Source organism: Gossypium hirsutum, chromosome D07, assembly GCF_007990345.1.
Source record: "Gossypium hirsutum isolate 1008001.06 chromosome D07, Gossypium_hirsutum_v2.1, whole genome shotgun sequence".
Classification (NCBI taxonomy): domain Eukaryota; kingdom Viridiplantae; phylum Streptophyta; class Magnoliopsida; order Malvales; family Malvaceae; genus Gossypium; species Gossypium hirsutum.
In genome coordinates, this window is record NC_053443.1 from 58,723,142 (window position 1) to 58,794,092 (window position 70,951).

The 70,951-nt window shown below is 34.1% G+C and overlaps 7 protein-coding genes, 1 long non-coding RNA gene and 1 other non-coding gene across 11 annotated transcripts in view; 5 read left to right on the forward strand and 4 right to left on the reverse strand.

The window, feature by feature from the left end:
- Nucleotides 1-2,945: 2,945 nt before the first annotated feature.
- Nucleotides 2,946-3,046, reverse strand: LOC121219726 (small nucleolar RNA Z161/Z228). Its single transcript, XR_005916617.1, has one exon. It is a non-coding gene; the product is annotated as a small nucleolar RNA Z161/Z228 (small nucleolar RNA).
- A 14,393-nt stretch (nt 3,047-17,439) lies between these two features.
- LOC107903098 (uncharacterized) lies at nt 17,440-17,952 on the forward strand. Its single transcript, XR_001685703.2, has 2 exons — nt 17,440-17,674; nt 17,772-17,952. It is a non-coding gene; the product is annotated as an uncharacterized lncRNA (long non-coding RNA).
- Nucleotides 17,953-20,635: 2,683 nt separating this feature from the next.
- Nucleotides 20,636-25,909, forward strand: LOC107904822 (uncharacterized). Of its 2 annotated transcripts, XR_005916466.1 has the most exons (6): nt 20,636-21,113; nt 21,905-21,979; nt 23,454-24,174; nt 24,614-24,707; nt 24,981-25,310; nt 25,389-25,909. XR_005916466.1 is itself a non-coding variant. In XM_016831318.2 (4 exons), the coding sequence occupies exons 3-4, from the start codon at nt 25,263-25,265 to the stop codon at nt 25,755-25,757; spliced, it is 417 nt and encodes a 138-aa protein (XP_016686807.2). In that variant the 5' UTR covers nt 20,830-21,113; nt 21,905-21,979; nt 24,981-25,262; the 3' UTR covers nt 25,758-25,909. The 2 variants fall into 2 exon arrangements, 1 of the variants encoding a protein (XP_016686807.2); XM_016831318.2 differs by lacking the exons at nt 23,454-24,174; nt 24,614-24,707 and having other exon boundaries at nt 20,830-21,113.
- A 5,161-nt stretch (nt 25,910-31,070) lies between these two features.
- LOC107904823 (ribonucleoside-diphosphate reductase small chain) lies at nt 31,071-32,179 on the forward strand. The gene has a single exon (XM_016831319.2). It carries the CDS (start codon nt 31,071-31,073, stop codon nt 32,058-32,060), a length of 990 nt encoding a protein of 329 aa, XP_016686808.2. The 3' UTR covers nt 32,061-32,179.
- Nucleotides 32,180-32,287: 108 nt separating this feature from the next.
- On the reverse strand, nt 32,288-33,718 carry LOC107904824 (protein transport protein Sec61 subunit gamma). The gene is made up of 3 exons (XM_016831320.2): nt 33,536-33,718; nt 33,327-33,442; nt 32,288-32,513 (listed from the first exon to the last, which is right to left on the reverse strand). The coding sequence occupies exons 1-2, from the start codon at nt 33,627-33,629 to the stop codon at nt 33,327-33,329; spliced, it is 210 nt and encodes a 69-aa protein (XP_016686809.1). The 5' UTR covers nt 33,630-33,718; the 3' UTR covers nt 32,288-32,513.
- An 8,227-nt stretch (nt 33,719-41,945) lies between these two features.
- LOC107904825 (zinc finger protein 511) lies at nt 41,946-43,969 on the reverse strand. Its single transcript, XM_016831321.2, has 4 exons — nt 43,752-43,969; nt 43,559-43,623; nt 43,065-43,263; nt 41,946-42,599 (listed from the first exon to the last, which is right to left on the reverse strand). Exons 1-4 carry the CDS (start codon nt 43,878-43,880, stop codon nt 42,249-42,251), a joined length of 744 nt encoding a protein of 247 aa, XP_016686810.1. The 5' UTR covers nt 43,881-43,969; the 3' UTR covers nt 41,946-42,248.
- A 3,283-nt stretch (nt 43,970-47,252) lies between these two features.
- On the forward strand, nt 47,253-48,645 carry LOC107904826 (peroxidase 55). Its single transcript, XM_016831322.2, has 3 exons — nt 47,253-47,587; nt 47,656-47,847; nt 47,914-48,645. The coding sequence occupies exons 1-3, from the start codon at nt 47,378-47,380 to the stop codon at nt 48,475-48,477; spliced, it is 966 nt and encodes a 321-aa protein (XP_016686811.1). The 5' UTR covers nt 47,253-47,377; the 3' UTR covers nt 48,478-48,645.
- Nucleotides 48,646-49,115: 470 nt separating this feature from the next.
- LOC107903099 (peroxidase 55) lies at nt 49,116-50,543 on the forward strand. Its single transcript, XM_016829150.2, has 3 exons — nt 49,116-49,383; nt 49,468-49,659; nt 49,753-50,543. Exons 1-3 carry the CDS (start codon nt 49,177-49,179, stop codon nt 50,326-50,328), a joined length of 975 nt encoding a protein of 324 aa, XP_016684639.1. The 5' UTR covers nt 49,116-49,176; the 3' UTR covers nt 50,329-50,543.
- An 18,074-nt stretch (nt 50,544-68,617) lies between these two features.
- LOC107904828 (protein NUCLEAR FUSION DEFECTIVE 4) overlaps nt 68,618-70,951 on the reverse strand; it is a 2,613-nt gene continuing 279 nt past the window's right edge. The window contains exons 1-3 of one of the 2 annotated variants that reach the window (XM_016831323.2): nt 70,676-70,951; nt 69,449-70,377; nt 68,618-69,372 (exon numbers count right to left, since the gene is read on the reverse strand). The exon at nt 70,676-70,951 is cut by the window's right edge and continues 279 nt beyond it. In XM_016831323.2, coding sequence (XP_016686812.1) covers nt 68,865-69,372; nt 69,449-70,377; nt 70,676-70,951 — 1,713 coding nt within the window. In that variant the 3' untranslated portion in view covers nt 68,618-68,864. Of the gene's footprint in view, nt 69,373-69,448; nt 70,385-70,675 lie in introns of both variants that reach the window. The other variant, XM_041098073.1, reaches the window with a different exon arrangement.

A 70,951-nucleotide genomic window follows, 5' to 3' on the forward strand; every position in this document is an offset into this window, starting at 1 on the left:
AAGTGGAGCAACGAACCAAAGTCCGTTTGAGATAGTGATGGGCCAACAGCCACTCACACCCAACGTTGTTGTAACCCGTTATACAGGACCAAATCCGGCAGCTTATTGATTTACGAAGGATTGGCAAGAAAAGAATGACTTGGCTAGGGCTTGTTTACACAAGGCAAGTAAGCGCAATAAGAAGTGGGCCGATCAAAATTGAAGAGATGTGCAATTTCAAGTGGGTGACTCAGTCCTTGCCAAACTACACTTGATTTTACGATATACGGGATTGCACAAAGGGCTCGTGTGAAAGTATGATAGGCCGTTTAAAGTTGTGAAAAGAGTGGGCAAGGTGGCCTACAAGCTTGAGTTGCCTCCAAAACTTAAAGTCCACCCAGTGTTCCATGTAAATATGCTTAAACCATTTCATGGGGACCAAAAAGATCCGAATTGGGGCAAGTCTGAACGAGCGCTAATGGGGGTAAAGGTCTCTTATGACCGTGACGTTGAAACCATTGAGGCAGATCGTGTGATTAGATGAAAGTACCATCGACTGCATCATGAATACTTAGTTCGATGGAAGAGACTTCCTTATAGCAAAGCAAGTTGGGAACCTGCTGAGGCATTGTGGTAGTTTCAAGGAAAGATTGACCAGTTCCATGAGAAGGACGCGACGAGGGCGTCGCTAGAACAAGTGGGGGAGAATTTCATGGGTTGCACATGGGATCTCGCAACCATGACGAACTTGTACGATCCATCACATTCAAGGGAGGTCATTTGGCCCAATTGGATTGGTCCATTGCCTGGAGAAATTAAAAGCCCATCTCCAGAGCTTGGCAAATAAGGAAAGTAATCTTCTAAAGATATGCTTGGAGAAATTAAAAATATAGAAGGTGATCTTTGGAGATACGTGATCCTGGATATTAAATGTAATTTTTAAAAGATACGAATATATAATCTTAGAGATTTGATATTTTGATAGCTTTTAATTGTAGCCATTGATGTATTTTGATTTAGACCGTTGATTTTGGAGAGCCTCAGCTATAAATAGAGGACTCTCTGCTCATTGAACAGTATTGAGCTGTTAATAGAATTTTGAGAGTATTCACTCAAACTTTTTTCTCAAGTGTTCTTACTTTTCTGTTGTTTTTGTTCACCTTTCAAGTTCGTTCTTACTTCGTTCTTCTACTGTTCTTCGTGGGTGCCTTAGAAGAATTCTTTTGAATCCATATTTGTTGTGAGTTAGGCTGACTTAGGCATTTTTTTGAGCAAAGAAACTGCCTAAGACCACACGGATTGTGTGGGAAAACTCTAAGTCCGTGACAAAAGCACATACTTATCAAAATATCAAAGTTATTTAAAATTTCAAAACTTGAAACATTTTTATAAAATCAAAATGTCAAGTTTTGAGTTGGTTTGGAAACTTTAGAATCAATTCAAAATAATTTAAAAGTTTCAAAAGTGATCAAAGGTGCTTGGGACTCAAAACAAACCTCAAAGAGTCTAAACGACTCAAAACAATGTAAAGGGCAAACTAGAGCAAGGGTACAAGTACCTTTGGAGAAGTACAATAATTCTAAGGAGAAGTATCAATACAACTCCTTGGCATTGTAGCTTTTTACTACAAGACCTTATATCTCTAAATCATTATAGCTTAAAAAAAATTCAAAAACACTCTAAATCATCTCCAAACACTACCTAAAGATTTCTTAAAATTTCAAATCATTATAACTTAAATTTTAAACTCATTTAAACTCAAAATTCAATTCATAAACACATTCAATGCAAGCAACGAAACAAAAGCTTACAAATGAATCCGAAAAGAGTTTGAAATAAACTTCACAAATTCAATTTTAATGTCTTTGGAATAGTTCAACTTACATATTAATAGTTGAAATTTAATTAACGGATTATGAAGTTCAACATACAAAAGAAATTTCAAATCTAATTACCAAATTATGAAATTCAACATCAATTACCAAATTATAAATTCAAACTTAATCCCAATCTAAATGCCAAATTATAGTATTTAACTTAAATGTTAATGATATGTTATTGCTATAATAACATTCACATTATAAAGGTCAAACTTATGATTCTTAGGATGAGTTTGGATAGACAGTGTATTCACTACAAAGTGTAAAAATAATAATAACAGCGAAATTAGATATTATAACAATATTATGACATGAAACAAAAAATAAACTAAACACACCATACTTAATTACCCATTCAAACTCACCCTTAGACTATTAAAAATCAAAACGTATGTTCACTTTAAAACCAAATTCACTAACACAATTTTACATAAAAATTTTGATTTATCTTGTTCTTCAAATTGAGAAAAAAAAAAAAAAAAAAAACTCAAGCAGTAAACTTATTGGGCCGAAGTGAATTCATCTATGTTGAATATCAAGAATTTACTTATGGTCGTGAAGCGTGTATGGTAGATATTTCACGTCAATTTACTAAAAAAATGAAAATTTAATAAAAGTCTGTATAATTTCCTCATAAATTTAAAATTATTTGGATTAGACATTGAGCGATAAATATAAATTATAAAGCGGAAAAACCAGTCAAGCTCGATAATTATCTCCAATTGCAATTTTAATGTATTTATTTGTAATAAGCAATTTCATCCAAATGTAGCAACTAGGCAACCATGATTACTTTACCCTTTCTTTCTCGTTTCAACAACATTCAAGAACGTTAAATCAAATTAGAATGAGAAAAGACAAAAACAGATTAGTTTGTTTTGGAAAAAAATAGAACAAATAAGGATTTGTAATTAGTGCTTAATAAGAGCACTGAGAATGAAAATGACTTTAAAATTTTGAATTTCAAAGATTAACATAATCTCAAATAGCATGTAAAAAATATCCTCATCGTGCCAATTAAATGAAAACAAAAAAGAGGAAAAATCCAGTCCCATAAAAACGAAGATGGAAGGAAAGGAAACCTTAAATCATCAGAAACATTGGATCGATGCATCAAGCAAACACTTTGAAGGTGTCTCTCAGACGACCGTCGTGAGAAATTTTAATCCAATCTCATCATCTGATTTCATGTTTAAAAAAAAAAAACTAAATCAATAACACCAAACAAGAATCACTTCAACAGAAGTGAAGAACTAACCTAAAAGTAATGTTAAGAAGAAGAAAAAGAATGAATGAATGAGAATATAGGAAATCAATAAATCGTAAGCAGGGGTGTGGTGGGTGACTGCCTCTTGTATCTAACAAATATATAGATCGCTGATTCTAGGGTTTTAACTGTTAAGTGGATTGAAGATTGGGGTTTGGGCTTAAGAAAAAAGAGAAAAAAAGGTAACGGATTTTCTATATAAAACAAGCCCATAAATGGAGAATGGATTCGTTACATTTATATTTTTAAATTATCTCTAAATCAGTATTTAAATTTTAAAATATATTGAAATTAATTTTTTTAAAACCAGTATTTTAAAATAATTTAATTATTTTTATTTTATATTTCAATTGCAAATATTAACGGATTTCAATCCCCTATTTTTAATTAATTAATTTATTTTTAAATATTCAAAATTTATAAATGTTTCTAGAATTTTAACCAAAAGAATTAATCTAGAAAATCTTTTAATAATAACATCAATTTTATTTTTAACGCAAAATTCTTTTATAAAAATATAAAGGATTAATGCTCACTTTAGCCCCTAAACTATACATATTTTTTTCATTTTGATGTATAAACTTTTTTTCTTATTTCATTTTAATACTTAAACTATCATCATTATTCAAATTGGCCCACAACTTTAAAAAGATAAAGACCGACACATGGCACTATTAAAATGTTGTCATGTTAGTCTTCTTTTATTTTAGATAAACTAAATCCATTATCACTCTAAAATATGGTTTGCCTTCTTTTAATCACTTTATTTTTTTTTAATTTAATCATTCTAATTAAAATAATTATAAGAATTAATAAATGTCAGTTAAAAATGTCGTGTTCAACTGAAAACCATAGCCTCCCCTTTGTGTCATTGCTGCCACCGCTGCCTAAGCTCTAGCACCGTCAAAGGAGCTTCTTTTCAAGTTCCCAGACAACTCTTCATTTGATTTCAACTACACCCAAAGCACGCTTTGGTCCCTCGCGCTTAAAGCCCTACAAATATGGACTTTGATCCCATCATCACACCTCGGAACCTCACCTTCGATAATGAGTTTGAGTTCGGGTTCGAATTGGAAATGGAGAAAAACACTAGCAGTGCCAATAAGCTCAGATCCAACAACATCAAGAAGAAGATAGCCATCGTTGCGTTCAACATTAGTCTCAATATTTTAAGAAACAAAAATAAGAAAACGAAGAACATGGCTTCTAAGTTTTCCCTAGTTGTCGCTTCCTAACTCTCACTACTTCATGAACCATCGCCACTACCATTGAAATCCCTGTACACATCATCATACCCGAACAACAACAACAATGAGCCAATAACCAAAAAGTCACAATAAAAAATAAAATAAAATATGCCCATGTTTTGAAGAGTCCCAAAAATTCAAAGAAAGGGACTTGTGACGGCAGTGAGTTGGAAAGTGGCACAGAAGGGAGGCCATGGTTTTTAGTTGAGAGATTGTTATTCTCTAATCAGTTAGTGATTAATAGAATTTTTAACGATAATGGTTAGTTTTTATAATAATTTTAATTAGAAAGATTAAATTAAAAAAATATGAAGTGATTATAAGTGTAATTTACCTTTTGTTGTTTAATATTATCTATATTATATTGTTTAATAATTTTTATAATCATATGTCTAAGACCTAAAGCTTAAGTGGACGACTTATTTACCTAACGCGTGGGTTATTATTATTATTTAAAGAATTTTAAACAGATAAAAATTTAAAATCTTAATTAAAATTTGAAAGGGTGAGAAAATTTTTGAAAATTTTACCTTTTTTTTAAGAAAATGAAAATATATAAAATTATCATAAAAATAATTAATATTATCATTAAAATAAATATTTTTAATTATCATTAAGAAAATTATTATTTATCTTAATATTTAAACTTGTTCATCAATGTGGTACAAATGAGATTTTTTCTCCAATTTAGTACTTGTAAAATTACGCGGTTAATCACTTAACTCCAAACCATGACAGAAGTCCGACGTGACATTATAATGTGTATTTTTTAAAAATTAAAAATGCCTGGTTTTTTAATATTTCCCATGTCATTTTTATAATAATGTAAATGTAAAACATTTCAAACCAAATAAAAGTAAAAAAAAAAAAATTGATCTCGTGAGGTGGGGTTTTGTAGTTTGCATTGAATAATTTTGAGTTAGCAAAATCTCGTTCGGTTTTAGTGTTTTAGATATTAATTGTTCTTTTAGTATAAACCCTAAACAGGTTTTTCATTGTGGGAAAAGAATCGAGCAAGGCTAACTGGAAATATTTAGGGCTTGGGTTAGGGAAATTGGTTGGGAAATCAATAGGATTTAGGAAATTCGGTGAAGGAAGCCAGTTGGGTTTAAGCTAATCATTTGGGTTTTTGGTTAAGGTAATCGAACTTGGAGGGGATTTGGTTCTAGTAGGCTGATTTTAAGGTTTCACACTTGATGGGAATTTGGGCAAAGTTCCTGAAAAGAGTGTATGAAAGATTCCCTTGAAGAAGGTGAGCAATGTTGACTACTCTAGCAAAACTTTGATAATATGTGATTTTATTCCATGTGTTTTTGTACTTTTATATATTGTATATTTGAAATATTTTATATTTGTTTGTCTCATATACTTTATATTATTACAATTGTACTGTTTACTGTGTATTATTAAAGATTTGTATTGTTGAGAATATGCATTTTTGAAGTATGCTATGAATATATGTGTACTTTGGCTAGTAATGGTGTAACATAAAATGTGGAATTGTTGGTATTGGTTGAATAAAAATGTTGGCTTGTTTGGTTATTGTTTAAATGATTAGAGTTGCTTAATCGTAGCACCTTGTTACTCGACCCGGCCATCGGGTCTGATTTACAAGATGCCACATTTGTTGTCAAAGCAATTACGATCAATTTACATTCAATTACAAACCATTAAACACTCAAACATAACTAAAACATGTATATAACACGATACATAATCATTTTTGGATCTTATACGAGCTTACGAAAGCTCTTTTGCTAACCCGAGGTCAAAAAAGGACCTAATTGTAAGGATTCTAAATTTTTGGTTTGACGTCATGATGCCGAAGGTTCCTTATCATGATGCAACTCATTATTTGGTGCTCATCATGACCTTGAAGCAACGGCGTCGCTACATGGACTTTGCCTTGTTTCTCATCGCAACGTTAAGGGTTTGTTGTCGTGACGTTACTCACTGTTTTCACAAGAATCAACTTGGTACAAGTTTATGAGGCCTAAAATCATATGTACACACATTCCATATAGCCATATTAACCACAGACCAAAACATTCAAGCCAAGTTATACATAATTGGTATTTCTCAACACAATCAAACCACTAATTCTTAACATCAACCATTCTTAAGACTTCAATTCAACCATTTTCATAACAACAAACCAAAAATACCATGATCAACATTAACACCTCTTTTACAACTTTAAACATTAGCCAAATCGCATGATCACTACATATACATATACTTTCTAACCATATATGACATTAAACCGAAATGCACCCTAGGTACATGCCAAAGGACCAAATGAAACTCCCAATACAAACTTGGTTGAGTAAAAAAAGGTAGTCTGGATGCTAACTTCATGTCCCGAGTGTAACAGCCCGATTTTGGGCCTAGTCGGAATAGTGGTTTCGGGACCACAAATCCGACGAGAGAAAATATGGTTATTATTATATTTTTATGGTCTACAATTTCACGGAAAATTTTTGGAAAAATTTCGTTCGAAAATTTCGACGTTTGGGCACTCAATTTAGTCAAAAGGACTAAATTGTAAATAGTGCAAAAGTTGCGTTCTACATCTTAGAGGTGTCTAATTGTTATGAAATTTTAAATTGGAGGTCTTTATGTGGTAATTAGACCATTAGTTAGTTGATGGACAAAAATAGACATAAGAAATGGGTGAAATAGATTTTTTTAAATGGGGGCATTTTAGTCATTTGGTTATTAAATAGAATTAAATGGGAAAAAGATGGCAAAATATGCTCATCTTCTTCATGGTGAACGAAATCAGCAAGGGGGAAGCCATATTTAGGGTTTTTAAGCTTTCAAGCTCCATAGTAAGTGATTCCAAGCCCCGTTTTTAATGTTCTTTACGTTTTTGGAATCCCGGTAACTTGGTTTAGCTTATTCTACCATTAATTCGTGTTAGGGTTCATATTTGGAAAAATACCCATAGGTGAAATGTGTTTATTTTGCTATTTTATGGTGGAATATGAAGCTAGAGATTATGTTAAACAACTTTTGCTAAGCAATTTTAAGCGAAAACGGGTAAATAGACATAATCGGTAAAAATAGTTAATGTTCAAAAGTATGTGTTAGAGTGGGAATTTGATGTTGCCATAGAAGGAAAAAAATGTTCAGCATGTCATAAAACCTAAGAATAAGTGATGAAGTTTAATTTCTGAGCTTTGGGACAAAAATGTAATTATGCAAAAGTTTGGAGGCAAAATTGTAATTTTTCAAAAAGTTGGGTGGTGGATTATTTTAATAAATGTGGACTTTAAACGAGTTAAATTTGCTATTATAGATCAAGAAAGACGTGAAGAGTATATCAAACGAGGAAAAGAAAAGATAGTGGAGTAAAGTGCAAAATTACGATATTTTGCACCGAGGTAAGTAAACACGTGACTTAATGTATTATTTTGATATTATTTGACATGTGTTGAGATTTATTTGAAATTAAAATAAGTGTTTGGCAAGATTCCAAAAATGTTGTTAAATCGGGAAAGGTGGTAAGGGTTGCAAAATACGGTTTCTGGTTGGACACTCGGAATAGGCCGGAGCATATTACATATAGAGGGGTTGCTAAGTGCTGATTCCCCTACTTATTGGTGGTTGCTAAGTGCTGAGTCCACCGTATTTTTAAATGTGAAAGGGGGTTGCTATGTGCTGATTCCCCGAGGGGTTGCTAAGTGCTGATTCCCCGGTTCATTGGTGGTGCTATGTGCGTGATCCACCATATCTTTGAAATGTGAAAAGGGGGTTGCTATGTGCTGATTCCCCCAAGGGGTTGCTAAGTGCTGATTCCCCAGTTCATTGGTGGTGCTAAGTGCGATATCCACCGTATCTTTGAAATGAAAAGGGGGTTGCTATGTGCTGATTCCCCCGAGGGGTTGCTAAGTGCTGATTCCCCGATTCAGTGGTGGTGCTAAGTGCGAGATCCACCAATAACGGTTAACATTCCGAGTGTTCAACGAAAAAGTGTGGAAGGTGAATATTGCCATATGGTGGAAAATTTTATGGGGTAAATATTGAGTTGGATACTAAATCGATCCATGTATGAGATGGGAGAAAATATCAAAAACGAAAAAGGAACGATTTAATTATAAACTGTGTTGAACAACAGCAGTTGGGTAACTTTGAAAAATCACCATAAATGATGGAAAATGAATGGGAAGCTGAATAATATATGAAATTGAAGCTGGATGTGTCTATTTTTATATGAAAGAAATAGAATAAGCAAAAGAGTTGGATTTTTGGAGATATCTGAATTTTACTGAAACAGGGCTGGATTGATTTTGAGATCCCCTCTTCTAACTTTGGAAAATTACCAAAAATTGTAAAAAAATAATTATGGCATGAAATTTATATCCCTGGATTCCTTATTGAGTATATTTTTAATAGAAACAAGTGAAACCATTTTTCAAATTTTTTACAGAGAGTTAAGGGAATTTTAGTGCGGAAGGGTCAGAACCATTGGGCAGTGAAACAGGGGAAGGTTTAATGAATAAACTGTACTAATTGGCTGGGTCAAAAATTCTTAAATTTTTATGGTGAAATGGTATATGAGTCTAGTTTCAGGGAAAATTTACGAAACTCAATTTGGATGCCTGCAGCTCCGGATAAAAATAAATTAGCGACTATGACGCAGAAAAATAGTTTGCTGGAAATTGCCTAAACAATGAAGTTATTCATGAATAAGTTTATATTTTGGTGTAGTTATGTGAGTAATTACTTATTTATCATGTGTTTACTTACTAAGCTATATGCTTACTCGATTTTATTTTTCCCTTGATTATAGTGACTTCCAACAACTCGGAAATTTGGAACGAAGTCAGACAATCATCCACACTATCCTTCACACTTGGGGTATTTTGCTACTATCGCTCCGGAAATTTTATGGCATGTATAGACGACCTATGAAATATGGAATCATCATGTAAACTTATGTTATGCCTCGTTTTAAATGTGGTGTTCATTAATAGTTAAATTGTGAGTATTATTATAAATGAGTTTGGTTGATATATATATTGGATTGTGTTTTAAATTTGCAGGAGGTTTAAGCAAAATTAAGCAGAAATGCTGTCGAAATTTTTTAAAAAACTTAGTAATACCTCATACTCTGTTTCGAGCCGGAATACGAGTAAGGGGTGTTACACCGAGGCTGCAAGAAATACCTGAACCTGCGCATGGAGAAAACAAATCGTACACTGAATAATAGGCTCAGTAGCACATTTATAATTCAAAGCATATAACATAATCATTAGCAAAACATTTCAGTTCAATACATGTATATCTATATGCACATAAAATCCTACTAACTTACATTTTTAGTTACCATACCTTTCATCAACAATCTATATACCTAAATATGCATATAACCAAATGTTAATCCATCCCAATTCAATTACAACATTAAGTATTCAAATATAAGTCTTTTCTATAAACCATTTATATTCTATGCCACATAATTCACTTTTTCATGTCGCATTATTTACTAATTTCTAAGTCTATTGACTCATTAATATCCATTTCGGCCCCTAGGGTTCGATTTCATTTAATTTGTATACTTGATTGTGTGATTTTAGCATTTCTTTCATATTTAAGTACAATTCATTCCAAAGGTATTCGATTTATACGCATTCGGATCATTCACCAAGTTACATTTTGCAACCCCTATTAATCTAACTTGGACTCAAACGATACTCGAATTGTCCAACCAATGCACCAAACTATCACTAAGGTGCATCACTAGATAGACCGAAATAGGGTAAACTAGCACGTATGTGCATACTTGTCACATCCCAAAAATTGGGTTAGTAGAAATTGGATTAATGAACCGAGAGTGGTCACGCCTGAATTTTTTTTAGATGACCTTGGCACATTTGTCAATAGATAAGTATCAAGTATAGTGAATAAGTAGTAGTAGAGTTGTCCTTGATGTTTTGAGTTTGAATCCCTTCCCTCTCATTAATTTTTTTTGGGTGCAAATTTGCTTCAAACCTTAGTATAGGTCATACCATGTTTTTAAAATAATTTTTGTAAAAGTGTGAACAAAGAATTAAATGGTGTAGTGGTTAGGAGCTTAACTAATTTCCTAGGGTTCCTAAGTTCAAGTCTTCACATTCCCCATATATTTATTTATTTATTTTGGCAACTTTTACATGGGAAAAACCCTCATTGTCATCTACCTTTGTTACCATGGAAGGGAAGATTTCTTTCCTTCTGTGTGAGTCAACCTTTGTTCATTAAACTTTCTTTTCACTCCCATGATCCCTTTTTCATGCCTTTGTTCCCCCAACTTACCATTTTGTCTCCCTTACCATAGAGTGTTGTTCAATGCACCTAGACAAGTTTCATTCTCATCATTTTTTTCATTTTGATTCTCCCATCCAATCTTTGGTCACCCCTCCTCCTTTCTCCTCCATTTTCTCTTCATTTTTCTTTCGCTTCACCTACTAAACAAAGCCTTTTTCTTTAATTCTTCCATATCTCCTCCACTCTTAGCCAATCGCTCCACCACCTCACCATCATATCTCCACTGTTAAACCTTCATCGTCACCATCGCCTTCGTGCCGTTGCCATCGACCACCACTATTTTTCACAGTTTTTTTTCTTTTCTCCTCCTCTCTTTCGTAATCAATGTTTTTATATTCAAACTTCATATCTCATTTTTTCTTGAAAGGTTTTGTTGTTAATCTTTTCTAATCTATCTTTTTTTTCCTTTTATTTGTTAATTGACAACCCTTCTCTTTAATCAAATCACCATAAGAAGCATTGAGCCTCCTTAACGTCGAGATTACATGAGTATTGGTAAATCCTTCAATTAGATTATTTCTTTCTTTATTATCATTTATGAAAAATTCTAACAAGGGTATTTCTTGTTTGCGCATGAAATGATTATTTGAAACCTTGAATCCATACTCCATCCTTTAGAGGTGTTCGTCATTGGGACCATTGATTAAGATTCAAGGGTTGATATCCTCTCTTAGAGTTGGGTAACGGAATCGTTATTATCGGGTCATACGAATTTAGGTGTAGGTGTAACGACCCTATAGTCAGGGGTGTTAGAAAGTGCATTCCCAGGACTCTGTTCTCGTAAATGTGATAATGTGCAAATATGATAATTGGATATTGGTTGTATTTGGAAAGTGAATTGGAACTTTATTAAATGTATCGGGTTGAGTCGGATATAGATGGCATGCCATAGGATAGGAATAGTTCAGAGATTTCTTCGACTTCGAGTCGATGAAGCACTAGGTGCCAATTTACTTCGATTTAACCAATGAGACACTGGGTGTCAATGTATATAGCGCTGGGCGCATATTACTTCGAATTTACCTGATAAGGCACTGGGTGCCAAACTGGTGTGTTGGTTGGATCCGTGTATCCGTCCGAGTCCAAGTCGTGTTAATAGGGGTAATTAAATAAACTGATTCTATGATTGACATTGGATGATATTGTATGTGAATTGAAAATGGGATAGAGATTTGAAACATGAAAATGAGATATGTTGTGACTAGATGAGATATATGAGTTATGTACTTATGAATTGAGTATTGAATGGCTAATGCCAATGTATAAACAATTGTGGTTTGACATGTGAATAGCTATTTATATAGCAATTGTGTGAATTGGGACATTGTTAATCAAATAAAAGATGTTAGCATGTGCAATTTGAGTATAGTACGAAATGATGTTGAAATGATGAGCTAATATGTATGAATTCAAAAGGTTGACATATGATAGTTGTGATCTTAGTCATTAATATGTGTTTATATTTCAATTGTGCATTTTGTATTCTCTTGTCTTTAAACGTTCGAATTATAGAAATATCACTGAGTTTTACTCAGCGTACGGTTTTGTTTTCCGTGCGCAGGTTAGGTACTTCTCTTTTGATCGCCGATTCAGTATCCAACAACGATCCCGAACTCAAATGTGGTAATGTTTCTCTTTTGTGTTGGCGTGTACCTAGGATGTCTAAATGATAGTTATTTTGTGGATGGATTGTAAATGAGGTTATAAATGTAATGTTGGTTTGGTATATATATAAACATGTGTTTGTGTTTGAAGCCATAGTATGATATGGTAAATTGAACCAAAGCTTGATATGTTCATGTTAATTTAAGTTAATGTTTTAGGTAGATATGAGCTAGGCCAAATTGATAGATTTTGGCATCTTTATCATTTTAATCTAAATGATGCATTGATGATATGTTTTGATGATATAAATGTGGTACCAATAAAGGTACATTGGTTAGGCACTTATGATGATTGTTTTGGCATGTTTTGAAATGTTTGAAATGAATGATTAGATTACGATTACTCAGTAATATTCTGAAACCCTACTTCTACGACAGATACGGGTTAGGGGTGTTACAGTGGGTCTATCCCGATACAAGTTTTTATATATATCGTGAATAATAACTAAATAAAATATTACTATTTGATTTGTGTTTTATGCGAATACGTTAAGTATTCTAAAATGGGAGACTAAATCCGTTAAAACAGATTATATAAGTAAGTGATTTCGAACCAACTATTTTTTATGAAAAGTATGTTGTGTGGTTATGACTATCACTGATTTGTAGGTCTATCCCGATACAAGTTTTATATATATCGTGAATAATGCCTAAATAAAATATTACTATTTGATTTGTGTTTTATGCGAATATGTTAAGTATTCTAAAACGGGAGACTAAATCCGTTAAAACGGATTATATAAGTGATTTTGCTATTTTTATGAAAAGTATGTTGTGTGGTTATGACTAGGGGTGAGCAAAATTCGATTCGATTCGAAAAAATCGAAAAAAAATTTGAATTTCGAATTATTCGAATCAAGTTAATCGAACCAACTCGAATTTTTTTCGAATTTCGAGTTCGAGTTGAGTTGAATTTTCAAATTCGAATAACTCGAATAATTCGAATAAATCGAATATAAACTATAGTTTTTATTTTTAAAATACACTACATTTAATATTTAAAACAAAAGTCACTTCCAAAATCCCTAACTAAGCCTGTGCCCTCCCTCCTCCTTTTTTTTCCCAATTCGAGAATCTTCACCTCCACCAATCCACCTCCACCGGTCCACCACGGCTAACGACTCCACCCAATTTCAGAATCAGAGGTTAGAGGCTTAGAGCGGTGCTTCTACGTCTTCTACCTTTGAATTTCAAAGGTATGTTAACTTTTATTCCTTTCCTTACACTGTATTTATATACGGTTAAAAGTATTCAATGGGTTTCTAGACTTTCTTCCTTGCAGTACCTTGATTTGAGCTCTGTGAATCTTTCTAAAGCAATTGATTGGGTAAGGTAACATTCAAACTTCCCTCTTTGTTAGAGTTGCACTTGTCAGCTTGTGGTTTAGAAGATGATCCATCTTTCAACAGTATTAATTCTTCAAAATCACTGGTTGTTCTTGATCTTTCTTTCAACCCCTTTTCTTTAGTACCTAAGTGGATATTTAGTCTTCATGGTCTTGTGTCCATTGATCTTAGTGTCAATTCTTTGGAAGGCCCAATTCTAGATTACTTTCGGAACATCTCATTTCTTGAAGTTCTTGATCTTAGTCTCAATTTTCTCAATTCATCCATACCCAACTCCTTGTATAGTTCAAATCGTCATCAGTTCCTTAGTCTTACGGATACCCAGTTACAAGGAACAATCTCAAGTGCCATTGGAAACTTGAGCTTTGTTACTCAGCTTGATCTTTCAGAAAATCAATTAAACGACCAAATTCCCTTGTCTATAGGGCAGTTGTCATCTTTGGAGGAGTTTGATGTTTCAAAAAATAAATTAAATGGTCAAATTCCATTTTCTATAGAGGAGTTATCATCTTTGAAGTTGTTTGATGTTTCAAAAAATCAGTTAAACGGCCAAATTCCCTTGTCTATAAGGCAGTTGTCATATTTGGAGGAGTTTGATGTTTCAGAAAATCAATTAAATGGTCAAATTCCATTGCCTATAGTCCAATAATATTTTGATTATGATATTTTACACTTAACAGAGTGCTTAACAGAGCTTGTGTCCTATGTTCTACTGCCATTTCCATTCACGAGAACCCCTTTTTATTTTCTTGTGATTTATTGTGATTTATGGAGGACACAAGTCTTTTCGATGACATGATAGTGCTTATATATTTTGGTTTCTCATTTATGTGCCGATTCATTTCGGAATTGTACATGCATGATGTGTAGAGGTTTTTGGGGTTGGAGAGCAGGTTTTCCTTGCAATTTCCATATATTCCTGACTTACATATTCAAATCAGAAATGCCATTTTTCCTGTTTTTATAACCAATTTTGGTTGCTCATTTTTAACTCTTAAGAGACTGTATTTGTTCCTTCTTAATTTATGGTAAAAATATTGTACAAGTCCTTGTATTATTGCACGAAATGCATTTTGATTCTTGTAATTTTAAAATGAGAAAACGGGGTAAAATTACCATCTTACTCAAAAAATTTGTAGTTAGATTACATAGAAAATTAATGACTCTTAAAAACTTGGCATGAGGTACATATAGCACGTCATATGGTACTATCTGGTTATTCCTGTCATACACTTAGTTTTTAATTGTATAAATAGATGAAATTTTTAACGACCGATTTAATCTTTGATATGACATATAAGAATTAATTTGTGTATTTTTTTCCTGATAAAGAGAGCAAACTACAATCTGATTTTAATGTAAAGGCCTTTGAGGTACTTTTACCAACAAACAGATATATATGTCATATGTTAGAAAAACGAGAAAAATAATATTTTTTTTGTAACATTCATCATTTAAATGCAACAGTTGAAGTTTTTTAAGTGACTATAGAAAAACTCAATTAACAATTTTTTTGCATAAATATCATAGGTTTAAATTCAATAACGTGAACTATATTCAAATTTATTTTTATATAAAATTGCATATATTTATGTATTTAGTTCGTAATTTTAATTATAATTATTCAGATATGTATTTTTGAAATTATATTTTAATTTTCTTTTCGATTCCATAAGGGTTGCTGACAGTCAAATGAGTTGTAACTTTCATCTTCATGGGGTTTTTTCTAAACTTTTTTTTTCTTCAATAGGGGGTTCTTTTTTAATTTTAATTTGTTTACTGGCCACATCTGGCTTCTTCTTCTTTTGTATTGTATTGTTATGCTCTTAAAAAAATTCTCAATTTAGTTATTATTTTATATATTCAAAAACTTATAATTATAAAAAAAATATTTTAACCATTTTTATAAATGTAGTTTAACATACTTTTTTTTTGTTTAATTTGTGCTGCTTTACTATTATATTAATTAATTTTTAATTTAATCGATTTATTAAGTTTGATTTTAAACCAATTTTTGGTCATGGTTACTGATTGCAACAATTTTTTATATAATTGTTTACTTGTAGATGAGTGATCCAAAGCGAGATGGTTCAACTCAAAGTTCACAAAATTCTTCCCCAAGTAGAGATGATCAAACAACAACCAAGGAAAATGTTCGAAAAAAGATTACTCTAAGGGCAGCTTATTGGAACCATTTCACCAAATTTGTGACTGAAGAGGGGGAGTAGAGGGAGAGGGTTTCAAATACTTTCTTTCTATAGCATGCCCACGGTTTAGTCTTCCATCTCGTTGGACAATTAGAAGGGATTGTATTGATTTATTTAACTCCATGAAGAGTGTGATGAAGAATTGTTTTGAAAAAGATATAAGTAGAGTTTGTTTGACGACAGACACTTGGACTTCATTGCAAAGGATATCTTATATGGTTTTAACAGTACATTGGGTGGATGATGAGTGGAGGTTGCAAAAAAAGATTATAAATTTTTGCCCAATATCCGCTCATAGAGGTGAAAGCATAGGTCAAGCCATTGAAAAATGTCTTCGAGATTGGGGGATTGAAAGGGTCTTCACTATTACAGTTGATAATGCATCCGCCAATAGTGTTGCCATTGAATATTTGAGAAAAGAATTGAGTCATCGAAATGCTTCTGTTGCAAATGGAAAATTTATTCATATGAGATGTGTTGCACACATTCTTAATCTCATTGTGCAATACGGTATTAAGGATGTTTTTGTGTCTGTGGATCAAGTTAGAGGTGCTGTAAGGTATATAAGAGCATCACCATCAAGGTTGACAAAATTCAACCAACGGGTAAAAGAAGAAATGATAGATAGTAAGGCTCAATTGTGTTTAGATGTGCCTACTAGATGGAACTCAACATATATGATGTTAAAGGTGACCGAAAAATATGAGCGTGCATTTGAATCATATGTATGTGATGACCATAATTTTTTTTCTTGACCTTACTGCTAGAGATGGAGTTCCTACATTTGATGATTGGGAAATTGTTCGAAGAATTATAAAAGCATTAGAGCCTTTTTATCATCTTACATTGAAGGTGTCCAAATCTTTGCATATTACCTCTCATTCATTTTTTGAAGTATTGACGGATGTGCATTGTCTTTTTTATAGGTGGCAAGATTGTGGAGATCTAGACGTAATTTCTATGACTTCCAAAATGAGAGAGAAATATAATAAGTATTAGGGTGAAGGAAACAAGATCAACATGCTAGTTTACTTGGCGGTCATCTTTGATCCGCGATGTAAAATGAGTTTTTTGAACTTTGGGGTCAACTTGCTTTTTCCTAATGTTGCTAATGACATTATGAAAATGATTGATAAAGATTTGCATTGCATGTTCAATGAGTATTCTTCTAATGCCGAGAGAATTGAATTGTTTGAAAGTAGATCTAGTTCTTCGACAAATCTTTACAGTTCAATGGAAATAGATTAGTCAGAAATGAAAATGGGCTTGGCCAAACAAAAATACTTTAAGAAAAAGAAGAAACAAGTTGGATTAGAAAGCAAATCTGAGTTGGATAGATATTTGGGTGAGGATGAAGAAGTAAACAATTTAAGTTCATTTGATTTACTATTGTGGTGGAAAATGAACAATCCAAGATTCCCTATTCTTGCACAAATGGCTCAAGATATTCTTGCTATTCCTATCTCAACAGTTGCCTCAGAAAGTGCATTTAGCACGGGTGGACGTGTTCTCAATAATTTTAGAAGTTCTGTAACTCCTCTCATGGTCGAAGCTTTGGTTTGCACACAAGATTGGCTTCGGAAATCTAATGATGCCATCAATCTTGAAGATTATTTTTATGAACTTCAAACAATGGAAGATGGTAATATATAAATTTTAATTTATAAAATAAGCTTTTGTATTCTTTATATTAGTAAGCATTCCCATAATTTAACTAACACTTTTGTTTTTAAATTTGCTAGACTTATCCAAAATACCCGAAGATCAAGAAGGTAACATACTTAGCATTAGTTTATAAAGTTAAATGTTTATTTAATTTATTTTTGAATTTTTTTATTATTTAACTAACTCATTCAATACTTTTACTAGATGTTTCAAGATTATCAACGGTGTTTGAAGCACAAGAAAAAACTTAAACGTTTCTATAATGGTTTTTGAACTGATGTGTTATTGTTATTAGTTTGGTTTGGTTTGTTATTGTTGTTGGTTAATTGGACTTTTGTTGTGTTCTTTTGGTGTAGGTTTCTATTGTATTTTGGACTTTTGCTTATGTTTTTTTTGTATTATAATGTTGTTGTTTATTTCGACTCATGCTATTTACTTGGACTTTTACTTATGTTTTTTATTATAATCTTTTGTATTATTTTTGTGGTTTATTTGGAATCATGTTGTTTATTTGGGTTGATGTTGTGTTGCTTTTATTTATTCACTTATTTACTTCAATTTTTTATTGTATGATCATGTTTAAAAACTTTAACGTAAATTATTTTTTGAAAAATTACATAAAAATAAACAACATTAATTTGATTTTATTTTTAAATTTAACTCGAACAAATATATTCGATTCGATTTAATTCGAATTCTATCTCACTCGATTCGATTCGATAAAACTTCAAATAAAGTTTGGATGATAAAATGAGATTCGAAAACTCGATTAACTCGAAAATTTTTGATTCGATTCGATTCGATCGAATGCTCACCCCTAGTTATGACTATCACTGATTTGGAAAGTATGTTATTCTCATTCTCATTTTATGCAATATTATGGCATAATTGATTTTATATGACTATTAAAAATGTGATGTTTTGATACATCGGGACAAAATGTGAATTGCATGTCAAAACATGCCTATATGATACTATGTGACAAGTGATTCAATAAGTAAGATTCACATGCCTAAAGTTATATTTTGTAATAAAGTGAAAATATGTTCATTGTGGCCATATCACATGCATAGGGTTAGGATATGTGTAAGGAGGAAGATTTGGCAACTTGTCTGTGAATTTGGTGGTTTCATCCAAAACCTACATGGTAGCTTGTCTGCAAATTTGGTAGCTTAATCCACAACCTACATGGTAGCTTATATATTAATTTGGTTGTTTATCCACAACCTACATGACAGTTTGTCTGCAAATTTGGTGGCTTAGTCCACATATATATTGGAGTGTTTGGTTGGATGAGTTCTGGGGAATTCTTTTTGGAGTGTAGCGATGATGGGTAGGAGCTTTTCTAAAAAACTTGCACCGATTTTTTAAAAGCTCTGCATTAACACCCTCATGCGTACTGCAATATGTGAAATTATGTTGTTATATATAAATTTTGTTATTTTATGAAATGTATGTTTTGATTACTGGTTGTTACCCAAGTTAAGACTATGTGGAATTAAGCCATATAAATTCACTATAATATTTTGATTTCTATACTGAATTTCTGCTTAATACTTGAGTTAAGACTCACACTAAGCTTAAAAGCTCATCCCTTTAGTTTCATAACCTTTTCAGGTGATTCATGGACATAGGACTTGGATTCAGCTTAGAGAGGAGCTTATGGGATGGATTTTTAATAAATGGTTAATGAACTATTGGGTTTGTTATTTTGGACATTGGACATTGGACTTTTATTAGGTTATTTTTACTTTTAAATTTTAAACTTCCATGCATGCATGTTTGATGAGCTTACAAATAATTTGAATTGTGGTTATTTAAATTATTTTTATTTTCACTTAATTTTAACTAAATTTATAATTTATGATTTTCTAAGTCTTTTCAAAAGCCCATTGCGAAAGATATTTACCAATGGATGTTTTAAAAATGTTGCAAACTTCTTGTTTTAATGACTTAAGACGATATCTCAACGAACCATTGAACTTTCCAAATATTTGTGCTTTAAAGTGTTTTTCAAAAACTAAATTACTTAGTATTTAAATTTTAGAGTTTTTGTAAAAACAACTAGAACCTAATTGTTGTTTTTTAACAGGTAAATATTTTCAACGGTTTTAATGTGGCTTTCGAAAATTTGGTCATAATGCCTAAGCCGGGTTTAGGGGATTACAATACTTGCACTTGAAGAGCGTACTGGCATACACAAAGTGCATCCTGGTGCATAAGCGCATAATCCCATTCACAGTCCAATAGTACGGCATGCCAACTATATTCGACCCATTCCAACTAGTTAATAGGGTATCAATATTCAATTACACTTTCTACTTAATACACATCACTTTTCAGTCACATTCACTATTATAATTCAATTCCTTAACATATCATGTGTATTTCATATAATTCAATACACATTCACACTCAATTCCATAACATATATCATATTTCAATAATTCATGCTATTTTATATTTTATTCAATTTAGTCCTTTATTTTGTCAATTAATATTCAAGCTCAATCCAATAATTCATTTTATATCTAAATATTCACCTTGAACTTCTATATTCAATTAACATGAAAATGAAATCAATTTAAATGGCCTTAAATCATAAGCGTACAAATTGTGATCTCGTGTCACTCAACGATGATTTTTGCTTTTCCATTTCCTTTTGATTATTCGATGTTGTCGTTAGCTACGGATAATCATAAAACATATCACATAATAAAATTCCACCCAAATCACAATAAAATGTCAATTTTACATATTTTATAATTTATTTAATTTAGTTCCTAAAACTAAGAAAAGCATAACTTGCAATTTAGGGCATCGTATTAAAATCTGATTTCACCAAAACCAATTAAGGACTCTCTATTTTCTATTCCAACCAACAATTTATGACATTTTTGCATTTTATTAATTTTAGTCCAAAATGTATGAAATTAACAATTAAGCTAATTTAGTCCTTTTCATATACTAAGCTTAATTTCTAACAATTTAACACCCAAACCATTCAATTCTCAACCATGGAAACTTTCTAAAACTATAGTTTCACAAATTAGTACATAGGTTAACTAAATCAAGCTTTCATGATTCAATTTCCACAAAAATCAAAGAAAAATGGCTAGGGGCTTACTTGAAATTGAGGCCAAAAGCTTGAAAACCCCTAATAATGGCGTCAAGAAATTATTTCTTTCATAGAATAAGTTGGAGGAGATTAATTTCTCTTTCTTTCCACCGAATTTTCATTTATATATTAGGATTAAATTGTTAATTAACTTAATAAACCATGTTTTAACTAAGGGTGCGTTTGTTTGCCATGTTTTCCTAATTTTACGGTGTTTGGAAGCCTGAAAACATTTTACACTTGGAAAGTTTTTTCCAAGACACAGGTAATATGGCCTCAATTTAGGTAAAATGTCTTACCGATTTCATTTCCGTAAGATATTTTCCGGAAAATCCCTTCCTCCTTCCATCCTTCTCCTTCTTCAATCTATCTTCCCCTCACGAATTTGCAGGATCTAAACGTCCCAAAGTTGGCCCATCGTCGATATTGTAAGTATCCCCTTCTGTCTTCCTTTTTTGGTAGCTTGCATGTGGTTATGTCGAATTGGGAATTTTTATTGTTCTTTCTGGTATCCCCTTCTGTCTTCCCCTTCTGGTAGCTTGCATGTGGTTATGTTGAATTGGGAATTTTTATTGTTCTTTCTGGTATCCCTTTCTGTCTTCCCCTTCTGGTAGCTTGCATGTGGTTAAGTCCTTTCACCACGGTGATTTTTTTCCAGAGTACAAATGGGTTTCAATCGTGTAGCAGATTGGGTTCGGCTTCTTTGCTTGTAATAATATGGAGTTGTTTCCTTAGCTTGACTTCCATGTCCTGCTTGCTTTATGTGCTTTTAAATGTTAATTCCGTCATTTCAAGGCTAGTATTGAAATTGTATTACTTTGTTTATCTTGCAAGCCTGCTTTTGTAAGTGATATATATATAAGTTTAGGTTTTATATTTGATAATTACATTGAATTGGGTTTTTGGTAAAGTCTGTAGCTTTATTTATTTTTATTTAAAAAGAAGAATGAGTTATTGGTTATATTCATTTGGTTGAAAGCTGGTGAAGAAATTAGATTTTTATTATGTTGAAATTTGAATGGAATGTTGGAACTTTTTTTCTTTTAAAGTTAGAGTTGCTTAAAAGCTCGGTTAAACATGTAATGTTTAGGTTTTTCTAAGACTTAGGTGGATTTATGTTATCCCATTCCAACTTTATTCTACTTTATGGCATCGATCTTATCAGTGCACAATGAGAAATTTTAGAATGATGCTGACAGTCTGGTCTCGATTGTTTCAGGGAGCTGCTAGAGCTGCTGTTCAATACTTGGGTTACACACTTGGCCTCTTTATTGTAGGACTGTTCGGCATTTTGGTACTTTTTTCTTATTTTATTTTCATATCCACATGACACATGGATAGCTCTATCTATGGGGCAACTATAGCTAATCATATGTTTTCTGTTTGAGAAATAATTTATATTCACAAAATTATCCACCTTAAGCTGTATGAAAATGGATTATGGCTTTCTTTTTATCGAGCTTGTTCATGAATGATGATTCTAAGAATTTTTTGTGACTATCCATTATCTATTACCCATTTGATAATTCTCGGTGACCAACCAAAGCTCTTACATGGCCTTTAATGTATGCAAAAGAGTACTACTTTATGTAATCCATATACCGTCATCTAATTTCTGGCTAGCATGTGAATTTACTTCAGATATACATATTTATTTTATGTTCTCAATGCTAAACGGGGTATGAATTGTATCTCATTTTGGAAGATTCTTTATGCTTACACTTGTTTGATGGAGTTATATGTATCTGCACAGGTTATTTGTTCTCCTTAAGCTATGCGAGGTTGATTGTCTAGTACCATATTAATGGGTGTTTTATTTTTGTCTTAATACTTATATATATTAGTACTGACATATTTCAGTGCATTATTTCAGCATTCTTCGCGTTTTAAAATATTTTTCACATATATATAGTTTTTTTTATTGATTATAATACATTTTAATATTTTTCATATATATAATTATAGTCTAACTTTTTAGTTTCTTACTAAATTATATGTTATATACATGTAAATATATCTTAATTATATACATATAAATTTAAGTTTTAAGATTATTAATTAGGTTGAATAATTTAATTTAACAACTTTTGATTTTAAATATGATTATAGAAAATTAAAAATGGTTAATATAAAAATTTTAAAAATTGTTTTAAAATATCAAAATTTTGTACTTACCAATACAAGTTGGTATTGACTGAAACAGGCTGAAACGCATCGACATTTTGACCGAAATGGTATGTACCAGCCGGTATCAGTACGGTGCCGACTACCATGTTTGCAATACTTTTTTATTTAACAATCTTAGTCCCTCCATCCAATTTTGCTATTAGAGTTCTTGACGTGGCAATTATAAAAAGATAAAATAATTTTTTAACCCTTAATGTTTATAATTTTTATTAATTTAGTCCCTACTCTTTAGAAAATACATAAAATAAATTCAAAGTCCTAAGATTTACAAGAAAATAATTTAATAATTGATTTTTTTTGTATTTTTTCAAGGATAATCTCATATCAAACCACTTATTTAGATTTATGTTTGGGATTAGAAATATATACAATTTAGATTTACATTTGAAATCTGTGTATTGTGTCAAAGTTAGAGTCGGGTGGATTGGTGTTTTCCTATCAATAAACCTTGCATTTCTATCAAACGATGTTGCAGATTATTTGCTGAAATGTTTTGATAACGTGAATGAAAACATGCACATATGAAAATCTTGCATCTTTTTTGTAGTGATCAAATATTTGTGTGGCATTATTTTGTGTAGATGGATCGTAATCAAGATCAAAATGCAATTATCGGAGTCGTGGCTTCAGTTTTAGCTTTTGGGGCTCTTTGGATTAAAAAATTAAAAATTAGGAAGGAAATTGCTTCTCACCCTCGTGTGAATCGAGACTATGAAAGAGAAAATTATATTCATAGTATTTTATATAGTGGTGACCAGCATTGTATTGATGTGATAAGGAGGAGCCCGATTGCCTTTTTAAATTTGTGTGATATTCTTAGTAGGAATAATTTGTTACAATCAACTAAATCTGTGAACATTAGGGAGCAAGTAGTTATATTTTCACATATAATTGGTCATAATGTAAGGTTTCAAGTGATTGGATCTAGATATTATAGATCAACTGAGACAGTTCACCGTTACTTTGGGGTTGTATTGAGAGTTATTTTGAAATTGTATAAACTAGTTATTAGATTACCTAATGAGTCAACTTCTAGTGAAATCAGAAACAATCCAAGGTTTTATCCTTATTTTAAAGATTGTATTGGAGCATTAGATGGAACTTATGTTCGTGCATCTGTTCCACTTAGCATTCAAGGAAGATTTCATAGCCATAAAGGAGGGATGACACAAAATGTATTGGCTGCCATTACATTTGATTTGAAATTTTCCTATGTTCTAGCTTGTTGGGAAGGTAGTGCACATGATTCTCGTATTTTCAGTGATTCACTTTCATGCCCAAGAGGATTAAGAATTTCGGAAGGTAATAATTTTCATTAATTACCAAATAGTTCTAGTAAGCTCATAATTTATTAGTATTAATTATGTTTTGTAACATTGTAGGTAAATATTATCTTGCTGATTCTGGATATGGCATCTAAAAAATGGATATATTACCCTATATCATGGTGTCCGATATCATTTAAAAGAGTTTAGTGCTCAAGGGCCTTACAATGCAAATGAACTCTTTAATCTTTGTCATTCATCATTAGGAATAACTATTGAATGTGTTTTTGGGGTTTTGAAGAAACAGTTTCATGTGTTAGATGCTGAACCATTTTGGAATTTTCAAACACAAGTAGATATAGTTTTGGCTTCTTGTATCATTCATAATCATATAATGGGAGTTGATCCTAATGATTTACTTAATCAAGGATTATACGAGGAGCCTGAGTCTGATTTGATAATACCAACTCTTACAGAGCGAGAAGAAAGAGAAGAAGCAAGAGAATGTTCTGCTAAGAGAGACGAAATTGCACAAACTATGTGGACTAATTATATGGTTAGAGATATTAGGTAGGTTTAAGGCTTAGGGTTATTGTTTTTATGTTATGTATGTTTAGTATTAAAATTTGTTTTTTTTTCTTAATATTGGTTGGATAATGATAGGTTCCATTTTAGTTTGTTGGATTTTGAAATTATTATGTCTTGAATTTGTTAGATATTGATTATGTTTTAAGCTTGTTAGATATTGAATTTATTATGTTTCAAGCTTGTTGGATATTGAATTTATTGTGTTTTAAGCTTGTTGGATATTGAAATGATTGACAATGACAATTCTTAATGTAGAGTGGGTAAGGGCAACAAAGAAGAGACCTCCAAGCAATTCAGGTGGACAAAACCGATGAACATCTTTTTCTTGAAATTCTAGCAGAGGAGGCCCAGAGAGGAAATAGGCCTTCTAATACTTTCAAAGCAGTTCCTATTAATCGAGTTGCCGAAGCTATTTCTGAAAGATTTAAAGTCCAATGGGATGCGAAACATGTGGAAAATCATTTGAGGACTGTAAAAAACCAGTGGCAGATTATATGCACAATTCGGGGTGAAAATGGTTTTGGATGGGATAATAACATGAAAATGATCACATGTGATGGAGCGACATATGATGCAGCAATGATGGTAATATATGTATATATATGTTAAGTATATTTCAATTGTTTTTTACTTGTTATTCTAATTGTGTATAATATCCAACAGGCACACAAGAAGTATGAACCGTTTTTGAATAAAAGCATTGATCATTATGATGAAATGGCTTTGGTTGTTGGCAAAGATATGACAACAGGGAGTTTTGCCAAAACATTTGCTGATATAAATTTGGATGATGGTAACCAAGATTCAGTGCTTGTAAACTGCGACAATGAAGAGGCTGAAGAGGTAAGAACAAATGTATCTTCATCTGGTACATCCAAACGTAAAAGAAAAAATGTTCAAGAAAGTGTCGTTGATGAGCAAATTAAATTAGTGGGTGAACAACTTAGCAAAATTGCTAATGCTTCGGAACAATTTACTGTGGATAAGACACCACATCTTTACGAAGAAGTGATGTTGGTGGAGGAAGAATGATTTGATGATGACTTCTTGTGTTCTGTGTTTGATTATCTAGTGAGTCATGAATCTGACGCCAAAGCTTTTTTAGTTAAAAGTAAGAAGCATAAAAAAAATGGCTTCAAAAATTTTCTCAATGATGAAGATATTGATACTTTTATGTGGTCTAATATTAGTTATGCACTTGGACAATGTTGTTATCATGTGGTGTACTACTAATTATGCATTTGGATAATATTATTAATTTCTAGTATTAATTGTGATTTGGAAGCTAATTTATAATTATTCAATCCTTGTTTTTTATTTTTTTTATAATACAATTACAAATAATTTATTCGACTTTGGTTGTTTTCAATTTATGACGGCTAATATTGTAGCTTAATAATTGATTATTATATATTTAATTTGATTTATTTATTTATAAATAAATCATTGCAATATATGTAAAAACAGCTTTTTCGAAAAATATTTTCAGGAAATCAGTCAAACAACAGAAAATATTTTACACAAATTCATCCAAACACCAGAAAAGTAAATCATTTTCTAGAAAAGTAAATTATTTTCCAGAAATCATTTTCCGGAAAACATTTTACTGGCAAACAAACGAAGCCTAAATAAGCCTTAATTTACTTAATTTAATGGCTAATTAATCATACCTTCCACTAACACCCACTTTAGTATGGTATAATTGTTTTTTTGAACCTTTGGTTAATTGTAATTTGAGTCCCCAAACCATTTACTAATTAAAAATCTATAGCGATTGAACATTACAATTTAGCCCCTAGGCCCTAATTAACCACAATTTTGACAAAATTGGTTGTCCAAATTCCAATTCATCTATACTTTAAATCTATAAATATTTGGGCTCGATTTATAGAAATGGAGTCTCAAAACCGCCTTTTCTGACACCACTAGAAATCGGGTCGTTACACTAATATTATATTGTTGCATTTTTGTTAATACGAAGATGGTTTGGAAAAAGAAAACTCTAATTATGCATTGTAAGGGGAATTTTGTTAAGAATCCTAATTTACAATTTGTTGGGGGGAATTAGAGTGGCAAATAGATTGTGACATGTTAGAGATGCATGTTTTAGAAGTGTGATGCACCTTTCTTACTTAGTACCAACAGAGAAACTTGAGGATGGGTTAATTGTGGCCTATGATGTATCTTTTTTTTTTGTTAATGATTAAGCACATATAAAAAAGTACCTTACATGTTAGTGTTGAACATAAGGTAGATGAACCTCAATTTGCATATCCTATTCTTTAGTTAAAGATGCTGATAAAGAAAAATATATAAGTGGTGTGGATAGGGAGAGTGTGACTAGTGTAAATGGTCCAGGGGATAGTGGGTTGGGTAAATCAACTAATGGAGGTGGCCCATCAAAAAGTGTTATAAGTGAGGCATCTAATGCTTGTAGATCTTTTGGGATGACTAGTGAGGAAGAGTTAGAAGATATGTGGGGATAGTACTAATTCATTTTCTGGTAGTAGTGAAGAGGAATTTTTTTCACAAAATTTTGGATTTTAGAGTGGAGATAATGAGATTAGGGATATAAGAAAAAAAATATGCTCATTCCAGAAATAGAAAGAGGAAAGGAAATTTGTCAAGTGATGATGTTAACAAATAGTACAGTTTTGATTTTGGAATTGAGAAGAAAATTGGGAAGGTAGATAAGAACAAGATTGCTGGCAGTGTTGGGTTAAATTGTGCCAATGTTGGATATGATGTCCTAAGTATAGTATTTTTGTATAAGTACACTTGTAATTCTTCGAACAGATTGGTTAATAAAAATATTCATGAATTACATTAATACTTTGTATAGTATCCTTACATACTTTTTTCACGTAAAACAAAATAGAAACGAATGTTGCTCACTGGTTGTCTGATGTTTAACTAATACTAAGCGATATTACATGGTCGGATCGTAATACAGAAAAAAACTTGTATTAGTAGACGAACTTAAACATGCCCTTAATCTAATTGAAAATGAGAAAACCAATTGAAATACTAATATGTTGTCTATCTGGTCCAATTGGGGAGATGATTTATCTTGGGCATTGGAGCGGATGACTCCAAGAATATAGAGACATAGATGTGACTATCTGGACTGATAGAACATCGGATAGGACCCAAGCAGAATAGGTCCTGAATCCATTTTTGGATTTATTCATTTGTGACTTCATAGTGTGACATACCTAAATCCTAAGAGGATGACGGACTATGTATGCATGACTCGTACACTTTGATGTAAGTAAAAGCCTAAGTTCGAATAGATAATGAACAGAAAGTTGGTACGTTGGTTGTATGACTTCTGTAGTATGTAGTGTCATTCACAATAATAGAATTCATAGCCCGAGAAATGGGTAAATGATATCCTCTCATAGGCATTACATGGTTGGTAAAAAGTAAACGTGACAATGAGTCGTTCGTTTTTGTAATGGATGACTTAATCACTATTTGATAGTGATTGACTTTTTATGAAGGAAGATGTAACGGCTATCATGAAATAAAATAGGATCATATTGGGAGAACAAATATTACTCCAAAAGGATCAAGGATATACTATAAGGGTAACACACTCATGACAAGGTCATTGGACTAGTACTGAATAACTGTTTGCGTAATGGAATGTCGTTAGGGAGAGCTCAGTCACGATACTATAGTGTAATGACTTCGTGACTAAATGGGTTTATAATTAATAGGCAAAAATTCGAAAATTAATTATAAATCATTTGAGACCTAATTACATATGTCTAATTGGTCCCTCTGCTAGCTCGTTGAAACCATTAATGAATTGCTTGTTTGAATCAAAATGAATGAAATGAATAGAAATAAAGAAATGAATAGAAACAAAGAAATGAAAAGTATTCAGAAATGATTATGGTTTTATCCGAAATGGAAAAATGAAATAATTGGGATTTGAATGTAGGTTTCTCAAAAAAATGGAAATGGAAATGAAAAATGATCCATATGCAAATATATATTGATTACTCAAAAATGATCGAAAGAACGAGTTTATATTTTTTTAGCAATTTTAAAGCTTGAAAATGAAAATAAACTATTCGGTCATAGTGAACAAGTTGAGTTGTGAAATATTGAATATATTTTCTTGGAAATTTTACCAGGGGTAAATCTTCATAATTTTACCAGAGTTAAAATTGGGATGAGAAAATTATTTATTTGGAAAATTAATGTTTATTTTGGAAAATAAAAAAATATGTATTTAGTTGGATTAAATTATAAAGTGCTAGGTTAAAAGTTCAGAAAGCACATATAATTGGGTTCACTGCAATAAGAGGCCTGAATTCCCATCATAATACATATGAGGGGAAGTACACCCTATTAACCCCTCTCCCTCTCCTAGTTGAACTAAGAAGTTGTTTCTATTTAAAATAAATCTCTACAATTTAATAATGATTATACTTTCTCTCCCTATAAATAGATGGCACCAATAGAGCTATTAACATCTGGCGAAAAATAAAGAAAATTTATTCACAACCATTAAATATGTTTATTTAAAATAACAATTATATCGGTTTCTATTAAAGAAGAGAGAATTTTTTTTTCCACTCCAAAGATAAAAGAAAACTTTTTCTAGTTTTGTGTTTTAATTCAATTGATTCAAGCCACACTCAAAGTAGTTCATAGTATGAGAATAACGAAGAAGATCATTTAGTTGAAAGATAAAAAACGTAAAGAATTCGCTTATCCAAAAACACAGGTATGATTCTAGTTTAAGGTTTATTGCTATAAATTTTACAATCCGGATCGATTTTCAAAACTTTAAATTTTCGCTGTGCAAAAAAACCTATTTTTAAACTGGATTTTTTTCAACAGCTAGTGGGGTTGATATTGATTACATAGACTCTAGTGACATAGGGAGTTATGAGAGTCGGGAGAATGGTGAACTTGTTTACAAAAAGAAAAGAAAGTAAAAAAAAGTCCTTTTTGGTCCTTTAGATCCAGTTTTACAGTTCCAAACATCCCCAAACTATGACCCTCATTTTAAATTGGTCTTTAAACTTCAAATCATTCTATTTACATCCTTAAACTATCGGGGTTATATCAATTAGATCTTTCCGTTACCAAAATCGTTAATTTAATTGTTAAATGACATATCAGATCTTATGTGACATAATTTAAAATGAAAAATTTAAGAAAAATGAATATTGTAAAAATAGTTTTTTTTTAAATATTAGTTTTGAAGCTTTCAAAGCTTTTACAAAAGTTTTACCGACCACTTTTTATTTTTTCAATTTTACTTTTAAAAGTTATGCAACAATGTTCTATTTTTCTTTAAATTTAGCTACATAAGACTTGACGTGTCATTTAACAATTTTAATAATGGAAGGACCTTATTATATAACATTGATACCTTAGGGATGTAATTAGCATGTTTTGAAGTTTGGGGATCAATTTAAAATAAGTTCCACAGTTTAGGGATTGGTGGAATTAAAGCTTAGTTTTAACATTATTTCTCAAAAGTGTTTTTTTAATCAAAAAGCACTTTTGAGCAAAAACTAAAATTTTCTGCTTAGCTTTTGGTTTAAAAAGTCCTCTTGCAAACCAATTTTTAGAAGTAATGCTAAATTGGTCCTAACTCTTTAAAAAGAATTCACAAACTATTCAACAACACTAATAATATATTTTGGTTAAAATATGACCTAAGTCCTTTATTTTTTTGAAAAATTAGAATTTAACTTATGTACTTCTATTTTTAGAAATTTAACCTTTTTACTTTTTAAATTTTAAAATTCAGGTACAACTATTAAAATTGTTAATTTTTTTGTTAAATTTAGATTTATTACAAAAGTCATTTTTTAACTACATAGTTATTAAAAAAATTAATAGCATTTTTTTGAACAATATTATTATAGGTTCTGATCAAATCTATTTTATTTGACATAATATTTAGAACTACCCATAACTCATCCTCAACCCACAAATAGGAGAAAAATGAACTTCAACGCACTCAAACCTACATCTTCCTGCGTAGGCATTATCGAGCTAAGGCTCAATCTTGAAATTTGAAAAAGTAAAAAAAAAAAAACTAAAATTTTAAAAGTAAAAATATAAGATTATATTTTAAATTTTTGGAAGAGTAGAGGGCAAGCTTTTAAGGGAGAAAATTGAAACAGAAAAGAAAAAGCTTCGCCGATACGCCGACCGTTATTGGCTGTATGAAATTCTCATCATCCAATAGGGACACCTGAATTCCACCCAAGCTTCCTTGAAAATATTTAAAATTCTCCCGCTCTTCTTCTGCTATAAATATACTACTAATTCTTTCTCCATTTTAAGATAAAAACCCTTCAAATTCAAGCAATGTCTTCGATTCAAGAAGAGCCGTTGCTAGCCTCCAACCCGGACCGCTTCTGCATGTTCCCAATCCAATACCCACAGATATGGGAAATGTACAAGAAAGCCGAAGCCTCTTTTTGGACTGCCGAGGAAGTTGATCTCTCTTCCGATCTTCCACACTGGCAAAATCTTAACGCCGACGAACGCCACTTCATCAGTCATGTCCTTGCCTTCTTCGCCGCATCCGATGGCATCGTTCTAGAAAATCTCGCTGTTCGCTTCATGAAAGAGGTCCAAATCGCGGAGGCGCGTGCATTTTATGGATTCCAAATCGCCATCGAGAATATCCACTCTGAGATGTATAGTCTCCTCCTCGAAACTTATATTAAAGATTCCACCGAAAAAAACCGCCTCTTCCACGCTACTGAAACGGTGCCGTGCGTGGCTAAAAAAGCCGATTGGGCTTTGAAATGGATCGACGGCGGCGAAGCTTTTGCCGAACGGTTAATCGCTTTCGCTTGCGTAGAAGGCATATTTTTCTCCGGCAGTTTCTGTGCGATATTTTGGTTAAAAAAGCGCGGGTTAATGCCTGGATTAACTTTCTCAAACGAGTTGATCTCTCGAGATGAAGGTCTCCATTGCGACTTTGCTTGCTTGCTGTACTCTCTCCTCAAGTCAAAGCTAAGTGAAGAGCGCGTGAAGGGAATAGTGAGGGATGCGGTGGATATAGAGAGGGAGTTTGTATGCGACGCTCTTCCCTGCGCGTTAGTTGGGATGAACGGTGAGTTGATGAGTCAATACATTGAGTTCGTTGCGGATCGGTTGTTAGGAGCTTTAGGGTATGGCAAAATGTACAATGCGGCTAACCCTTTTGATTGGATGGAACTAATTTCATTGCAAGGGAAAACCAATTTCTTCGAGAAGAGAGTTGGGGAGTATCAGAAGGCAGCGGTCATGTCGAGTTTGAACGGGAATGGCAAGACCCATGAATTCAAAATGGATGAGGATTTTTAGGTATTTCTTTTTAACGTAGCAAAAAAGAAAGAAAATCCCTTTTACTATTCTGCTTTATGCTAGTTAGTTTGTCCAATTTGATTCAGTGTAAATAAATAAAAGCTTTATTTTTCTTGAAATCTGTTCATCAATGGCGAATACCCAGTTGCAGAACTATGTGGAATTATCCAACGAAAACCTGGCATATTTCCTGGCGTTTGCTGTGCGAAATGTGTTTGAACTTGGTATAAAAAAAATGCGTACCACAATCTACACATATTGCCTTTGTTTGTATCAAGTCAAAAGATTGAACTAGCTTCAACAAGATTCTATTACAAACACCAAAATTGAACCCTTTTTCAACAAAACTGAATTTAAAGACAAACCCAAGTCTAAATTGGAATTACTTCATAAACTCATGACGTACCTCTCAACTTAAACATTCTACCGGTTTTCAGCAAACGTTGACAAGGCCTGCAATTTGAGCAAATGATTAAGAGTTAGCATTCATCCCAAAAACTATCCAACGTATATCAATACACCACAACTAATAATGGAGGAAAATGCTCACGATGTATATTCCAGATGGTTGTACTTAAGATAGAGAAATTTCTGTCCAGTTATGGTGATTAAAATTGATTTTTTCGAGGTTTATAGTTGCCCCTCACAAAAATGTCATCTCCAAAGTTAAATCTTATTTCTCTGCTAAAAAATGCAATGTGTCTAACCATTACACCTAGTCTTTGTTGGTATCCTTTTTGTATTTAATCCTTAATAACATCAACACAGATGATTCAAGAAACTGCTCATCTTCTATGCCTTTTGCAATTTTCACCCGAATGCCTTTTCCAACAATATCATCTTTTAAGGTTCGAACCAACGTTTCCTTATTTAGAGAGCAACGTAACTTCTCCACTGCCCCAGCCTTGTTAGCAGCATAATTAGTTATTAATGACAATTTTTGCTACAAGCTGTGCATGAAACAATTACATGGACAAGTTGAGCTCAAGTCTCCCACTAGGAAGGTTTCTAGGATAAAGTCGGTGTTTAATTCAATTTACCGGTTTACCCTGTCGCTTAAAAATCTAAATTTCACAAAAAGATTCATTATCCTATGTATTCAACAACCAGATTTTCAAAAATTCAGAGATTTAATGCTTTAATTTCAAAATAAATTCGTATAAAATCAGATGTGCATCACGTCAATAACAGATCCATAATAATCAAAACAAGAAACCGCAAATTCACATGAAAAATTAGATAGAAATCGAAGGAACCGAACCATACCTAACCGGATCCAACAATAATGTTGTTAATAGGGATAAAGATGAGCTTGACGAAAAATCCTACGAACCCCATAACAACGAATCCGATCGCTGTTCGTAACGCAACCTTGGTAAATTCTGAAACAAAAAGACAATCGAATCATTCGATCAGAATTTTGATGGACCAACAAAATCTAATAATGGAGAAACAAAAAAGGAAAAATGAGTAACCTTTGCGATCGGGCTTGTGGCATCTCTTGACGAGACGAACACTGTCCTTAGCAAACTCTCTCAGTGGATCGAAAACTGAGTCAATTGCGTCCATTTCCCCTTTCTTCTGGTTTAGCTTTGCTCTACGATGAAAAAGGTTTGATTTTTTTTTTCTTTAGATCTGTGAATCTCTTAAAACGGTTGTCAATATAAATTAAGTAATTTTCTGTTTGACCTCAAATGCCCCCTTGTTGTTAATGTGAATGGACAACATTGCCCCTACATCTCTAGCTTGGCTTCATCTCTATGGTACGAGATTAAAATCTTTTCACTTATGGTGATTAATGTTATTAATGGCAACTAATGTTATCAGAGATATTATAAAATAATCATTAAGTGTTGTAATATTTATTTGACGTGGCACATTAAGTTTGAGTTTGGATAGATCACGTATTTATTTGCAGTTAGTGTAAAAATAACGGTTACAATAAAATTAGATATTGTAGCAAGCGTGAGACAAAAAATAAGCTAAATGAAACGCACCATCTATCCAAACTCACACTAAATATGTCCAGTATTTAAAAAAAAGTTATTTTCTTCTCTTTTTTTAGTATTAAACTTTTTTAAGGTTTTTTTGTTATTTTCCTTTATTTCTATTTTCTTATTATTATTTCTTTTTTTTTCTCCTCCTCTTCCTTCCCTAGACGAAGCTCTGGCCATTAGGTCCACCCTTGGGGGTTGTCTAGAGGTGCGGCCGCCCAAGGCACAAGGCTGAAAGTGTTCCAAAATATTGCTTTCTAGTTTTTAAGGGGTCCAAAAATTTTTTTACCAATTTTTAAGGAACCTAAAACCCCATTTTATTGTTTTGCATAGGGCCCCAAAAATGTTAATAACAGGCTTGCTGGCCACTGCCACCTATTGCCGACCATCCACCATTGTATTACTAGTTTTTCTTTTTCTCCTTTTCCACCATCATTGTATCATTACCAACTCATTGTCCCAACATCTATATTCTTTCCCATCAATCTAAACCATTCATCTTCGTACCCTCAAACTTGTACAAACCCCATTAAGTTTCCTCTCTACCATAGTAATTACCATCACCATTGGCTAAAGAAACCACCATTTGCAAACCCCTACCCAACTCAAATCAAACGATATTAAAAACAAAACAACTATTGTTGCATAATCGTTAGCAAATACACAGTAATAAAAAATATTGGAAACTATTGTTGCCTTCTTATGTTATAGGTCGCAGATCAAAATCTGTGATGAATGTACATAGAGCGTTCATAAAGGTCAACTGATTAAATGGTGCTTAATTGACCCGCTTGAACTAGCCTAATTCATGAAGCCCATTAAGAAGCTTATCTACTTGAAATCTTGGTGGCCCAATAAAACACTCTAATAAAACTTGAATTACTAGGGTAATTATTGTAAATCCTAAGGGATAAATATGCATAAAGTTTAAATCCCTTAGGACTCTCATTTTGTAGATAGAAACTAATCTCAATCGTTGATGTAATTCGATTTGTATCGTTGGATCTAGGGGAGCTCATCTATAAATAGATGCATTTCTCATCATTTGTAACCATCTCATAGTATTCCACTGTATTCTATTCTTGAGTTAAAGAATATATTTTAGAATATTTACTCAAACACTTAGTGTGCATTGCTTTCTTGTGGGTTTCTAAGTTTTTTTGTTGCTCTTGTGCTTTTGAGTTTCTTCCGCTTTATTTTCGGTGCCTTAGAGAATTTCCAAAAGAATCCTAGCCTCGTGACAGTTGATTTTAAAGCTAGTGTTCAAAGGCATCGATTGAGATGTCGAAAGGAGTAAACAAGCATGTTAATTCTATGGAGACCCGTGGGAGGGGTAAGAAAACTTGCAGCTCGAGGGATATGTTATTGGCATTGAAATGTAGGTTGTCAAACTTAAGGGCTCTATGAGTGATATGAAAGAGACCTTTGAGGAAGTTGATAGACATACCATAGAGTTAGAATCGAGGCAAAATCAACTAAAAGAACAAGTGGCAGAGTTCCTCAATGCTAATGCAGATTCGAAGCGAGGGGTCTTTAATACCTTTATGGGTGAGTTGGTTAAGAAGAATGATGCTCTCAAGGCTATGATGTCAGCCTTGAAGGAACAGATTGAGGAGCTCAAAAGGGAGCTCAATATTTGCAAATCTACTTTGGGTAATGAGGTGTTGGCTGCGACACCCAAGCTTAAGGTAAATGTCTTAAAGTTAAAAGAGTTCAATGGGATGAGGTCTGCAAAGGATGTTGACAACTTATGGATGATGCTACTATGGCAATATTGTTGCCATGTATTTCACTGATATAGCTTTGTTATGGTGGCATCATGGGTCCACAGATGAGAGACGAGGTAGTACCGCTATTGGGACTTGAAAGGTGTTCCAAAGTGAATTCAAAGGGCAGTTTTACCTATAGTATGCCGAGGATGAGGCTCGAGCTAAGTTACATTGGCTTATGCAACAAGGTACGTTAGGGAGTATGTGCAACAATTTAGTAAACTCATGCTCTAAATTTTCGACCTGGGTGAGAAAGAGACCATTTTATCTTTTATGGAAGGGCTAAAGCCTTGGGCAAAGCTAGAGTTGCAATGTTGAGGGGTCAAAGAACTTACCAAAGCCATGACTGTAGCGGAGTCCTTAATCGAGCTTATTCTGAAGAAAGAAAAATTTGAGTCTTCAAATCCCAAAGAAAATAGCAATGGTGGGGGAGATGAAGAATGACAAGTTGAGAATAACAACAACAACAATAGTGATAATGGGAAACCACATAATGGGAAGTGGAAGCCCAACAACAAGCCGAATGGGCCAGTAGAATGCTTCTTTTATGACCGTTCGCATATAGTGATGGGCTGTCCAAAAAAATATGTGCTTTCTACCATCGAAGCGAATGATGAACCAAACAAAGCACCAAAAAGCTTGGTTTGATCTTGAGTTTTGTCGAAACCAAATGGTTTAGAGAGAATGAAAATAAACCAATGGAATGCTTCTTATGTTGTGGACTGCATAATATGCGAGACTGTCTAGAGCGATATAAGTTGTTTGCAATTAGTAAAGAAAAGGAAGTGAGGCTAGAGAGTGAGGCTTTAAAGCTTAGGTTAATGATACTAAAATTTGCAAAATTAAAAAGTAGATCGTAAACAAAAAGGTTCAATGTTTGTGGACATCAACATCTCAGGCTGAATGAGTGTTCTTATTGATATGAGGGCATCAAACTTGTTCATATTGGAGAAAGTCGTGGGTAAACTTGGTCTCTTAGTTAGCAAATTGACTAAGAAGATCAAGACGGTAAATTCTAAGGAGGTCCCAACTGTAAGAATAGCACAAGGATTTGAGCTACAAATCAGCCAATAGAATGGTAAGGAATACTTCGAGGTAATTCATTTGGATAATTATGACTTTGTCCTTGGCTTGAATTTCCTTGACAAGATTAATGCTCTGTTAGTTCCCAAAGTCGTAGAATTTTTTTTGATTCAAATACAGTTCGATCGAGCTTTTGTTGAGCTAGCGGATATACCAATCAAACATATATAATTAGGCTCTAGTGATTGTAGTTATGTCCAGAAACATCGTTCCAATAATTTGCAATTACTTAATCATGGAGTTAGTCCACAATATGTACCCTGATTGAAAACTCCTTATTATATACTTTTTACGAAAGCAATTCATCAAACTATTTTGTCCAATGACCTTGTCATGTGTGTGTTACCTTCATATGATATCATTGATTCCTTTAGTTAAATTCGTTCACTCAATATAATCCTATTTTATCTCATTGTCACCATTGTGTCTTCTTAATGATTAATATAATCGCTGTCAACAAATGACTATGATAAATTGCTCGCAACCCATGACCACGTTCCATATTTATCAATCCACACAATTCCAATGAGAGGATATCATTAACTCTTTAATTGAACTATGGATTTCACTATTGCTAGTAAAACCATGCCATAAACAAGTCATGACCCAACATACTGGCTATGGGCTCGATCATCTTTAGAGTATGAGCCTCCACTTGTATCAAAGCACATGAGTTGCATACACATGGTTAGTGACTAACTCAGGACGTCACAAGTGAATTAATTCACAAACAAATTCAAAATTAATTCATCTTGGGTCTAGTCTAATGTATCATTTTACCAATTAATACATCTATGTCTCTACTCGTGGAGTCAACTACTAAGATAGCCAAGACTAGTCATCTCCTTAATTAGAATTGTAGACGACATAATAATCATTCGTAGTACTTCAATCAAATGTTCACTTTGATTCTTTTACGGGATTATGGACTCATTTAGATTATCTACTGAAGTAAGTTATCTTTCTCGCAATGTAAATGTTCTTTACAATGCCACTTATCTTCAGTTTGAACTTTAGACAATCAATGGGCTAATATTTGCTTGTCACAATTTCTCTATGCATGCAAAATATAAAAGAAATAAATACAAAATACATAATAGTGAAATGTGAAATTAATTTTATTTATTTATTCATCGTTCAAATAAATAGAAAACAATTACATGTTTACTACAATATGAACACATTTCCCAACAGTATGGAATCAAGATATTGTTAGCAATCCAGCTATTTGAGGATGTTCATTATGGTAAGAACATTGACTTGATAGATCAAAATACTAAAGAGACCCATTGGGTATGCTAGAGGTGCGACAAATCGATATAAAGCCTGTTAAGTTTTCAGTAGAGCTACCACCTTTAAGAGAAATAGGTTATGCATAAGACTGTGGGAAAAGTAGTGATGCAAACTAGACAGTTAAATCGAGTAAATGCTATGAGGTACATCTCAAACACTTCCCTAGTGTTTTACATTATGACTTACCATTGACTTAGCAAAGACATAGAAATCATTTTAGAGTTTTGAAGTGGGTAAGCTGAAGGGTTTACAAACTAGAGTTAGCGATAATACTCAAGGTTAACCTAATGTTCAACGTGGGCATGCTAAAGCCCATTTGTGAGGATCAAGAGGATCCCAATCGAGGCAAGTCACAATAGGGGCAAGTAAAAGTGGTAGCCTCTTGTAATTGAAATGTACAAGAGAGAAATACAATTCGAGTTAGACGGCGGTGGAGACATAAGCTGAGGAAATTGTTCCAAAGGATGGAACTACCCTGCAGAAAGACTAGTAGGGAATCAGTTGAAACATTGGGGCTATTTCGAGACGAGCTAAACCAGTGTTATTCTGAAGATCGATGAAGACATCGCGAGAATGAGTGAGGAAGAATGTCAAGGGATATGGATTGAAGCTCGTGATGAATGCACATAGAGTATCTTATGGAGGTCAACTGATTAAATGAGACTCATTTGAGCCACTTGAACTGGCTCGATTCGTGAGACCCATAGAGAAATCTATTTACTTGAAGCATTCGTGGCTCGGTAAAATACTTCAGTATAATTAGAGTTACCGGGGTAATTATTGTAAATCCCAAGAGATAAAGATGTATAAAGTTTAAACCTCTTAGGACTCTCATTTTATAGATAGGACTCTCATTTTGTAGATAGGCACTAATCTCAACCGTTGGTGTAATTCAATATGTAGCGTTAGATTTGAGGGAGCTCAACTATAAATAGAGGTCTTCCACCACATTTGTAATTATTCCATAATATCCTATTGTATTCCTTTCTTGAGTTAAATAATATATTTGAGAGCATTTACTCAAATACTTGGTGTGCATTACTTTCTTATGGGTTTCCAAGCTTTTTCGCTGCTCCTTCACTTTTGATTTGCTTTCACTTTATTTTCATTCCTTAGAGAATTTTTGAGAGAGTTCTCACTTTTCGAAAGTTAGACTGACTTAAGCAGATTTGAAGCAAAGAAATCGCCTAAGGTCATGCGATTTGCCAAACTAAAGTTTTAGCCCTGTGACACTTATACGATGATTTTAGGAAAAAAAATATTTCGAGTTTGCCACGTGGAGTAACCTGTGACATTGCCACCTAGCATGACAGTTTCACTAGGTACCGACACATGGCACACCCATTCCAAAAATTTTTATTTTAAAATGTTATGTGAGAGAAAATTTATAATATTTTCTTAAATAATCAACAACATACAATATTTTCTCTAAATGATTTTTTATTTTTAATATTTTTACAAAGAACTCTCGTATATTAGCAATATAAAACTAATAAAACTAAGCTTCGAGACAAAACGCGATTCATCACTATTTAGTCAAAATTTAAAATTCACCACTATTTCCTTCACCCAATTCATCATTGTACTAAGCTCTGAGACAAAACGTGATTGTTACATGCAGGCTCCAATTTAGTCCTCTCGAGCATATGAGACACATGCAAGAATCCCGCCTCTTGCAAATATTGTTCAAAAACACGCAGTGCCCTCGCACTTAAATTGTGTATATAAGTCTCATAATCTGATCTTTGGTCTGATTATATAAACATAAAAAAATTAATAATTTAATAATATTAACAACTTAATAATTATGTTAATTAAAATAAAAATGTAACAATATTTTTTTACCATTTGTAATTGGGCGCCAGAAATATGTTTGTGATCTAAATGAATAAGAAGCATTGACGTTTTTAAAATTATGAAAACCAAATAAAATCAAAGAAATTACAAAATAGAAAATTGAGACAAGAAGAATTTGAGAGAAATTGAATAAAAAATTGAGAATAAAATAGTTGAGAGAATTGAGAGAATAGGATTGAATGAAAAAGAAAGAAAATAAGTTGAAAGAAAGAATATAAGTTGAGTAGATATGACAAATAAACTAGTTGTTGGAGCAAAAAATTTCTAGCCATTTGAAAAAAAAAAACTAGCGGTTGAACTTTTGGTCGTTGGAAAATTTACTGTTGAATGAAAACACCTCCTATAGGAGGCATTTTTGTATTCTCTCTCCCAAAAAGTCCTATTTCCTTAAATTTTGGAAAAAATGACCTAAAACCCTAATTTTCTTTTAAAATCGACATATTTGCCTAATTAACCCGAAAATATATGCTTTTTTTAAAGCTTTTTACAATTTTTTATAATTTTTAACGTTGTTGAAAATTCTATTTTTTAAAATTTAAAAAATTCATTTTTATTTTAAAATGATTTTTCTATTATTTTTTATATTTTTAGAAATTTTAAGAATTTTTTATGATTTTTTTACAAATTTTTAAACAAATATAACATAAATTGTCATATTTTACCACGTGGCACAACTCTGATATGCCACATGGTAAAGTTAATAGTGTCAAAGAACAAGGACTTAATTGATTGCTTAAATTCAATTTAAAACTTAATTGAATGTTATTTCTATTGACAAGATTTTTATTTTTATTTTTATAATAAGCCTTTAAAATTTTTAGTTTGAAATTTTTAATTAATCCCTACAATAATTTTAAGAAAATACTGAACTTATTACTTTATTTCGTTTGATTAAAAGATACCTATATTTTATACTTTAAAATTTTTAAATTAAAATTTGATTTGAAAGAGTTGGAAGGATCTCATGTTCATGTTAGAGTTGAGAGAAAAGCCAAGGATAGGAATTAGAGTAGACTTGCTTCTGGGCGGGGCTGGAGGCCTGTTTGAAAAGTGAAAGGGTTTGAGTAAAAATATAGGTCTAAAAAATAGGTTTGAACAAAAAAATAAGGTTCGTTTAGAAAACAAGTTAAGCCTCGAGTAAGACTTTTTTGGCCTGAGCCCGACCTGACTTGAAAATGCAAAAAAAATTTATTGTTTTTTAACTGTTTTATTACCATTTTTAATGTTTTGTTCCTATTTTCTTATTGTTTTTTTCATTATTTTGCTACCATTTCACTGTTATGTTGCTACTATTTTGTTGTTATTGTATAATCTTGTTTTATTGTTTTATTTGCTTATTAAGTTGCACATATCTTAGTATTATTTAAATATACATAATTTTTTTTAAAAAAAATTTATTTTCAATTTGTTGAGAAATATTTATTTTAATGTTTTTAGTATTTTTGATGTATAACATTTTTAAAAAAAATTATATAAAAAATGATATAAAAAATTAATACAGATGAGCCGGGCCCAAGTTTTAACATTTTTATCCGGGCCGAACTTGGGCAAAATTTTAAACGTATTTTTCAGGCTAGATCGGGCTCGGACCTAAAATTTTAGTTGGACCCAACCCAACCCATGAACACCTCTAAATGAGAGTTCTATTTTTTGTTTTTTAAGTTTACACTAATGGAACAATCAAACTACAAATACAACCCCGAACCAATAGATCTGAACCATTAAAATATAACTTAATCAAATTATTAAAACACATATGAATTAAAAACTGCAACAATCTAAACAAAAGCCGACTAATTCAAACTTAAACCCACACATATAATTGCACATGAGAGCTCTATTTTGGAAAAATAAATAATAAGATGAAAATGATTGGAGAACGCCATATGTCAACCCGAGGACAACAGGATAAGTGCTTCCATTGCAAAATATTCCTCATATTCAACAAGAGTGAAATTCAATGAAACTACATTGAGGCTCAAAATCAAAGGAAAGGAAACATCTATAATCAAAACCAAAAACACTTGAATTTCCATAATGTGCTTTCTCAACAAGTCAGATTTATCATCCTTTGCATTAACATCTTTCTTTCCTACTTGAACTAAAAAATTTGACTCTTAAGTGCTTCCATTACCAGTTGCAGGAATCTTCATGTAGAAAAAGACATACTGTTTGCCCCTGTTGTTGTGGAGTCACTTCTTTTGTAGTGGTGGTTGGATGGATCGAGGAACAAATGTAAGGCCACGTGCATTACGGCGACCAAAGCTAACGGTTGAAGGAGAGGAGTCTGAAGTGCTTAATTTAGAGACAGCTGAAACAAGGCCTTCCATCATTTCATTTTCTACTTCCATCTTGCTTGGAACTTCTTCATCCTTCTTATTCACTGCTCGTTTCCGTTGGTTTTTCAGCCTCTGTTTCTTGGATGGATGTGCCTTCTTAAAGAACTCGAAAGAAGTTGGGAATTTATGCTTGTCCACTAGATGTTGTTGCCGGCCCTTGTAATTTTTGAACTTCAAATCGCAACCTTCCACAAGGCATTCATACTGTTACACGCGAAGATAGAACGATATCCATATTAAACCCAATTATACGAAGATCAATTAAAGTACATTAATATTACAAAGTTAACAACAAACTAATAACCATTTCTGGTGTCTTAGAAGAGTCTAAAAACAAAATTATATGAATTTTCATGGTTTGGGAGACAAATTAACACTCCCTTCACACTTCATATTTCTAAGTGCGAGAAGCCCTCTTATCAATATCTTTCTTGTCATTGGATATGCATGGATGATGGGAAGAGAGGCAAGATTGCAGTCAACTAAATACGGTAAATATATGAAATGCATGGCACTAGTTGAATGGTCATGTTTGAGGCCTTACCATTGCCACAAACTCATTCCATTTACACAAATGTGATAAAATGCATTCAACAAAATAAAAGGTAAGGAAGAATTCCATGAACAATCTCGAAGCACAAATGTACAAAGTTAATGAAAGAAAGATACCATAGCATAGCCACGAGCGACTTTTGCTTGAAAGAAGGAATCGTGTGCTTCGGAGATATGAATACTTAGTAAACGAGATGTCGGATAAACTCTAGAGCACACAGAACAAGAAGCAGTATGCCGTGTATTATAATGATCTTCAAAGTCCTCCAACAAAGTCAGGCGTGCGCCGCAGCCAACGATTGGACAAAAGACACCTCTGTTCAAGCATTAGTCACAAAATGGCACAATTAATTACATAAACAACATCAAACTTTCTGAAGTCTTATCATCTTTTTCACATGAAAAAAAAATCTTCATTTCCATATCCACTACATTTAAGAGGCAACAACTGCAATTCTATCATACAAAAGATTACATGGAAGTCCAAACAATTCACAATTTCTGCTGGACATAGAAACCGTTGTAGAGCATATAACAGCCCTTGTATGACCATTAACAACAAGTGAGTATATAGCGAAGTAAACCTCAAATAGTGTAATAAAAGCTAAAACCTGGCATCAGTATCTATCATCTTCTCAAGTTGGTTCCTTTCATCTTCGGTGAAATCCAATGCCACCTGAATTTCACCCCAAAAAAGAAAGGAAAAAAAACCCAGTTAATTAATAACTTAATAGAGCAAAAGTATTTGGTTAGATCTTAATTTAGAAGAGGTAGTAGATAAAAGTTGAAAGGAAAGAGGAGGACCTGTTTGGCAAGAAGTTCTCTCTCGATGTTACCAGAAGAGAAGAAGGGAGAGTCCGGAGCAAATCGACGACGAATCGAGGTCCAGTAGGGAAACGAGGAGTCGTGTTTGTAGTCTACAACCATCGCCATGGCTACTCAGAGGTGAGAGAATTTTGGGATTAATTTTTGAATGATTTAAAGTTTGAATTTTCTGGGTTTTGGGAAATTTGAGTTGAGCCGAAAGAAAGGCTTTCTATTGAGCCCACCCGTTTTAATCATGATGGATCCCAATAACTTGGACACTAGCCCATCTAAAATTTCAGTTCCGATCTCTATTCGTTGGTTCAATCACTTCGATCGGTTTAATTAAATCATTAAAAGTTTATAAAAATCAGTTTAATTATTTTTTTCCTAGCTCAATCAGTCTGTAAAAATTTTCGAATCAACAGGTCCAATATCTTTCTTCGAACCGATTTTTTATCCAATTGATTTGACCGATCATCTGATTCAAACAACCATAATTACAAGATTTTTCTTAAAAATGGTATTACAAATATGGAAAGGTTATAAAAGTGTTTAAATGATAATTTTTTTAAAAATAGTTTACATAAAAATAAATATGTTATAAATCATAATTAAATTTAAATTTCTTTAGAAAATTCATTACATATTTATTTTAATTTTTTATTAATTGTACATATATGTTTATTTTTTTAAAACATCTTGAAAAAGTTAAATTAAATAAACATATTTAAAATAGATGTTAATTCTAATTTTACTAATATATAAAAATATAATTAATATTATGTTTAAAAACGAAAAAGTAAAAATCATATCGTTTTTGTTGAAAACATTTTTTTTTAAAAAAAGTGTCTGTTTAATTAAAAATTTAGAAACAGAATTTTAAATTTATTTCTAAGAAACTGTTAATTAATTAATTAATTTTCTAAAAGCACATTTAAAATTAAATCTCTATATTTTTATTTTCAAGAATTTAAGTTTTTTTTATTTTTTATTTAAAGAGCTTGAAATTAATAAGAATATTGTGAAGATTTATCAAAAAGATTTCATTGATTCAATTAGCTGATGGGTTGAGCAATATAAAATATTTTATAAAATATTTATACTATATTATTTTATATTATTTGTGAAAATATACAATTTTCTTTAAAAAATAAAAATATATTTAGTATTTAATAATTAATATATATTATTAATCCAAAAACTAATTTTATATATAGTATATATATATATCAGTAACTATAGATACTTATTTGGTATATAAATGATAAAAGAAATTCAATCCATAGAATTCACTAGCCGTGACATGCCAAGATAATATAAGAAGTAAGACATGAGGTTTATTTTTTTTATTGATATTAGGGTGAGCAAAATTCGATTTGGTTTAAAAATTTTAATAAAAAAATTAAATTTTAAATTAAATAATTTGAGTTATTCGGATCAACTCGAAAAAAAATCAAAATTTTCAGTTTAATTCGAATATGAATTACACAATTCGAGTTGTCCAAAAATCCAAATAAGAAAATGCAAAACTATTTTGATAAATGTTTACCCATTAAATTAAAAGCAAAACCATTATATTGTTAATTATGTAGTTAAATAAGCTTGTATTTTGTGTACTAATTAAATAATTGGTCCATATAAACGCGACATTGAGTACAAATAATATGATTCGTTAACTTTTTTTGACTTGATTCGAAAAAATTTTAAATTGAATTATGTTGCTAAAATATGATTCATCAACTCGATTAACTCGAAATTTTTTAACTCGACTCGATCGAATATTCATTACTAATTAATATTCTTTCTATATCTACACTAAATTGCTTGTTTTAATATTAAAAATAAAAGAATGAAATAGGGAATTTATGTTATGGGTTTAACATTTTTGTACAAGTCATGGCATGATGTAATTTAAGTTTGTTAAAGGAATATGCAATTTAATGATTAATATATATTTATAGTGCAAATTCCTACAAAATTATTATTTTTAACTTATTAATTACCATGAATTTTGATTAAATTAGAAGTTGAGTTAGATGGAATTTTTTAAAAGAGAATAACAGTTTTCGCTTATGATTAAACTATTTACTATTCAATTTAAAATTAACATTTATAGCATATATCCTTGGACTTTAATACACAATAAGATTATAGTAATGAATTTTCTAACTCATTTTTAGTTTTTTTTTATTATCTTAGTGTTTGTGTTACTGTTTGTATTTGAAGTTTTTAATTGCAATTTTTAAAATTTAAAAATTATTTTTATCTTAAAAATAAAAAATATATTACCATTACACTCAATATTTATCAATTTTTAATTTTGAGATATTAAAAATTCCCCACTAGCAAAAAGAAATGGTAAGAATGAAGGAGTCCCTTAAGAATGAAATTTGTCAAAAGAAGAAACAGTCTTAGAGTCAACTATTTATTTATAGTTCTAACTGTTCCCAAATCAAATTGTCCTTTCAACATGGGGTTAGTCTTATATTTTAATTTCCTTGGTTTTAGTTATAGGATTTTTAAAATTTAAAATTTTATTTTTTATTAAATTTATGAAGTTAAATTTTGTTATTTTCAAAATTTGTTATTTTTACATATTACTCGTTAAAAATCTAGTTAATGAATTAAAAACTATCGTTTGCATCAATTCTAAAATTTCAAAACTTGTAAAATATAGAAGCTTAGAATGATGCAATTGGAGAAAATGAAGTAAATCTACAACTATGTGGACTAATAGGGATGAAGCTAAAAAAATTATTATTATTTTTTGTATTTTAAAAAGGCTTAACTTTTGAAAAGGATTCCATGTAATCAAATGTTAAAAGGAGTAATTGAAGCCTTTTATTTTTGGAAACCTTTTGAAATAAACGAAATTATTTGATATGGTTTGAATTATTATTAAAATTTCAAAAATTTAGAAAACACCAAACTAAAATATAATTTAAGTTAAAGTGATATAATATTTGTAATAAATAATTTTGTATTTATGATGAATTAATGATGCATATGACTTAAACAAGTGGGAAGGTCATTTTATATTTTATATCCCACGTGAAATCTTACACATTCTTCTTCGTACACTGATTTGTTGCTATGTCTCTTTCTTACATTGCCACTAACTTGTAAGAAATTAATCTAAGCTTCTTTTCTAAATGTCTCCACCCTCATCTAAATTAATGCCACACCAATTCCACCTACCTAATTATTATTTTAATTATTTTTACATAATTTAGGTGAAAGGGAACTGCACAGCAATTTCCATCAATCTTATATTTGACTTACTCTTTGCTTTTAAACTATTTCCAATACCATTTTTGAGGTGAATAATTCAACATTTTTATATATTTAGAAAATTATATATATTTTTAAACTGTGGGTGGAATGATAAAATACGAGTTAAGAAAATGACTACTTGCAAGATTGATTAGGTATTCAAACTAAGAAAAAGGACTAGATTATATATATATATATTTAGGTATTGGATTTGAGGGAATTAGGTTAGACCAAGTATTAGCCACCCAATTCCATGCATGCCTGACAGTTTCTTATTAGAAGTCTTCAAGTCTTGTATATATAAGAGTTAATTTCACACTTTCAGTCACGAACTAGAAGGCAGAAACAAAATGGAGGTACTAAGGAGATGGTTGATACTATTATCAATGGTTTTAATGATTATGCAGAGAGGAGAGGGGCAGTTACTCGAAAATTTCTATGCTAATTCTTGTCCGAATCTGGAATCCATAGTTAGACAAGAAGTGTCGACGAAGTTCACCCAAACCTTCGTTACCATCCCTGCAACTCTCCGCTTGTTTTTCCACGATTGCTTCGTTGAGGTTAATTAGTAGTTTTTGCTCTTAATTTTATGATTTTTTTCAAGTTACTAATCGATTTATTTTTGTAGGGATGTGATGCATCAGTGTTGATTTCATCGTCGAGTGGAGATGCCGAAAAGGATGCTAAAGATAATCTCTCCCTTGCCGGTGATGGATTCGACACGGTAATCAAGGCCAAACAAGCCGTTGAAACGCAATGTCCTGGAGTTGTGTCTTGTGCTGATATTTTAGCTCTTGCTGCTCGTGAGGTTGTCGTCCTGGTAAGAAATAAATCGCAATGCTATTGCGATTATATTGCGTACTAACATATGTGAATAAGATGTTAGGCTGGAGGTCCTACATGGGAAGTAGAATTGGGACGTCGAGACGGACTTATATCGCAAACATCAAGAGTAACCGGAAATCTACCGCAGCCTGAATTCAACCTTGATCAACTCAACACCCTTTTTGCTCGGAACAACCTTACCCAACTCGACATGATCGCGCTCTCAGGGGCTCATACTCTAGGCTTTTCGCACTGCGATCGGTTTTCGAGTCGTATATATTCGTCTCCTATTGATCCTACTTTGGACTCAAGCTATGCACAACAATTGATGGACGCTTGCCCTCAAAATGTAGATCCAAGCATTGCCATCAACATGGATCCTGAAACTCCACGAACTTTTGACAATGTGTACTATCAGAATATAATAGGCGGGAAGGGCTTGTTTAGTTCGGACCAAGTGCTTAACACCGATCCAGATTCTGAACCAACCGTGTCTGATTTTGCTACTAACCCTGGTAACTTCAATGCAGCTTTTATTACTGCAATGAGGAAACTTGGAAGGGTGGGTGTCAAAACTGGCAATGAAGGTGAAATAAGAATAGATTGTACAACATTTAACTCATGAAATTGGGGATGGTATTTGAAGGTCATCATACAGTATATGAAAAAGAATATATATCCTTGTAATTATTTTGTTTTTGGTCCTTTGCGATGCTTGTCAATGCATGTAAAAGATAGGCATTGTTTTTGTAAATCATACCAATAAAATGGATTCAGTGTCACACTATGTTTAACATGTCAACTTTTGAGAGGCATATGGTTGATTTATAATAACAAGTAATAATTTAAAAAATAATATCAATGATAAACACGCAGTTGACCATAACAGCAGCAATGAAACAACATTCTTACCACAAGAATGTTCCACTATATTATTATATAGACTTTGGATTTTTTTTAATTGTCGCTTTCTTCTCTAACTACAACCAAGGGAGGGTTATTCTATTTTATTCCAAGTCTGAACTATGAACTGATCTTAACAATGAACAATGGGAAATGAAATTTAAAACGACGATGAAAGTAGGTTATGAAATAATTAGAAAATGCCAACTCAGGTCAAAGGGCTAAAATAACGTAGCTGCTTGCTTGATTGCTGAGTTAATAAATATTTATATGATTAGATAAAGTGAGTTATTCATCAAGCATCTTCTCCAACAACTTACAAGGCCTTCATTTCTTTGTTTCTTCTTTATATATATTTTATGGACACCTCTTTAAGATATACATTGTTTGTGGAGGGACTGAAACTCTTGAAATTTGAGGAATGGCTGTGAGGACATGGTTGATGATATTGTTCCTAGTTTTCATGATAATGCAGAAGGGAAAGGGACAATTATCCGAGACATTTTACCGAACTAGCTGTCCGAAAGTGGAATCCATTGTAAGAAAAGTGGTCACTGAGAAGATTAACCAGACATTCGTCACAATTCCTGCCACCTTACGTCTGTTTTTCCATGATTGCTTTGTTGAGGTTGGTTCTCATTTTTCCCCTTCCGTAGCCTGTCTGGTTTAGCTTTTTTTACAAGAATTCCTTGTATTTGGTTTCATTTTATAGGGTTGTGATGCATCAGTGTTGATATCTTCGCCGAATGGGGACGCCGAGAAGGATGCTCCGGATAATCTTTCGCTGGCCGGAGATGGATTCGATACGGTAATAAAAGCTAAGACGGAAGTCGAAAAAAGTTGCCCAAGAGTAGTCTCCTGTGCTGACATATTGACAATTGCTACTAGGGATATTATAGAACTGGTAAGGAATGCCAAAGGCTAAGACATTTATTGCACGACAAAACTGATCGATGTTCTAATAATTGTCTTTTATTATTATTATTGAAATTCCCAGGCCGGTGGCCCTTCATTCAAAGTAGAATTGGGACGACGTGATGGCCTTATTTCAAAGGCATCCAGGGTAACTGGAAATCTACCAGACCCTAATTTCAATCTCACTCAACTCAACACCATGTTCGCCAAAAACAACCTTACACAAACTGATATGATTGCACTCTCAGGAGCTCATACTGTAGGCTTCTCTCATTGCAGTCGCTTCGCGAATCGGCTGTACTCGTTTTCTCCATCATCACCTGTCGATCCCGATCTCGATCCGACCTATGCACAGCAGTTAATGCAAGCTTGTCCTCAAAATGTTGACCCCAGAATCGCCATTAACATGGACCCTGCAACGCCACAAACATTTGATAACTTGTATTTCCAGAATCTAGTTACTAAGAAGGGGTTGTTTACTTCAGATGAAGTGCTCTTTACAAATAAAGCATCTCAAGCTACTGTGATTGATTTTGCTAACAACCCTGGTGATTTTAGTGGAGCTTTTGTTACAGCAATAAGGAAACTTGGAAGGGTGGGAGTCAAGACCGGTAATGCAGGACAGATAAGGGTTGACTGCACAGCCTTTAATTCTTGAATGGAATATGAGGTTCAATAAGGGGCTATCATTTGACAACAAAATAAAAGTGACCCAAATTCTTTGTGTCTTCTCCTTCATATATTTTTTATAACAATAAAAAGGCATTAATTTCCATGTTATTGAGTTGTTAACATGCCATTGCCAACAACTTATCTTTGTATGTGTCTTTTGTCTGAGAAAGAAACGGATGTTTGCCTCCTTGTTTATGATAATTCTCAAAAAGTCAATATGTATTCGACCTCTAATTTTTTGTGTGATCAAATTTCCCTAAAGGAATCCTGTTCTAAACAGAAGTTTTTTCCTAAAGGATTTTTGTTATTTGATTTCATGTTGAAGACTTATTTGAGCACTGAGATTGAAGTTTTGACAAATCAATATATGCATATTTAAGACGAGACTTGTTATTGTGATTGGAAGAGAGATTGAGAGAACTTAATTTTTCATTATAATGAACTTATGTGCGTCAATGACACATAATTGTCACTGAAAACAAGTTTAGTGATGTTCATCAGGTTATTGACTCTCGTGCATCGCACTTTTCTCTCAAGGATATTGGACAACTTCATTACTTTCTTGGTATTGCAGTGTTGACTTACACTTGTGGTGTATTATTGACTCAGAAGAAATATGTCTCAGATATGTTAAAGGAGGTAAACATGACGAATTGCAAAAAGGTTTAACTCCAGTTACCACAGTCAACTTCTTTACCTCTTCCTCCAACTCTCAAGTTGACAGCTCTTTGTATCCGCGTATTATAGGCAAACTTCATTATCTAGCTTTCACATGCTCATTATGCCATCTAGTTTTTCATAGCCGAATGAAGCATGCCACCATAGACTTCTCCATTTTGTGCGAGAGCAAGTTGAAAGAAAACAACTTGAAATTCATCTTCATGCAGCTGATCAGGTGGCCCTCGGAAAGCTATTGATGGGAACTTGTACAATTTGACTATCATAGAAGTTGCTACCAACTTGCGGGGGCCATAATAGTGGCTGACTTGGGGTTTGTTGTTGAGAGCTGAACTGCAATGCAACATGAAGCCAGCAGTAAGCTACTGTCGAGACCAGCAGCACCTACAGAGCTCAGCTCATTTTGCTTGGTGCGCAATGTTGGTACCATTTTTTTGATTGAAAAACGGGGTCGACTTGGATTTTGACAAAAACGAATAAAACGGGAGTCGCCACCAATCCTTTTTTATAAGGTGTGATTGGATCACCTCGAAAAGTGGTGGTTTTTAATAAAAGGTTTGATTTTGTTAAAACAACAAGTTTGGTCCACGAAATTCAGAAAAACGGGTTCGGGAGTCGGTTACGCACGAGGAAGGATTAGCACACTCGATACGCCCAAAATTGGTACCTAGTTGATTATTTAATGTCTTAATGTCGAAGATTGAAAACTTTAAAGAAATTTAAAATACGATCCTTTAAAAAAAAACTCGAATGGCATGGGTTTAAATTCAATAGGATATTTGGCAATTTGGTTAAACGAGAAATCGAAACCCAGTACCTTAGGGCACGTTCCTCGAATTTCCAAACGCAAAACATTGCCTTATTTTGAAATTTTTGAAAGGATATTTAGCTATTTGGTTGAATGAGAAAAATCTATACCCAGTACCTTAGGGCATGTTTTCTCGAATTTCCAAACACAAAATATTGCCTTATTTTGAAATTTTTAAAATGATATTTAGCCATTTGGTTGAACGAGAAAAATCGACACCCAGTACCTTAGGGCACGTTTTCTCGAATTTCCAAACGCTAAATATTGCCTTAATCGAAAATGTTTTCCCCCTTTTTTTGAAATATGGCATTTATATGCATAATAGAATTATAAATATGATATTGAGCACAAAATAATATGCGTAAAGAATGAAATAAATAAATAAATAATCAATCATCGATATACAAGTAAATAAAAAAAAACTAAAACATTTTAAAGAATAAACATATGAATAAATAAATAAATGAACATTGAAATTAACAAATAATAACAAAAAGATTGATCCAAATTATAAAATATATATATAAAATATTCATGCGCATATAAGGAAAACATTTCTATATATGTATAATTATAAAAAATATGAAAACATATATATGTATAAGTATGATTTAAAGCTATTAAATATAAAAGCTTGTATAGGTATATACATATATGTATGTATGCGTGTATAAAAAGGATAAAAGAAGATATATTAGTATATATGTATTCGTATGAGAAATATATACGGACCTATATGTATATATATATAAATTATAAAGTATAAAACATATATATAAATGGGTACAAGTGTATAAATTAAAAAAGTGTATATAATAAAAATAGTAATAAAAGATAACAAATATAATAATAATAGTTAGTTTAATAATAAGAGTCTTAAAAAGAAATTAAATTAGCCAATAAACAAAATATAGGATGAAATCGAGAGCAAAATGAAATTACAGGGTAAAACTACAATAAAACAAACAAGAAAGACCAAAATGGAAATGCGCGCAAATATCAGGGACCAATAGAGTAATAAAACCCTTATAAGGACACGTGTATATTGCTCAGTGCGCCAAAGGGTTGGGGACAAAATCGAAAGACAGGCGAAAGTTCGGGGCCGAATTAAAAAAAGACAATAATATTGAACAAAAGGAATTAATTTAAAATCAAATAAATACAGAAGGACCAAAGTTGCAAATAGACCCTCAGGTATGGAAACACGCGGACCTTCCTCGGGTCGGGTCGGGTCGACCTGATCCATGCCAAAACGACGCCGTACCAGAAGGCTATATAAGCCTAAAAATCTTAAAAAAAATCATTTTTCTTCTTTCTTAAAAAAAACAGAGAATCTCTCTATTCTTCTCCTCTCCTCCGGCCATGGGGTCAGTTGTGGACCACCGTGCCGGTCGCCGATTATCGGCGCCGGCGCCACCGTGAGCGGCGGTCGGAAGTCGAAAAGTCAGTCTTTTAAAACCCCATTTCGAAAACCTTTCAAAAATCAAGTCCTTAAAGCCCTAAGGCCGAGAGAGGGAATCTCAAAAATGAAACGCCTTCCTCGTCCGTTCTCAACGACTCGGACTCCGGCGACGCTACAACCGCGACGATTCAGGTAAGTTTCGTTTATTAACCTTTAGACTTATATTAACCGTAAAAGAAAAGAAAAGCAAAACCGAATGGAATCGAAGAGGAAAAAAGACTAAAAATATCACCTTTCAACTGATTTCTTTTTATTTCTTCGATCTTTTCTTAAAAAAATCAGAACCTCCTACATGTATCTTAGTTTCGGCTTTTATAGCCGATTTACATGAAATTCCTAGTCTATGCCTATGCCTGTCTTGCTTGCCTTGATTTGTTTACAGGGATCAACGCACGTGGATGGAGGTGACGGTGGCAGTTGGCGGTGGTTGCTGGCAGAGCAGGTGAGCAGAAGACCAAAGGTCAGAAGACCCTAGGAGCGGCGCCTAGGGCTCCTCTGTTTTCTGCTAGGTTTTTTGTTTTGGGTTTTGGGCTGAGGGTAGGCTATTGGGTTATTGGGCTAGTGGTTCTGAGCTTGTTGTTTTGGACTTTATGGACTGTAATTTGGACTTTTATTTTGTGTTTAATTGGGCCTCGGGCAAAATGGCCTGTAACAGCTGCCCCTCTTTGCTCGTTGTCGTGTAACGAGAACAGAGCAAAGACCAAGAAAGGCCAATTTTGCCCGGTCTTGCCGAATCTTGACTTCTTTTAGTGCTTCTTTTCTTCAAATAGCCTCCTTCCAGTCAGAAAGGCCAATTTTGCCCGGTCTTGCCGAATCTTGACTTCTTCTAGTGCTTCTTTTCTTCAAATAGCCTCCTTCCAGTCCACTATGTCTTGTTGCTTCGATCCACTCCACTGCACTTCAGAGTGTTCTGACTTGCAGCTTCAATCTTCTTCGCAACAACTTTAAGAGGACGATATTTGTGGTTTTAGTCTGCTCCACTGCTACGTCAGGGAGATAAGACTTGATGCGATCTGCTCTACTGCAACTTCAGAGGTATAGGTATTGGCGCTTCGACCCACTCCGCAATGTCGGGGAGATAGAATTACTGGCTTCAATGTACTCCACTGTAACCACAAAGAGGTAAAATCTGTCATCTTCGATCTTCAATCTATTCCACTGCCAACCAGGGAGATAGAATTATCGGCTTCAATGTACTCCACTGTAACCACAGGGAGGTAAATCCTGATGCGATCTACTCTACTATAATTTCAGAGAGATAAGATCCTTTGTTTTAATCCGCTCCACTGTAATCTCAGGGAGATAGGATTACTATCTTTGATCTGCTCTTCTGTAATCTCAGGGAGATCAGATCTGCAATTCTTCAACCAGCTCCACTACAACCGAGAGAGGTAAGGTTTGTCTTCGACCTGCTTCACTGTCAACGCAGGAAGATAAAATCAGTTGTCTTCAACCAACTCTTCTACACCCGAGAGAGGCAAGGCTTTGTTTTTGATCTGCTTCGCTGTTAACGTAGGAAGGCAAGATCTGCTATCTTCAACCAGCTCCACTGCAACCGATGGAAGCAAGGCTTTGTTTTCAATCTGCTTTGCTGTTAACGCAGGAAGGCAAGATCTGATATCTTCAACCAGCTCCACTGCAACCGATGGAGGCAAGGCTTTGTTTTTCAAACTACTTCGCTGTTAATGCAGGAAGGCAAGATCTACTTCTTTAACCAGCTCCACTGCAACCAATGAAGGCAAGGCTTGTTTTCGATCTGCTTCGCTGTTAACGCAGGAAGGTAAGATCTGCTGTCTTCACTGATCTGTTCTCTAGGGAACATGACATGTATAATGAACCTAATTATGCCTAATGATTAGGATGGCATGATCAAAATGAATCAAATACTCTCAACTAGATGTGAAGGAATAACATTCAAAATGTCATGAAAATGATTCCTTAATGCTTAGTTTATCATCACACAAAAGCTTATTAAGGCTTTATTCACTGACGTGCTGCACCGCCTTCTTGCTCGGCTAGCATATCCAAAGAAACACTTAATCTGATTGCCCCCCACTGTGCACGTCAAAGTTTAATCCACTGGGACATAAAATTTGTACCATCAATCTCCCATTGTAACCCAATGGTAGAAAGGTATGGCTTTTCTCAATCTTCTCCTATCGCAATTCAATGATATTGAATGTGAAACTCTTTGGTCATTTACCTCATTCCCAAGGTGTCATACCAAATGCTCATGCACAATTGCAAAATTTTCTTCTCCCAGAAGACCTTTTCCTTTTGCCTGGTAAACATCGCTTGTTGGCTCATTGAAGCTTTGCCACCAACACGACATCTTGTCATTTTGCTCAATCAATATTTGGACAACAAAATCTGAAAAGATAGCCTTTAACTTAAACTATTCCCTCTTAGATATTTCACCCTTTAAACTTGGTGCGTTCTAAACGATAGTCCTGTTTCAGGTTCCTATATTATTTAGAAACTTCTAGAGTAATATGCAAAACTTTCATTGTGAAAGTATCATCATTCCAATGCAACATACTTGCAAAAAAGAATATAACAATGGATGAAATAGAATTGATTTGAGAGCAAGCTCGAAATGAATGAATTATCAAGGGTAATAAAAGAGGAATTGATTGGAACACGTATCTTGAAAAAGAATGAAGTATTCCAAGAACAACAACAAATTCAATATATAAATAGTATGAAGGTTAGGTGCCCCAGATATCGCAGCTTGAACTTCTCTGTACAAACTTTCTGAAGACTTTCCTGAGTTTGACATGTGTTTAGGAGATCTACAGGACTTTGTCGATGCCCCAAGATGTCGCCCTACTCTTTCAGGTACAGCAGGATCACCACATGCCCCAATCTGATCACTTCATGCCCCATTCTGATCAATATTTGAGCCGCCCCTTTCGGGTTTTCAACTCAAATCCCCTTTGGCCTAAGGTGCCCTTTGTGGGTTTTCCCCTTAGCCTCTCCATTTTTACTTTTTCATTTTTCATTTTTTCATCTTCTTCTTCTTCTCTTTTTTTTTTTGAATCAAAGTGCCCTTTTGCAGGTTTTCACCTTAGTCCTTCCTTCTTCTTTAAACGAATTATTTCTAGACTGGATCCGAGTTTATAGGATTAGCAATCTCACTCAGGATCAGTGCTCTTCTAAAAATGGTCTTCTTTACAACATAGGGACTTTCCTAGTTTGGCATTCATTTCCCTTTAGAATCCTTTCGTTAAGGAAGAATCTTTTTCAACATCCAGCCCTCTTGTGGAATTCTCTGAGACGAGCATGTTTATTATGGGCTCATATTATTTATTTATGGTACATCTGACCCTGATGAATAGCTTTTAACCCTTTTCCTAGGGCCAACTGATCACATTGCGATTGGATCCCTTCAACAAGCAATGAGGGGATTTTAATAGGTAGAACTACCTCAATCCTGTAAACCAAAAAGAGAAGTGTTGCCCCAGTATCGATGTTCGACAAACAATGAGGGTAAATGGTAATTTCTCACGTCAATCCTTGTAAGTCTCAGTCATTTTCCTTCAATTTTTGATGTTCAACTCTAGGAACTTCAGTGACGAATCGTGGTGTCCACTTCTGAGCTAATTTGAGACTTCAGCTATCGTGCTATTGTTTAACCTCAATGCATTCTCCAATACTCTCTTCTCTGAAATTCTGTATCGGTATACGATGACTTTAGCTCATGAAGTAGCCTCTCAAAATGAAACAATGCCCATTAGAAGTCTTCGATAATGGTGATGTCCATGCCCCATTGTGCTCAAAATTTGAGTCGTCCTTTTTCGGGTTTTCAACTCAAATCCACCTTTGGTCAAAGCGCCCTTTGCGGGTTTTCGCCTTGGCCTCTCCTTTTTTCTTTTTTCCTATTTTGACTTTGATTTTTTTTTATTTTTTGATTTTTTGAATTCATGAGATTAGGCAAGTTCTGGTCATGCTTTTCGACCAGAATCAATGTTATTCTAAAGTCTTCCACATAAGATCTTCCACTTTCATCTTGTATGTGAGAAACCTTCTTTGGTACCAGATTTCTTTCATAGAGCCCTTTTGGGACGCAACTACGACAGAAAAATTTGGATCTTCCTCTTTAATCAGGATAAAATCCAACAACATCTTGAAGGGATGGAAACTCAACTTCAAATGGGTAAAGCTATGCTGACTCAACGAGAGAGGCATTGCCCCGGCAAAGAATTGCATCGTTCGCACTGTAAATTTCTGACATCGTGCTGTTGTGCAGGTTTTATTATAAGAATCGAGGCATACCCTGGTATGATCATACAAAGACATCTTTGAATTTTCGTCTCTGTAGGCAGGTCAATTCTAGTCTTCATCAAGCTCACAATTTCTAATGATTCACTGAGAGGTAGGATCTGTTTATCCTTTTGTTCTACCATCCTCAACAAGTTTGGAGATAAGCTACGATCTGTGTCATCTTCAAAGCCGTGAGATCCCTCTAAACACATGTCTCGCTCAAAAGGAGATTCTAAGTCTGTAGCAGTGTCATTCATGCCGTTGATATCCAGGGACCTATTGTAGGTACAAAATAATATATAAAGAATGTATGAATTTAAGAATAATTATCTGCACAGTATGATTATGAATGAATGAAAGAATGATTTGGATGGAAGAATAAAAGAATAATCAATGAAAAAATATTAGTTCAAAAGATCGCAAAGATGCATTCTATTAAAATAATGACGTTCAGACATAAGCCTTTTTCACAAAAGACTTCTTGTTGCTCTAGGCTGAAAGCAACAAGTGTGTTTTGAATATTACTCTGAGTAAGCTCTAAATACTACAAAGGTTTCTTTAGAACACTCCCAGGTTTATAAGGGCGAACATCTAATAAGATCCCTTCTTCAGTTGCTTGTGCATTGCATTCACTCCACTCGTCAATTATGATTGGGTAATGGATTTTCCGCAGTGGAGGAATCATCAAATTTAACGATGCCCATACTGATAAGCCTTTCAACCAGTTTCTTAAAGGCAATGCAGTTTTCTATAGAATGCCCCGTATTTCTCGCATGATACTCGCATTGTGCATTCGCATCGTGCCATTTGGGGTACGGAGGCTGTGGAGGTTTCGTGTAGAGAGGGGCGACAATACGTGCGTTGAATAAGCTTTGATACAACTCCTTATATGACATCGGAATTGGTGTGAATTGAAGGTTCTCAGTGTCTTGCTTCACATACGATTCTTGTCTAGATGAACCTTGCTGACTAGTAATCACCTTTCTTGGCTGTGTAATCAATTTGTTGTAGGTGTTCACATTGTTCACCTCATTTTCCTTCTTCTTTAAGTCTGACCTCCTATTATTTTCTCCAGCATCAATCTTTCCACTTCTCACGGCACTTTCAATCATTTCACCGCTCATGACTATGTCTGAAAAACTCTTCGAAGCACTTCCTAACATGTGGGTGATGAACGGGGCCTTCAATGTGTTGATGAAGAGCATCGTCATTTCTTTCTCTAGGAGTGGCGGCTGAACTTGGATAGCGACCTCCCTCCACCTTTGTACGTATTGCCTAAAACTTTCATTAGGCTTTTTCTCCATATTTTGAAGGGTAATTCTGTCAAGGACCATATCAGCTACATGACTGTATTGTTTCATAAAGGCTTGTGCTAAATTCCTCCAAGAACTAATCTGGATACGCGTCAATTGATTGTACCACTTAGACGCTGCCCCTGTGAGGCTATCTTGAAAGCAGTGTATGAGCAGTTGGTCGTTGTTGACGTATCCGGCCATACGCCTACAGAACATAGTAATATGAGCTTCTGGGCAGCTGGTCCCATTATATTTCTCAAATTCCGACATCTTAAATTTGTAAGGAAGCACCAAATCCGGAACTAAACTCAGATCTTTCGCATCTATTCCACGATAGCCGTCGATACTTTCTATCGCCCTAAACTTCTCTTCAATCCATTTCCATTTCTCCTCAAACTGCTTTGGTAACTCCTCCTTTATCTTGTCTTTCTCCGCTACTTCATCGAAGTCCGGGACAACCAGATTATCGTCAGGACTAGAACCAGATCTGACCTGAAGGTTCTTCGGTATTGAAGCGTCACCTTGAAAGTGCTGAGGCCTAATCGAAACAGAAGATCTTCGTGGATGTGGTTCAATCTGAATTTGCGCTTGCGGAGGCGTGTATCCTAGAGAAAAAAGTGGCTCATCATTGTTTCCTTCTTCATCGCAAACCACAGGATTTTTCCCTTTATCCACTCCCTTGGTTATTAATTGCGTCAATTTAGTAATTAGTTCATCCTGAGACTCCTTCATCTTTTGTGCCATGTCTTTCTGGATCTTTTCCATATGTTTTTTCATTTGCACCTGTAACTGGTCTTGCATCTCTTTTTGCGTTTGCTCCAGTTTCTCTAATCTTTGATCCATTTCTTTGGCTTTGCGACGAGTACCGTAAGGATGTTTGGTTGATTGGTTTTCCAGATTAGCTGAAATAATTTTACATAATTAGGGTCACTTCGTGAAAATCTAATGCATATGATGCAATGTAATGCAAATGCATGAAATGAATGCCTAAAGAGACGTTGATTCTGATTCAATTACATTTAGAAAACTTTTCTAGAAAGCAAATTCCCTTACATAAAACGGATACACGTACGACCTCACCCTCATATTCCAAGAAACAACATCGATTTTTTCTTCATCCGCATGTTTGAGGTAATCTCACCAGTAGATACCATTGCTAGCTCATTTTCTTGATCTTGGTCGCGATCCATCATCTGCCCATCTTCATAAGGCTCGTCAGCTTGTTGAAGGCTTTTGGACAATCGTCTCGAATCCCCAGGCCACCAAGCAAGGTCACGAACTCTTCCATCGCCATTCTTGTGTTTCTCAGAATATGTTTGGGAAGTCGTATTATTTTCCACTTTATCAAGGAATTCGTATTCCATGACAAGCTTTCTAATTTAGTAATTGGATTTGAATCCATATCTCTTTCCTAAAATGCAAATGCAATGCAATCATAATCAAAATAAAACAAGATCGGTTAGTAAAAAAACAGAAGCAAACAAAGAAAACAAAAAGTACCTAATCAGGTAGATACTAGGGGTTTGGAGTGGCTCTACCTAGGTTAAGTTCCTAAGTCTACTATATGATGTTTGGTTCTAAAGCAAGGGTACCCAAACCAGCAGATTCCTCGATCCTCACCCATTATAGGCTCATATAGACCGAGTTCAGTTCAGAGGGATACATTTCCCTATGGCCATGCGGAAATGAAAATCTCACGAAGACATAGGTACGGATGTATCCCGGAAGCGATTAACTATCCCATGCGGAGGTGAAAACCTCACGAAGGCGTAGCTTCTCACTCCCACCTAAGAGGGTGTGACCAACGGCCATGCAATGCAATGTGCAGAGATATAAAAATTTTAGAATACAAAACATGATAAAAACTATAACTCAAAACAAATGAAATGCAATGAGAGGATCGTATATTTAAACCAAATTTTCAACTTTCGACAAAAAAGACAAGAAATAATCAACTCATGGCTTGACTCTCTTATTTAAAGTCCCCAGTGGAGTCGCCAAGCTGTTGGTACCATTTTTTTGATTGAAAAACGGGGTCGACTTGGATTTTGACAAAAACGAATAAAACGGGAGTCGCCACCAATCCTTTTTTATAAGGTGTGATTGGATCACCTCGAAAAGTGGTGGTTTTTAATAAAAGGTTTGATTTTGTTAAAACAACAAGTTTGGTCCACGAAATTCAGAAAAACGGGTTCGGGAGTCGGTTACGCACGAGGAAGGATTAGCACCCTCGATACGCCCAAAATTGGTACCTAGTTGATTATTTAATGTCTTAATGTCGAAGATTGAAAACTTTAAAGAAATTTAAAATACGATCCTTTAAAAAAAAAACTCGAATGGCATGGGTTTAAATTCAATAGGATATTTGGCAATTTGGTTAAACGAGAAATCGAAACCCAGTACCTTAGGGCACGTTCCTCGAATTTCCAAACGCAAAACATTGCCTTATTTTGAAATTTTTGAAAGGATATTTAGCTATTTGGTTGAATGAGAAAAATCTATACCCAGTACCTTAGGGCATGTTTTCTCGAATTTCCAAACACAAAATATTGCCTTATTTTGAAATTTTTAAAATGATATTTAGCCATTTGGTTGAACGAGAAAAATCGACACCCAGTACCTTAGGGCACGTTTTCTCGAATTTCCAAACGCTAAATATTGCCTTAATCGAAAATGTTTTCCCCCTTTTTTTGAAATATGGCATTTATATGCATAATAGAATTATAAATATGATATTGAGCACAAAATAATATGCGTAAAGAATGAAATAAATAAATAAATAATCAATCATCGATATACAAGTAAATAAAAAAAACTAAAACATTTTAAAGAATAAACATATGAATAAATAAATAAATGAACATTGAAATTAACAAATAATAACAAAAAGATTGATCCAAATTATAAAATATATATATAAAATATTCATGCGCATATAAGGAAAACATTTCTATATATGTATAATTATAAAAAATATGAAAACATATATATGTATAAGTATGATTTAAAGCTATTAAATATAAAAGCTTGTATAGGTATATACATATATGTATGTATGCGTGTATAAAAAGGATAAAAGAAGATATATTAGTATATATGTATTCGTATGAGAAATATATACGGACCTATATGTATATATATATAAATTATAAAGTATAAAACATATATATAAATGGGTACAAGTGTATAAATTAAAAAAGTGTATATAATAAAAATAGTAATAAAAGATAACAAATATAATAATAATAGTTAGTTTAATAATAAGAGTCTTAAAAAGAAATTAAATTAGCCAATAAACAAAATATAGGATGAAATCGAGAGCAAAATGAAATTACAGGGTAAAACTACAATAAAACAAACAAGAAAGACCAAAATGGAAATGCGCGCAAATATCAGGGACCAATAGAGTAATAAAACCATTATAAGGACACGTGTATATTGCTCAGTGCGCCAAAGGGTTGGGGACAAAATCGAAAGACAGGCGAAAGTTCGGGGCCGAATTAAAAAAGACAATAATATTGAACAAAAGAAATTAATTTAAAATCAAATAAATACAGAAGGACCAAAGTTGGAAATAGACCCTCAGGTATGGAAACACGCGGACCTTCCTCGGGTCGGGTCGGGTCAACCTGATCCATGCCAAAACGACGCCGTACCAGAAGGCTATATAAGCCTAAAAATCTTAAAAAAAATCATTTTTCTTCTTTCTTAAAAAAAACAGAGAATCTCTCTATTCTTCTCCTCTCCTCCGGCCAAGGGGTCAGTTGTGGACCACCGTGCCGGTCACCGATTATCGGCGCCGGCGCCGCCGTGAGCGGCGGTCAGAAGTCGAAAAGTCAGTCTTTTAAAACCCCATTTCGAAAACCTTTCAAAAATCAAGTCCTTAAAGCCCTAAGGCCGAGAGAGGGAATCTCAAAAATGAAACGCCTTCCTCGTCCGTTCTCAACGACTCAGACTCCGGCGACGCTACAACCGCGACGATTCAGGTAAGTTTCGTTTATTAACCTTTAGACTTATATTAACCGTAAAAGAAAAGAAAAGCAAAACCGAATGGAATCGAAGAGGAAAAAAGACTAAAAATATCACCTTTCAACTGATTTCTTTTTATTTCTTCGATCTTTTTCTTAAAAAAATCAGAACCTCCTACATGTATCTTAGTTTCGGCTTTTATAGCCGATTTACATGAAATTCCTAGTCTATGCCTATGCCTGTCTTGCTTGCCTTGATTTGTTTACAGGGATCAACGCACGTGGATGGAGGTGACAGTGGCAGTTGGCGGTGGTTGCTGGCAGAGCAGGTGAGCAGAAGACCCTAGGAGCGGCGCCTAGGGCTCCTCTGTTTTCTGCTAGGTTTTTTGTTTTGGGTTTTGGGCTGAGGGTAGGCTATTGGGTTATTGGGCTAGTGGTTCTGAGCTTGTTGTTTTGGACTTTATGGACTGTAATTTGGACTTTTATTTTGTGTTTAATTGGGCCTCGGGCAAAATGGCCTGTAACACGCAAGAATGATTTTTGGACCAAATGAAGCAACCAACATTGCTGTTTTGTTTTGATGTAATTTGGTCTGGTTCAATCTTAGTTTGCTTGTAATGTTAGTAGAAGTTAAGTTAGTGATAAGATCTTTTGATGTAATGCCTGATTGGTCAGCTATATTTGATTAATTTTAGCTAGTGACTAGGTTTGTATTAGTTGGGGCAGTTAAATACATTAGGTAACTGTCAATGTACATTGTAACTTCTTAAATATTTCAAATTTGAATGAAAAATTAGTAATGTTCAGTTACAATTTTTCCTGAGTATTCAAACTTTGTTCACTGCTTTTGTTTTGCTTCGATTCTTCTTGCTTCTGTTTACAAATCTGTTTGGTGTTTGCTGCCATTGTTCCAACAAATGGTATCATGAGCCCGAATCTTTGAGGGGCCTTTGTATGCAATCTGTTGTGTTCAAACTGAAACCAACAGCAAAATTTAAAATTTGGAAAGATCGAAGCATTTAAAATCAGTCTAGCAGGATGAGTTTTACTCCACCACCTCCACCTGTGTTCACTGGAGAAAACTATCACATTTGGATAGTAAAATGAAGACTTACCTCCAGGCACACGATCTTTGGAGTGTGATCGAGAATGATGCTGAACCACCTCCATTGAGAGCCAATCCCACCATTGCACAGATGAGACAACATGCTGAGGAGCGAGCCAAGAAGCATAAGGCTATGGCCTGTCTACAGAATGGAGTCTCTGATGTGATATTCACTCGCATCATGGCCTGTGACTCACCAAAATAGGCCTGGGAGAAGCTGAAGGAGGAGTTCATGGGGACTGACAAGACAAGGCAACAGTAGGTGATCAACCTCAGGAGAGATTTTGAGAATTTGAGGATGAATGAGTCTGAGACCATCAAGCAGTACTCAGACAGGATAATGGCCATTGTCAACAGCATTAGGCTCCTGGGAGTGGACTTCACAGAGAGCAGAGTTGTTGAAAAGGTCATCACAATTCTCCTTGAAAAATTTGAGTCAAAAATCTCTTCACTTGAGGACTCGAGGGACTTATCAGCCATTTCATTGTCTGAGCTGATAAACTCATTGTATGCACTTGAGAAAAGGAGGGCAAATAGGCAGGAGGAGAATCCTGAGGCTGCTTTCCAGGCTAAAACCAGTAATGGCTCGAGTGTGAATGCAAAAGGCAAAAAGCCTTGGCACAATAGGAGGGCCAAGTCAGGAAGAGATGAAGTAAAAAGAGTGTTTCCACCATGTGTTCACTGCAAGAAGACAACACATTCAGAAAAGTATTGCTGGTTTAGGCCAGATATTCAGTGCAGAAAGTGCAAAAAGTTTGGCCATGTGGAGAAGGTGTGCAAGGGCAAACCAAAGGAGGCTGCTCTGCAACAAGCAAGACCTGCTGAGGATATGCAAGCTCAGGAGGAGCATGTATCCACAGCAACCTGTTTTGTTGGCACAACAAAGGCCAGCAATGATTGGCTACTAGACAGTGGCTGCTCACACCATATGGCAGCAGATGAGAAGCTGTTTAAGAGCCTAGACAAAAGTTTCCACTCGAGGATCAGAATTGGAGATGGCAAGCTGATTGAGGCTAAGGGCAAGGGCAATGTGCTGGTTAGCACTGGTTCAGGTAACAAGCTGATCTCTGATGTGCTCTTTGTACCAGACTTAGACCAGAACCTACTTAATGTAGGCCAATTGGTTGAAATAGGCTATACTTTGGTCTTTAAAAATGGTTGCTGTATTGTTCAAGATATGAATGGTCTGGAGTTAGTCACAGTCTCTATGACTGATAGGTGCTTTATGCTGGATGTTAGCCAAGTAGAAAGAAAGGCATACACCAGTCTTGTTGATAGCACAAATTGTGGCATAGGAGATTAGGCCATGCCAATTTCAGATCCATTGATCTGTTGCATAAACTGAATTTGGTTGATGACATTTCAAAAATTGAGGTTAGTGGGAATGTTTGTGAGGTTTGTCAGCTTGGTAAGCAAGCTAGATTGCCTTTTCCTGCTGACAGTGCTTGGAGAGCTCAACATAAGCTCGAATTGGTGCACTCTGATGTTTGTGGCCCTATGAGAACATCTTCAATCAGTGGCAACAGGTATTTTGTCCTGTTTATAGATGATTTAACAAGATTATGCTAGGTCTACTTCTTGAAGCAGAAGTCAGAAGTGTTTGAGGCCTTCTGCAAATTCAAGGCTTATGCTGAAAATCAGTCAGGCTGTAAAATTAGAGCCTTGAGGACTGATAATGGCTCTGAATATGTGTCTGAGAGATTTCAGAAGCTTTGTAACACTGCTGGAATTCATCATCAACTTACCACAGTTTATACTCCTCAACAGAATAGAATTTGTGAAAGGAAAAATAGGACTGTGCTGAACATGGCCAGGTGTCTCTTGTTTCAAAGCAAGCTTCCAAGTCAGTTTTGGGCTGAGGCAGTTAACACCTCAATGTACCTGCTCAATAGGCTGCCAACTCGAGCAGTCAAGGATAAAACACCTTTTGAGGCTTGGCATGGAGTCAAACCAATTGTGACACACTTGAAAGTGTTTGGATGTGTGTGTTATGCTCTTATTCCAGTGGAGAAGAGGACCAAGCTTGAGAGTAGGGCTACATCAGGAATTTTTGTAGGCTATAGCAGCAACAAGAAGGGTTATAGGGTGTATGATTCTACAGCAAAGAAGGTCTTAGTCAGCAGGGATGTAAAGTTTGATGAGGAAAAGGTGTGGAATTGGAATGGCGCTGAAGCTGACATGTCTGAAATGGACCAGTTGGACTTGGTTACTGAACCTATGGAAGAGGGACCAGGAGAAGATGCTGTGGATGACACACTAGTGAGGGGCACCAGAACTTTGACTGATGTCTATCAGAAGTGTAATGTTGCTGTAATTGAGCCTTCAGACTTTGAAGAGGCTGTCAAAGACAGAAGATGGATGAAAGCTATGGAAGCTGAGCTGGAAATGATCAACAAAAATCAGACATGGGAATTGGTGAGCAGACCAGAACACAAGAAGGTCATAGGAGTTAAATGGGTGTACAGGGCCAAGTACAATGCTGATGGCTCACTGAACAAGCACAAGGCCAGGCTTGTGGTGAAGGGCTACAGTCAGCAATATGGTGTGGACTTCTTGGAGACATTTGCACCAGTAGCAAGACTGGATACAATCAAGCTACTGTTTGCTTTAGCAGCTCAGAAGCAGTGGAAAGTTCATCAATTGGATGTGAAGTCAGCATTCCTAAATGGCTTTCTCAAGGAGGAGATCTTCATTGAGCAACCTGAAGGTTTTGAAGTTGCTGGACATGAAGACAAAGTGTACAAGTTGAGAAAGGCCCTTTATGGCCTGAAACAGGCACCAAGGGCCTAGTATGACAGAGTTGATGCTTACCTGACCAAGCTTGGATTTGTGAAGAGTCTTAGTGAGCCTACTCTGTATGTTAAAAGGTCAGAAATTGAAACCTTGCTGATTGTCTCCTTGTATGTGGATGATTTGTTAGTGACAGGGAGCAAAGTTGAGCTCATTGATGAGTTCAAGGTTCAAATGCAGCAAGTATTTGAGATGACAGACTTGGGAATCATGACATACTTCCTTGGTATGGAAGTGCACCAATCTGATCAAGGCATCTTCATCAGCCAACACACATTTGCCTTGAAGATCCTTGATAAATTTTGTATGCATAACTGTAAAGCAGTTAGCACACCAGTGGCTCAAGGAGAAAAGTTGACAAGCAGTGGTGATCAGCAAAGGGTGGATGAGAGACACTATCGAAGCCTAGTAGGTTGCCTGTTATATTTGACAGCAACTAGGCCAGACATCATGTTTGGTGTTAGTCTGCTATCGAGGTTCATGCACTGCTGTAATGAGACACATTTGAAGGCTACAAAAAGGGTTCTTAGATACATCAAAGGGACAGCTAACCTTGGGGTAATGTTTGAAAGTGGAAAAAAAACTGAAATTGGAAGGTTATTCTAACAGTGACTGGGCAGGATCCCTTGATGACATGAAGAGTACCTCTGGATACTTCTTCACACTTGGATCGGGTATGTTTTGCTGGAGTTCAAAGAAGCAACAAACTGTTGCTCAGTCCACAGCTGAAGCAGAGTACATTGCTGCTGCAGCAGCAGTCAATCAGGCCATTTCGCTTAGAAAATTACTTCATGATCTCAATGAAATACAAGCTGATGCAACTGAACTTTGGGTGGACAACCAGTCAGCAGTTGCCATAGCCAAGAACCCTGTGTTCCATGGTAAAACTAAACATTTTAAAATAAAGTTGCATTCTGTTCAAGAGGCTGAACAAGCAAAGGAAGTCAGCCTTGTGCATTGTGGCTCGGGGGCACAATTGGCTGACATACTGACCAAGCCCTTAGGAGCTGCTCGATTTGAATTATTGAGAAATGCAATTGGATTCTGTTGCATACAGTCCAAGGAGGAGTGTTGAGAGCTGGACTGCAATGCAACATGAAGCCAGCAGTAAGCTACTGTCGAGACCAGCAGCACCTACAGAGCTCAGCTCATTTTGCTTGGTGCGCAAGAATGATTTTTGGACCGAATGAAGCAACCAACATTGCTTTTTTGTTTTGATGTAATTTGGTCTGGTTCAATCTTAGTTTGCTTGTAATGTTAGTAGAAGTTAAGTTAGTGATAAGATCTTTTGATGTAATGCCTGATTGGTCAGCTATATTTGATTAATTTTAGCTAGTGACTAGGTTTGTATTAGTTGGGGCAGTTAAATACATTAGGTAACTGTCAATGTACATTGTAACTTCTTATATATTTCAAATTTGAATGAAAAATTAGTAATGTTCAATTACAATTTTTCCTGAGTATTCAAACTTTGTTCACTGCTTTTGTTTTGCTTTTCTTTTTGCTTCGATTCTTCTTGCTTCTGTTTACAAATCTGTTTGGTGTTTGCTGCCATTGTTCCAAAATTTGTTTTATCAGTTAACAGCTTCTAGCTTTTTTGTATTTTAATTTCCTTCCCATCTTTATCTTCTGAGTTTGAAATTATTATTGTTTGCTACTCTCTTGATTGTTATTTTGATGTTTAGAGGATTGCTTGTTGAGATGTAACTCTATGTTTCATTCAATAATATGATTGATTCACACTGTACATTCCAATTCTTTAACTCTCACAAAGGACAGTATATATGAAGTTCTCCTAAAGGAAGAGGTTCTTTATTTGGTAGCTTGGTGCTTAACTTATTGTTGTTGTTGTGCATCTTCATATCGAACACTGATGGAGTGGACTCGGACACAAAATATCAGAAAATGAAAAACAAAAGTATCACTTGCATTCCTCACGGTCTCCATAAACAAGACTACAGTGGATAGTGTCAAAAACTTCAGCATCATAGCAAGAGTCAATGTACACCAGATGAACACTCAAACCAGAATCTTTCACAAATGAATAGACTCACTCAACTAGATTATATGGAAATATTAATATCACAAACTCCCGTGCAAAAACACTATCGTAAAACGGATAAAATGTTCATAAAAGACCCTCCTATATCTCATCAAGTACGAGATTTTCCGTAAATGTTGGCATAAACAGTCTTGGTACGATAAACAAGTATTAAACTTAAAACACCTGCAATGATGCAGAATCCTGACATAATCATTGAAGTCAGAAAGAAGCATATAGAACCTTCACATTTAAGCGGTTCATCCACGGCAAACATCCCTGAGAATATTGAACCCGAAATCTGAGGTGGGATATGATGTTGATGAGCTTGCTTCTCTGCTTCACGGTCATAAATACTGCTAGCAATTACACCTGAGAAGATGAGTGACCCTGCAGGATTTGCCAGTGTGAGGAAGTTGTAGAGAGCCCCGAACTTTTTCAAACCAAACAACTCGGAGGCTGCAGCTGGCACAATTGCCCAGTGGGCGCCATAGCCAAGTCCTATCAACAGAGTACCAATATACATTGCTCCAGGCCATCCCATAGCAAAGAAAACATGGCCTACTGCCATAACAAGCTGGGAAACAGCCATAGCTATTGGCCTCGGATAAGCATAATCCCTAAATCACAGTGACAAGGTAAGAAAAATGAATCAAAATCCATTACTAAAGTTAGTCTAATAATATCGGTACGTACCTCACAATGATCTCTGAGAGGTAACCACCACCAACACGACCAAGGAAGTTCCAAATGCTAATCATGGATACGAAAATATGAGTATTATCATACCCGAGAGACTGGCTCATCTGACCAAGATTATCTATCACGGTCAATCCCGAACCCGAAGCTAATAGCAGAGAGAAAAAGATAAGCCACAAATCTGCTTTGATCAAAGCTTGCATCAACGTAAAGTCCTCCCCTCGATGAGGACCCCTCCTTCTTTTCACCCTTACAGCTCCTTCAGCAGCGGCTTGACATAGTTTTGCTTGCAACTGAGCAATTCGTTTATGCCTTTCCGTTGCTGGAAGCAAGTCTACTTCCTTCGGTTTCTCATCTTCAACCTCACTGAATATTACTTCGTCCTGTTCGGATTTGCCTGCTTCTTGTTGCCCGGGCTTTGGTAAAAGAACCTCTTCAACAGCCAGATCTTTAGGTTCGTCGGAGAAACTCAATTTAACCGGAATAACTACCGGAGCAACAAGAAGCAAGAACAAAATCACTGTAAAAATTATGATTAAAGTGTGGCTTACATCAACAAGATCTTCCAAAAGCATCACCCCCATCAAGTAAGCTGCCAGTAGGAGGCATACACTATAAATAAACGTAAAACTTAAACCATCAGATGGCCTCACTTGTCTATGACCTCCAACAGGTCTAATTATGAACATTAGAGCAACAACAACCATCGCCGGTCCGACCGCAACCATGAATATCAAAGCCGCTTGATCTGGGAAGTTAATCATAGTGTATATCTGAGTCAAAATCGCGCCGCTCAAACCAGCAAAGCCTTTGAGTATTCCGACGACCGGACCTCGGCTTTTTGGAAAGTTTTGCACACAAGAAACCAAAGCAGCTGTATTGAAGAAGGTTTCTCCATTGTTTCCCACAAATATCAAGATGCACATCTGCATACTGAGGTGGATTAACAGTCTAACTATAGTGAGATGTTACTTTTGCAAACACTTGTGAAGATACAATAACTTTTGGACATAGTTGAAAGGGTTAGCTTGAAATCATTTTAGAAATAAAATAACAAAATCAATCACCTTAATTTTCCACCTCAAATCCACTTACATAATAACTTCTGGTTTTAGCAACAAATTTGGAGATTGAAAAGAGCAAAATTTACCAGTTAACACATTAGTATATAAAAGAATGGCCAAAAAAGAAGAAGAAGAAACAGAGGATCAAATCGATACTTACAGCCCACAAAGGCAAAACAGGAGCTCTTCCAGTAACAATCAACCAAACCCAACCATAACCAATAAGATTCTGCAAAGCACCAACGAGCAAAGCACCCCATAAAGGCAATATCTCAGATAAGCTTCCAGCTAAGAACCCAACACTATCACCAAGATCTTTAGCCACACCCAACTTTGAAAGCTGTCTTTGATTATAATTCAATGATCTCTTTATTACAGGTGATAAGCTACCAAATACATATCCAATACCAGCACAAGATTGTATCCATATTGCAGC

Bases quoted from the DNA above. Each gene is read 5' to 3' on its own strand.
- LOC107904822 (XM_016831318.2), top strand. From the start codon at position 25,263: ATGAAAATGATCACATGTGATGGAGCGACATATGATGCAGCAATGATG. The intron at 25,311-25,388 runs GTAATATATGTA...AATATCCAACAG, and splicing joins CATATGATGCAGCAATGATG to GCACACAAGAAGTATGAACC.
- LOC107904823 (XM_016831319.2), top strand. From the start codon at position 31,071: ATGTCTTCGATTCAAGAAGAGCCGTTGCTAGCCTCCAACCCGGACCGC.
- LOC107904824 (XM_016831320.2), bottom strand. From the start codon at position 33,629: ATGGACGCAATTGACTCAGTTTTCGATCCACTGAGAGAGTTTGCTAAG. The intron at 33,443-33,535 runs GTTACTCATTTT...TTTTTGTTTCAG, and splicing joins CCACAAGCCCGATCGCAAAG to AATTTACCAAGGTTGCGTTA.
- LOC107904825 (XM_016831321.2), bottom strand. From the start codon at position 43,880: ATGGCGATGGTTGTAGACTACAAACACGACTCCTCGTTTCCCTACTGG. The intron at 43,264-43,558 runs GTTTTAGCTTTT...ATGCTTGAACAG, and splicing joins ATGATAGATACTGATGCCAG to AGGTGTCTTTTGTCCAATCG. The intron at 42,600-43,064 runs GTATCTTTCTTT...CGCGTGTAACAG, and splicing joins TCGCTCGTGGCTATGCTATG to TATGAATGCCTTGTGGAAGG.
- LOC107904826 (XM_016831322.2), top strand. From the start codon at position 47,378: ATGGAGGTACTAAGGAGATGGTTGATACTATTATCAATGGTTTTAATG. The intron at 47,588-47,655 runs GTTAATTAGTAG...TTATTTTTGTAG, and splicing joins TCCACGATTGCTTCGTTGAG to GGATGTGATGCATCAGTGTT. The intron at 47,848-47,913 runs GTAAGAAATAAA...ATAAGATGTTAG, and splicing joins CTCGTGAGGTTGTCGTCCTG to GCTGGAGGTCCTACATGGGA.
- LOC107903099 (XM_016829150.2), top strand. From the start codon at position 49,177: ATGGCTGTGAGGACATGGTTGATGATATTGTTCCTAGTTTTCATGATA. The intron at 49,384-49,467 runs GTTGGTTCTCAT...TTCATTTTATAG, and splicing joins TCCATGATTGCTTTGTTGAG to GGTTGTGATGCATCAGTGTT. The intron at 49,660-49,752 runs GTAAGGAATGCC...TGAAATTCCCAG, and splicing joins CTAGGGATATTATAGAACTG to GCCGGTGGCCCTTCATTCAA.